General features: G+C 48.5%; 5 protein-coding genes across 5 annotated transcripts; all 5 read left to right on the forward strand.

Annotated features, from left to right (window-relative positions):
* Positions 1–5,740: 5,740 nt before the first annotated feature.
* On the forward strand, positions 5,741–7,739 carry LOC142246515 (E3 ubiquitin/ISG15 ligase TRIM25-like). The gene has a single exon (XM_075319576.1). It carries the CDS (start codon positions 5,741–5,743, stop codon positions 7,304–7,306), a length of 1,566 nt encoding a protein of 521 aa, XP_075175691.1. The 3' UTR covers positions 7,307–7,739.
* Positions 7,740–25,155: 17,416 nt separating this feature from the next.
* On the forward strand, positions 25,156–26,664 carry LOC142246778 (E3 ubiquitin-protein ligase TRIM62-like). Its single transcript, XM_075319829.1, has one exon. The coding sequence runs from the start codon at positions 25,156–25,158 to the stop codon at positions 26,662–26,664; it is 1,509 nt and encodes a 502-aa protein (XP_075175944.1).
* A 12,660-nt stretch (positions 26,665–39,324) lies between these two features.
* On the forward strand, positions 39,325–43,178 carry LOC142246516 (E3 ubiquitin/ISG15 ligase TRIM25-like). Its single transcript, XM_075319578.1, has one exon. The coding sequence runs from the start codon at positions 39,325–39,327 to the stop codon at positions 40,891–40,893; it is 1,569 nt and encodes a 522-aa protein (XP_075175693.1). The 3' UTR covers positions 40,894–43,178.
* Positions 43,179–50,601: 7,423 nt separating this feature from the next.
* LOC142246517 (E3 ubiquitin/ISG15 ligase TRIM25-like) lies at positions 50,602–53,291 on the forward strand. Its single transcript, XM_075319579.1, has one exon. It carries the CDS (start codon positions 50,602–50,604, stop codon positions 52,168–52,170), a length of 1,569 nt encoding a protein of 522 aa, XP_075175694.1. The 3' UTR covers positions 52,171–53,291.
* Positions 53,292–67,702: 14,411 nt separating this feature from the next.
* LOC142246779 (E3 ubiquitin-protein ligase TRIM62-like) lies at positions 67,703–69,211 on the forward strand. The gene has a single exon (XM_075319830.1). It carries the CDS (start codon positions 67,703–67,705, stop codon positions 69,209–69,211), a length of 1,509 nt encoding a protein of 502 aa, XP_075175945.1.
* Positions 69,212–71,612: the final 2,401 nt, after the last annotated feature.

Here is a 71,612-nt window from a genome sequence, read left to right on the forward strand (position 1 = left end):
CAGAATTATGTATGCTGACACCCCCCCTTGTATACACTATGAGCCCCCACACAGACCTCTATATACAGTATGAGCCCACAGACAGCCCCCTATATACAGCAGGAGCTCACATATAGCTCCATATATACAGGAGGAGCCCCTACATAGCCTCTCTAGAAACTGTATGAGCCCCCACATAGCCCCCTACATACAGTATGATTACCCTACATAGCTCCCTACATAGATTGAGACCGTACAAAGCACCCTATATACAGTATAAGCCCTCACATAGCACCTATATACAGGATGAGCCGTCACATAGCCCCTATATACAGGATGAGCCATCAGACAGCACCATATATACAGTATGAGCCCTCACATAGCTCCCTATATACAGTATAAGCCCTCAAATAGCCCCTAAATACTGGATGAGCCCTCACATAGCTCCCTATATACAGGATGACATTAAAAAAAAATTTACTAATCTCCCTCCCGTTCCCCCGGCGGGCAGAGCTGGGGGAGCTGCGGCAGCGGGCAGAGCGGGGGGACTTGGGAGAATGGAGGGAGGGGGGTGTCATTGGAGACGGTAACGGTGGGGGGGAGGGGCGGCGTCAGTAGCTGGGACAGAGCAGGGGCTGGGGAGAACGGAGGGATGGGATGTCATCGGAGACAGTAACGAGGGGAGGGGAGGGGAGGGGAGGCGGCCCGTACTCACACATCCCGGCGGGTGACAGGGGTAAAGTGGAGCAAACAGCACACGCTGTGAGCTCCACAATGATGGCGCTGGTCTCCTCCCTCTGTTGTGTTCAGGGGGCGCGTCCAGGTCACAGCACACGCCCACTGTAACGTACTTCATGGGGTCGGAGCGCGACTATCAGAGTCTATGCACAGGGGCTGCCATAAAGGAAGGAGTTACTGTCGTTACACACACAGCAAATCCAGCATGGCAGCCCCCAGTGCCTCCAGTAAAATAAGAATTACATAAAAACTAAATAAGCTGCGATTTTCATTTTGTATTAGAAATACTTGATTTCATAATCACTATTTTTAATACAAAAATAAAAAACCGCGACACCTTCCCTTTAAAAAGAAAATCCTTGTGTCAAAAATGCCTGAGGAGAGGCTAATCTCCATTTGAGTCGGCTCCAAGATGTCCATCTCCAGGACAATGGTTTATTATCCGAACACCACAGGGGTTGTGTACAACTGAATCTTCCAAGAGGCCCAATGTCCATTTCACATGTAGATGATGTCTTTACTCAATCAGCAGAACACATGGCAGTCAGTACACAAGGGCACAGCGGCCTTCCTGCCTCACAGATTTTGGGACACCCTCAAGGCACATGGTCTATAGGTGGCTTTACACACTGCAACATCGCAAACGACATCGCTGTAACGTCACCGGTTTTGTGACATAATAGCGACCTCCCCAGCGACATTGCAGTGTGTGACACACATCAGCGACCTGGCCCTGCTGTGAAGTTGCTGATCGCTACAAATCGTTCAGGACCATTCTTTGGTCCTTTGTTTCCCGCTGTTCAGCAAAGTCTCAGTGTGTAAAGGGGACTTAAAACACTGGAAACGAGTGATGTGTCACAATATCTGTCAATCACTATTCTGTCAGTCGGTCTCTCCCTCTCGGTCTCTATTCTCTCTCTGTCGGTCCGTCACTATCTCTGTCCCTCTCTCACAGTCTGTCGGTCATTTTCCCCTCCTCTCTCATACTCACCGGTCCCCGATCCCCGGCACGGCGCTGCACGGCATTCACACTGCTGCGGCGGCTTTTACTATTTTGAAAAAGCCAGCCGCTCATTAAACAATTTCGTATTCCCTACTTTCCCCGCCCACAGGCGCCTATGATTGGTTGCAGTGAGACACGCCCCCACGCTGAGTGACAGGTGTCTCACTGCACCCAATCACAGCAGCCGGTGGGCGTGTCTATACTGTGTAGTGCAATAAATAATTAAATAATTTTAAAAAACGTCGTGCGGTCCCCCCCAATTTTAATACCAGCCAGATAAAGCCATACGGCTGAAGGCTGGTATTCTCAGGATGGGGAGCTCCACGTTATGGGGAGCCCCTCATCCTAACAATATCAGTCAGCAGCTGCCCAGAATTGCCGCATACATTATATGCGACAGTTCTGGGACTGTACCCGGCTCTTCCCGATTTGCCCTGGTGCGTTGGCAAATCAGGGTAATAAGGAGTTATTGGCAGCCCATAGCTGACAATAAGTCCTAGATTAATCATGTCAGGCGTCTCCTGAGAAACCTTCCATGATTAATCTGTAAATTACAGTAAATAAACACACACATCCAAAAAATCATTTATTAGAAATAAAAAACACAAACACATTCCCTCATCACCAATTTAATCAGCCCCAAAAAGCCCTCCTTGTCCAGCGTAATCCACGGACCTCCAGCGTCGCTTCCAGCTCTGCTGCATGCAGGTGACAGGAGCAGCAGAAGACACCGCCGCTCCTGTCACCTCCACGCAGCTAATGAAGACAGCCGCGCATTCGGCTGAGCTGTCAATGAGGTTACCCGCTGCCGTGCAGCGCCGCGCCGGGGATTGGTGAGTATGAGAGGAGGGGAAAATGACCGACAGACTGTGAGAGAGGGACAGAGATAGTGACGGACCGACAGAGAGAGAATAGAGACCGAGAGGGAGAGACCGACTGACAGAGAATAGTGATTGACAGACATTGTGAGACATCACTCGTTTCCAGTGTTTGACTAGCTAGGTCGTTCTGCAGGTCCGGATCGCTGTTGCGTCGTTGGCCAGATTTGCCTGTTTGACAGCTCACCAGAGACTCACCAGAGACTTTGTAGCGATCCCGGCCAGGTTGGGATCGCTGGTGGGATCGCTGAAAGTCTCAGTGTGTAAAGGGGCCTTATCTCTTTGGTCTCCTTCATACATCTGTGTTTTGGTACCTGTGAGGTCCATTTTCACTAATGAAGGGTGGAGAGTGCTTCAGAAACTATTACCCCTACAGTTCAGAGATTGTGTTTCTTGCTGATAAAGGACAAGGTTTCCCAAGACTGGTGAAATGCTCTACTCTACCTCTGTTGGCTGAATGGTGGAGATGTTTGTGTCTCTTCTCTTCTGTCCTCCATTGTATCTACAGATAACCTGATCCTGCATTAAATACCAATGACAAAGCTATAATAATTGATCTGGCGAAACATAAAATTATTTATCCAGAAATCCTGTAAAGCATGTACATGTTAAGCGGGCTTTACACGCTGCAACATCGGTAACGATATTTCGTCGGGGTCACGTCGTTAGTGATGCACATCCTCCGCCGTTACCGACATCGCAGCATGTAAAGCCTTGGAGCGATGATCACCGATCGCAAAACGACAAAAATCGTTGATCGGTGACTCGTCACTCCTTTCCATAATGTCGTTACTGCTGCTGGTACGATGTTGTTTGTCGCTCTTGCAGCACCACACATCGCTATGTGACACACCAGAGGAACGACAAACATCTCCTTACCTGCCTCCACCAGCAATGCGGAAGGAAAGAGGTGGGCGGGATGTTATGTCCCGCTCATCTCCGCCCCTCTGCTTCTATTGGACGGCCGCTTAGTGACGTCGCGGTGACGCCGAACACACCTTCCCCTTGAAGGAGGGATTGTTCGGCAGTCACCGTGATGATGCCGACCAGGTAAGTGCGTGTGAAGCTGCCGTAGCGATAATGTTCACTACAGCAGCTCTCACAAGATATCGCACTTCAGTTGCTGCGTGGAGCTGACAGAGAGCGGTCATGGTCTGTGGCCGCTCCTGTCAACTTCATGTAGCAGAGCTGAAAGCGTCGTGAGACCTCTGTGGAGTACGCCGAACCTTATGGGGTATTTGGGGATTTTAATAAAGTGGTGAAAGAGGGTGTTTTTTTGTCTTTTATTTCAAATAAATTATTTTTTCGGGTGTATGTGTTTTTTTACTTTCACTTACAGGTTAATCATGGGGGGGGGTCTCATAATAATAAAAAGCTTTATTTCTATAGCGCCAACATATTCCGCAGCGCTTTACAATTAAGAGGGGACATGTACAGACCATATGAGTCTCATAGACGCCTGCCATGATTAACCTAGGACTTAAGGCCCCGTTACACGCAACGACGTATTAACGATACATCGCCGGGGTCACGGATTCCGTGACGCACATCCGGCATTGTTAGCGACGTCGTTGCGTGTGACACCAACGAGCGACTGTTAACAATAGAAAATACTCACCAAATAATCCATCGTTGACATGTCGTTCATTTTCAAAAAAGCGTTGATTGTTGAGGACGCAGGTTGTTCGTCGTTACCGACGGCCACTCATCTCCGCCCCTCCTCTTCTATTCGGCAGCACCTTAGTGACGCCGCTGTGACGCCGCACGAACCAACCCCTTATAAAGGAGGCGGTTCGCCGGCCACAGCGACGTCGCTAGGCAGGTAAGTCCGTGTGACGGCTCCGAACGATACTGTGCGCCACGGGCAGTGATTTGCTCGTGACACACGAACGACGGGGGCGGGTACGCTCGCTAGCGATATCGCTAATGATATCACTGAGTGTAACGGGGCCTTTAGGGGCAGATGTGGGCTGCCATTAACTCCTTATTACCCCGATTGCCACCGCACCAGGGCAATTCGGGATGAGCCGGGTAGAGTCCCGGGAATGTCGCTTCTAATGGATGCAGCAATTCCGGGTGGCTGCTGGCTGATATTTTTAGGCTGTGGGGCTCCCCAAAACTTGGGGCTCCCCATCCTGACAATACCAGCCTTCAGCCATGTGGCTTTACCTTGGCTAATATCAAAATTGGGGGGGACCGCACGCTGTTTTTTTGTTTTTTTTTAATCATTTATTTATTGCACTGCACGATATAGACCCACCCACCGGCGGCTGTGATTGGTTGCAGTGAGACAGCTGTCACTCAGCGTGGGGGCGCGTCTAACTGAAACCAATCATAGGCGCCGGTGGGTGGGGGAAGCAGGGAATACGAGATGGAATAATGAGCGGCCGGCATTTTCAAAAGAGGAGAAGCCGCCAGAGCAGTGTGACAGCCGTGCCGTGCTGCGCCGGTGATCGGTGAGTATGAGAGAGGCAGAGACCGACCGACAGAGAGAGATAGAGAAACCAGGAGTAATTTTAAACGATTTAGATAGTTCTGCTGGACATGCTGAACATGCTCAGTAGAACGTGACGGAATACACCACCATACACAATCATTAGCCACCTTAGCGGTTTCCAACGGAATCCGCCAAGGTGCGTTGTTTTAATGACACCAAAAACACTACATACTGCGTTCCCTCCGCCCGCCGCCCTGTTAAAATAACGACTCGGCGACGGCCGGTGGATGCAACGCAGACACTTGCGTCACAGTGTGTCGTCAATACAAGTCTATGGAGAATAGCGCAGTCCGTTAACAGACTGCACTATTTTCCATAGTGGCGGATTGCAATGAACGCAAGTGTGAAAGCGCCTAAAGGGGGTGGAAGTTCACACACAACATTTGGAAGTGATTCCACTTTTTATCAACAGACGTTCTGTGGCTTCTTTGCTTTTTCTTATTCCTTGTTCTACTGGTGAATTCTCTATACTACAAGCAGGTGGCGCCAGTACAACTACTACAACTCCAATCCAACCCCAGACCTTGTTAATCAGTTTCTTCCTCACTATCTGAATTGCAGGGGTTAATAGTGTCTTCTCAGAAAGTCTCCGCCTCTTATGTAAGGAAACTTTTTCACTTTCAGTTCCTGCTCTTTCACTCTACAATGGCGTCTGCTGAGCTGAGGGACGAGCTGGACTGCTCCATCTGCCTGAGCCTCTATACAGATCCCGTATCCCTGAGATGTGGACACTTCTTCTGCCGCTCGTGTATTGTGAGTGCACTGGATGCACAGGAGGCGGCTGGAGTGTATTCCTGTCCTGACTGCAGAGCACAATATCTGGAGCGTCCGGCCCTGGAGAAGAACCGGAAGCTGAGGAACATAGTGGAGCGTCTATCATCTACTCAGCCTGAGATGGAGGAGACCAGAATCTTCTGCACTTACTGTGATCCTCCTGTCCCGGCTGTGAGATCCTGTCTGCATTGTGAGAACTCCCTGTGTGGCAAACATCTGACAGCCCACAACAAGACAGCGGATCATATATTAACAGAACCTACCGACTCTTTTGGTCACAAAAAATGTTCCCTCCACAAGAAGGTTCTGGAGTATTACTGCCCACAGGACGCGGTTTGTCTGTGTGCGTCTTGCTGTCTGGTTGGTGAACACCGAGGACACCAGGTAGAACTTCTAGATGAGGCTTCTGAGACCAAGAAGAAGAAATTGAGGGAATATCTGGATGAACTGAACCCACAAAAAGCAGAAATTCAGACAAGAGTCCAGAATCTACAGGATCGTAAGAGGAAGATCCAGGAGAAAGCCTCCGATAAGAGGAAGAACGTCAGTAAGATATTTATGGACATTAAGAATCGACTGGAAATTGCAGAAAAGAAGGCACTGAGTGAGGTCTCCAGGCAGGAGGAGAAGATTGTGTCCCAGATATCTCATCTGATCAAGAAGCTGGAAACAGAGGAGGACAAGCTGTCCAGGAAAATGCATCACGTGGAGGAGATGTGTCTTGTCACCGACACAATAACACTCTTACAAGAAAGGGACATTACAGTGTGTAGTCAAGGAGATGAGGAGGACACAGGGGGAGATGGTGGAGAGGTCAGTTCTGAGGAGGATCTGGATGAGGTTCTGATCTCACTGACCTTACACCGATCTATGAGGGATATTGTCACCAATGTAACATCAGAGCTCGGGGTCCATGTCCCAGACATATTGCTGGATGTGGAAACTGCTCATAGATTGGTGAAGATATCAGAAGATCTGAAAATGGTAATACATTTAAGAGAAAAACAGGAGAGACCAGAATCATCAGGAAGATTTGTGACTTACTCCCAGGTGTTAAGCAGATGTGGCCTCTCCTCAGGACGACATTACTGGGAGGTAGAGTGGAACCAGATAGGAGAATGTGACATCGGATTGTCCTATCCCAGTATAGAGAGGAAAGGAGATCAGTCTGGTATTGGATATAGTGATAAATCTTGGTGTTTGGTTTTGCATGATGGAGAATGTAAGGTATGGCACAACTCAGAGGAATTACCCCTCAGTATGAAGCCAACAAGTCCGACACTTGGAGTCTTCTTAGACTATGAGGCCGGGCGTCTGTCCTTCTATGAGCTGTGTGACCCCATCAGACACTTACACACCTTCACCGCCTCCTTCACTGAACCCCTACATGTTCTCTTCTATGTGCATTTTGGAGCCTCTGTTACAATAAGAAGCTGAGGTTGAGATTAAATGTTAATGGTGATTTCTCCAGTTGTTGATTTGTTTATTTTTAATGGATTATTTCCACCTCAGTAAGTTGTGGTAGATGGATGGGATATGACATAACTTTCTTGACTGCTGGGACCCCACTAATCCCGGGAATGAACCACCGCTTCCCTCGATGAGTATTTGATGTATTTTTGATGCTTCGTATTTTCGAGTAGAAGAGGCAAAGCGTATTTCACTAACATCAAGCTGCTGTCATGTCTCTAAATCTCACCCCATTGTGCTATTTTTTATACTACGGAAACTGAGCGGCATGCGACTTTAAAATGCAGAACATACCAATTTCTCTTGCGGTAAATATAATTATTGTTTGCAGATTTTCCCCGTAGACACAAGGAAAGTCTGCAGATAAAAAAACCCCCAAACACAGTAGAAATGCATGTACAGTCCCTTTCACACATCCGTGTTTCCGGTACCTGTAACGTCAGTTTCCACACGTATCGGAGACACGGACACACGCGCACACATCTGTGTTTTTTCACAGACCACGTGGCCATGTGGAACACACATGTGCTCCACATGGCGACATGTCTGTTTTTTTTTTTTTCCCGGCAGCACGGATGTTACACGGGCCACACACTGATGTGATCTGTGTGACACGCACTGGAGAAAGCACATGTCACTTAAGAATAAAGAATTGTTATACTCACTTGTCTCCAGCGCTGCTGTCTTTGCCTTTGCTCTCTCCAGCGCTGCTGTCTCTGCCTCTGCTCTCTCCAGCGCTGCTGTCTCTGCCTCTGCTCTCTCCTGGCCTGCTGTCTTTGCCGTAGCTCTCCAGAGCTACTGTCTTTGCCTCTGCTCTCTCCAGCGCTGCTGTCTCTTCCTCTGCTCTCTCCAGCGCTGCTGTCTTTGCCTCTGCTCTCTCCAGCGCTGCTCTCTCTGCCTCTGCTCTCTCCAGCGCTGCTCTCTCTGCCTCTGCTCTCTCCAGGGCTGCTGTCTTTGCCTCTGCTCTCTCCAGCGCTGCTGTCTTTGCCTCTGCTCTCTCCAGCGCTGCTGTCTCTTCCTCTGCTCTCTCCAGCGCTGCTGTCTTTGCCTCTGCTCTCTCCAGCGCTGCTGCCTCTGCTCTCTCCAGCGCTGCTCTCTCTGCCTCTGCTCTCTCCAGCGCTGCTCTCTCTGCCTCTGCTCTCTCCAGCGCTGCTGTCTCTGCCTCTGCTCTCTCCAGCGCTGCTGTCTTTGCCTCTGCTCTCTCCAGCGCTGCTGTCTCTGCCTCTGCTCTCTCCAGCGCTGCTGTCTCTGCCTCTGCTCTCTCCAGCGCTGCTGCCTCTGCTCTCTCCAGCGCTGCTCTCTCTGCCTCTGCTCTCTCCAGCGCTGCTCTCTCTGCCTCTGCTCTCTCCAGGGCTGCTGTCTTTGCCTCTGCTCTATCGAGCGCTGCTCTCTCTGCCTCTGCTCTCTCCAGCGCTGCTGTCTTTGCCTCTGCTCTCTCCAGCGCAACTGTCTTTGCCTCTGCTCTCTCCAGCGCTGCTGTCTTTGCCTCTGCTCTCTCCAGCGCTGCTGTCTTTGCCTCTGCTCTCTCCAGCGCTGCTGTCTTTGCCTCTGCTCTCTCCAGCGCTGCTGTCTTTGCCTCTGCTCTCTCCAGCGCTGCTGTCTTTGCCTCTGCTCTCTCCAGCGCTGCTGTCTTTGCCTCTGCTCTCTCCAGCGCTGCTGTCTTTGCCTCTGCTCTCTCCAGCGCTGCTGTCTTTGCCTCTGCTCTCTCCAGCGCTGCTGTCTTTGCCTCTGCTCTCTCCAGCGCTGCTGTCTTTGCCTCTGCTCTCTCCAGCGCTGCTGTCTTTGCCTCTGCTCTCTCCAGCGCTGCTGTCTTTGCCTCTGCTCTCTCCAGCGCTGCTGTCTTTGCCTCTGCTCTCTCCAGCGCTGCTGTTGCACCCGAGTCCCGCTCATTAAGCTCATGCATATTCACTACACTCATTGTGGACCCGGAAACAACAGTAGTGTCAGGGACAGGTAAGTATACCAGCTCATGCTGCCCGTGTGCTATCTGGATGTCACATAGATAGCACAGGGACAGCACACAGAACATACACACACATACATATACGCGCCTTCACCAAAGACTGTGCAAAACGTTTGTGTTTCTCACAGATGTGTGAAGGGGGCTTAATCCTCACATAGTTTTATCAAAGCTAATTTACAGGTAGTTTGCAAAACAATGCATTTTTATTTAAAATATGATATACCCCCAAAAACTGCATTGAAAAACTAATAGGTGCAGAAATACTTCAGAAAATCTGCAACATCAAAAACTCCCCAAATCTTCATTGTGGGAACGAGGCCCGAAAGATTGTGGCAGCACAGCTTCGCTCATGGGTTACCGGCATCAGGAGATCTTCACCAATCACAAATTGATAGTAGATTGTAGCTACATGTACAAGCCATTTATAAGATGAGAAAAGTCCTTTTAGGCCTCAATCATTTGTGATTTTATTGTATATAAAAACATGGACCGTTGCTCATCAGTGTCGGCTTTTACCACCAGTGATCATCTCCGATCCTTCACCGACTGCAGATTGATGTCATTCTTGTGCTTTTTCTGTGTTTTTTTTTTTTTTTCCCCAGGACATTTGGTCTTCAAAACACATGACCATATGACCAGCCCCATAGGCTGTAATAGGATCCATATACAATGCTGAAAAATATACACCACCAATCTATATAAATACAAAAATATAGATGTATATATAAAAAAATAATGAAAAAATGATTTTTTTTCATTAGTTTTTTTATACATTTATATTTTAGTATTTATATAAATTGGTGGCGTATATTTTCAGCATTGTATATGGATATGTATAACACTGGTACCTTGTGCTATGAATATTTGCATATGCATTCATTGTTCTTTCCTTGCAGAGTGGAGCCGTGTGCATTGTGAGCCGTCTATATCCATGTGTATGTAATTTGGTAATTAAGAATTAGTATTGGAGGTTTTTTCAGTGTCATGTTTGTATAAATGTATACGCCTTAGTTCAGACCACTATCAAGACTATAGGCTTTGCCCGAAACGCGTAGACCGGTCTGGCGCTGCTGTCTATGACTGATTTTATTATGTTTTAAAGGTGTGATTTTTATGTGCGGATGCCGGATACAAATCTTTTTTTGCCAGTTCTCTGAAGAGTTTTGTTCTGGAGGGGTCACTTTCTATTCATTTCTATTATTAAAAATACATTGCTTCGTGTTCGGTCTTTTGAGCATTTCTTTTCCACTTTAGGTTTTAGAAAACGCCTGGTGGGAGAAGACAGAGAGCGGTCAGGCCATTGTGTGGCACACGGAGCGCTGTGTACCCAGGACGCCGGGCATGGGTCGGTTCCTCTAGCGTGTGTCACGGGTGGTGATGGCTGCGTCTGGCACCTGACGCTCCGGTGACTGGGGATGTGCGGGGTTACCGCTGCCGTGTGACTGTCCCCTCTCTTTAGTGGTGATCAGTTACGTTACCCCATAGTGTTAATGTGGTGGAGGAGATATGACTCGCCCACCCCAGGGCTATGGGACACCCGGTGCCGGGCCGGACTAGTCCGGTGGTAGTCAGTGGTGGCTGGGCCCGGCTCCGTGGCCCTGGTGGGTGTCAGTTGAATATGTGGCTTAAGTTAAAGTTTGTGTTCGTGACGCCACCTGTGGTATGCGGCTAATAAGCCGCCGCTGCTGTGTGAGGCCTCCGGGATGATGTTATGGCAGCAATGGTAGTACTGCTCCCCACAGGTGGAGCAATGCCCGGGGCACAGTTGGTGCTTGTAAATGTCTATGCAGATGAAATAACTGAGGCAACTTCAGAGGTGCAGTTCAAGTTCTTTACTCACAGTTCTTGTCAGGGCAGGCAGGACCCTTGGACTGCTGGGACCGCTGTCAGGGACCTCCGTCTTCTGGGTGATTCCGAGTGTGAAATCCGGTACCCTCTCTCTTAGTGTCTCCTTCTCTGCTGTCTTCACTAGCCTTGCCCGAGTTTGGATGGCCCTGGCTTGGCCTCCACTACAGCCTCCAGGCTGGGGGGTCACCTGTCGGCTGATTACCCCTTTTCTGAAGGTCTGCTATGGGTTCTGGCCCTGGGAGCTTGCAACGTCCCTGGGCCTCGGTTTTTACTGTTTGGAGATTGTCTTTGCACTCCTCCAGTCTCTAGGGACCGTCCCCTGTCGCAGCTTAATCACTCCACCGATGTCAATGTGGAACAGGCCACCGCAGCCTGCAACTACTCGTAGCGCCTCTAGGCCCTCGGCTTCAGTACCTAACAAGGACTGCTCGTGGTACCTACAGGACTACCCGCGGCCCTGCGACCCTTTCTGTCTTCTTACGTGGTGTCACCTGGACCTCTGGGTCCCAGGGTCTTCACCAGGAAGCGTCTCCTTCAGTTCCTCTGCTCCTGTCTGACTTGGAGCTTTCTTTCCTTCTTTCTTTCTTTCTTTTCTTTCTCCTCCTTGCCTGCCTCCAGCAGGCCTCCTCCTCCCTCCTTTCTCTCGTTCTTCTCCTCCAACTACATGCTGCTTCTCTCACTCCCTGAGGTAAACTGAAACTAACTTGACCTTCCTTTCTCTATCTGCTCTCTGGTCGCTCCTCCCACCTCCCCAGTTGCTAAGCTACCTCCCTATGGGAGCAGGGATGGGTCTTACAGCCCCTCTCAGCATGCAGCATGGGAGGGTTGCCTGCCACTTTCCCTGGTCCCAGTATGTACCTAACAATGGGTGTAGTGTGGATTTACCAGGGGACCGGAGTTCACTCTCTTCCTCTCCCAGAATGGGGCATCACACCGCTGGTGGGGTGCAATGACCTGTGGCGACGGAAGCCTCAGGGGCGCCACACTCCCTCACAGCAAATCCCAGCACGTCCTCGGGCTGAAAAACAACAAAAACATGTGGAAGAACTGCAAAACATTTTTGGTATGCAAAACATAAAACAATAAAACATTTCTTCCCTTTATGGGAGGCACATATCAGTGAACGTTGCGAACTTCTTATAAAGAAACTATGTGTGCACTTTCAGTTCATTGCACAGTTTGGGCACTTCCCCCATAATTCTGGTAGGGGGCACAACGGGTGCAACTAATTACATTTTTGGCTACTACAAGTCCAGTAGCCCGGCAGTTCGTTTCTTTCAATCAAACTAAAGTGACATCTTCAACCAGCCATTAAGTCCAATGGCCTGGTTACATATAACATATCAACAACATACCAGCCACTAAGTCCAGTGGCCTGGTAAGACATGACACATACACTTCCACCGGGGCCCACATTCCAGTTCAGTGGCCCGGTGACACATAACATGGGGGTGACGTCTTCAAAAAGAATCAGGGGCAGTACAGTAGGAAAGGGTGTCATCTTCGAAAAGAATAAGGGGCAAAACACGAGGGACATCTACAGTTCAGCATCTCTTCATCTTTACTTGTAGGGATTCTTCTCCGGCTCCCCACCTGGCAGCAGGTAGACAGCGGTCAGCACAGTCTGCGTCTCCTGCGTGGCTGTAGCAGGCCTGCTGCAAGATGCTGCGGCCTGGGCCTGCTCTGAGGTAGTGCTGCTGGCTTGCATAGGGTTACTGGCTGGCGCGAGGCTGCTGGCTTGCAGGGGGTTACCAGCCATACGGCGCCACTCTGGCTCTTCTGGGGCTGCCTCCTTGTCTTGGCGGGCCGCGCCTGGCATGGCGGCGGCCTGGGTTGGAGTCGCTGCTGCGGTGAGATCTTGGTGGGCCGCACCTGGCGTAGCTGCGGCCCGGATCGGCGTCGCCGTGTCGGGCGTCTCTCCAGGGACCGCGGGCATGGCAGCGGGGGTTGGGGCTCTCTTGCCGGCAGGGGCATTAAATGACTCACCCCTCAGTTGCATCTCCGGTGTTCTGGTGGTCGCTGTCTTGCTGCAGGGTGCTGGTATCGGAGCTGCGGTCGTGGCACGCGCGCCTGCAGGAGGACCGGGCAGGAACCCCACCTGGCAATCCGGGCTCCGCCGGCTGGGGGTGTCACTCTCTTTACCCGGCTCTGCAGCGGCGGCTGGATCTTCTCCGCTCTCCAGGACGCAGGACACAACCCGGTTCTGAGGTGCGTGTCCCGGCTCGGCCACTCCTCCTCTGGCCGCTCGTTGCTCGGCGTCCATCCTTTTAGCTTCTTCACGCGCCATCTTTTCTTCCTCCGCCTTCTATGGCGGGCACCGCTTCGCGCGCTTTTCTTGGACAAGGGGGCGGGGCTTCTCTTCGCGCCCTTTCTTCTTGCACGCCCCCCTTCTTCCCGCTCTCAGCAGCGCTAATGGCGGTGGTTTCTCAGTAAAGTACACAGTCTGTCACACGGTTCTTCAGGCGCACAGTACCCGGTTAGACCGGGCATGAAATCCTGTTCGTGACGCCAAAATTGACTCGCCCACCCCAGGGCTATGGGACACCCGGTGCCGGGCCGGACTAGTCCGGTGGTAGTCAGTGGTGGCTGGGCCCGGCTCCGTGGCCCTGGTGGGTGTCAGTTGAATATGTGGCTTAAGTTAAAGTTTGTGTTCGTGACGCCACCTGTGGTATGCGGCTAATAAGCCGCCGCTGCTGTGTGAGGCCTCCGGGATGATGTTATGGCAGCAATGGTAGTACTGCTCCCCACAGGTGGAGCAATGCCCGGGGCACAGTTGGTGCTTGTAAATGTCTATGCAGATGAAATAACTGAGGCAACTTCAGAGGTGCAGTTCAAGTTCTTTACTCACAGTTCTTGTCAGGGCAGGCAGGACCCTTGGACTGCTGGGACCGCTGTCAGGGACCTCCGTCTTCTGGGTGATTCCGAGTGTGAAATCCGGTACCCTCTCTCTTAGTGTCTCCTTCTCTGCTGTCTTCACTAGCCTTGCCCGAGTTTGGATGGCCCTGGCTTGGCCTCCACTACAGCCTCCAGGCTGGGGGGTCACCTGTCGGCTGATTACCCCTTTTCTGAAGGTCTGCTATGGGTTCTGGCCCTGGGAGCTTGCAACGTCCCTGGGCCTCGGTTTTTACTGTTTGGAGATTGTCTTTGCACTCCTCCAGTCTCTAGGGACCGTCCCCTGTCGCAGCTTAATCACTCCACCGATGTCAATGTGGAACAGGCCACCGCAGCCTGCAACTACTCGTAGCGCCTCTAGGCCCTCGGCTTCAGTACCTAACAAGGACTGCTCGTGGTACCTACAGGACTACCCGCGGCCCTGCGACCCTTTCTGTCTTCTTACGTGGTGTCACCTGGACCTCTGGGTCCCAGGGTCTTCACCAGGAAGCGTCTCCTTCAGTTCCTCTGCTCCTGTCTGACTTGGAGCTTTCTTTCCTTCTTTCTTTCTTTCTTTTCTTTCTCCTCCTTGCCTGCCTCCAGCAGGCCTCCTCCTCCCTCCTTTCTCTCGTTCTTCTCCTCCAACTACATGCTGCTTCTCTCACTCCCTGAGGTAAACTGAAACTAACTTGACCTTCCTTTCTCTATCTGCTCTCTGGTCGCTCCTCCCACCTCCCCAGTTGCTAAGCTACCTCCCTATGGGAGCAGGGATGGGTCTTACAGCCCCTCTCAGCATGCAGCATGGGAGGGTTGCCTGCCACTTTCCCTGGTCCCAGTATGTACCTAACAATGGGTGTAGTGTGGATTTACCAGGGGACCGGAGTTCACTCTCTTCCTCTCCCAGAATGGGGCATCACACCGCTGGTGGGGTGCAATGACCTGTGGCGACGGAAGCCTCAGGGGCGCCACAGATACTTTAACAGTAAACCAGATGAACCTTACTTGATTAGCAGCCAAAAAAGGTACACTGCCACAGATGGGTCAACATGTTAAGATGACACAGTTAGAAAGACGGCCAAATAGCAAATGGATGCAGGGATACAGTCACACATGAGGCGTGATGGCAGCGAGTGCAGACAGAGCCTATCCTGCTGACCAAGCTGACACAACAGAGGTGGACTCTCTCCATCCCACTGGAGCGGCGTTCTCCAGCAGACCCCATGTTTCTGTTCTCTCCCCCCTTCATGTATAATAGGTTCTCCTGTGGGCCCATCTTCTTTATGGGGGACTCCTTCCAGGGCCTGTACTCCTCCTATGTCCATCAGCACTAAGTTTCAGGTAGGCTAAAGTCGCTGTGCTGACCAGAACCTTCCATCTTCCTAAGGGGGAGCAAGTACTTGGGGATCCTACATGTAGTTTCAGGTCTGTCCGTTCCCATACAGCCCAGTGGAGCAGTGTTCTCCTGCAGACCCCATGTTTCTGTTCTCTCTACCCTTCATGTTTAGTAGGTTCTTCCGTGGGCCCATCTTCTTTATGGAGGTTTCGGGTCTGTCCGTTCCCATACAGCCGGCTGGAGCGGTGTTCACCAACAGGCCCCAAGTTTCCATTCTCTCTCCTCTTCATGTATAGTAGGTTCTCCTGTGTGTCCATCTTCTTTATGAGGATTTCGGGCCTGTCCGTTCCCATACAGCGGCTGGAGCGGGGTTAGAGTTCCTCTACATGTTGATGTGCACTGGCTGAGCTCTGACTAAACTCTGAGGTAACTTAGACTCCGCCCCCCGAGCTGCTCTGCCCAGCAACTGACTCACTCTTCATTACCTGAGATGAGGCAGTACTTACAGAAAATATTGCAAAACAGCTGTAGTATATACATAATATATATATATATATATATATATATATATATATATATATATATATATGTGTAATATATATGTGTGTATGTGTATAATCCTCATCTCTGGGGCAATACGACTATAGCGGTATAATCTAGACCAGGCCCCATCCAAGCAAAAGTTGCAAAAACCTCCTCACAAGACGGCAAATACCGTACTCCCCCAGAGGAGGCGCTGAAACAATTGCAAAATAGCTGTAATATATACATAATATAAGATATATATTTTTATATATATATATATATATATATATATATAATATATATATATCCCCAGCCTCTGGGGCAACACGACTATAGCGGCTCCTGATATAATCTGCTCCAGACCAGGCCTCGTCCTATCAAAGACAGCAAAAACCTCATCACAAAGCGGCAAATGCCGTACTCCCCCAGAGGTGGCGCTGATCCTGGAGCGGCTTCTACTGGAAAAATTGTCATTTTTCACTCTTTAATAAAAACAAACAAAAAACCTGTGCCTCCTCTCAGGACTACATTTCCCATGAAGCCTCAGTGCGGCTCAGGTGATTGTGATCGAAGGTTTATAAGAATTGGAGGATTTCACTGATGGCAAAGTCTGATGGCTGAAGAAGGTATTGCAGGTGAGTGTTGAGCCGTGTATCTAATCCCCTCCTGTGATACTGTCTGCTGAGCCGTGTATCTTGTGAGGAAAGAGTTAACCTTTTTCACTGACTTAGAAAATAATAGAAATTCATTCTCCCTGGCAATATCAAACCAGACTTACTTGTGTAATAAACTGTGAGACCAACTTCAAGGATGCAGAATGTTTTGACTTAGAGACGACTGAAAAACATTCTTGTTATGGAAAAAGAAACGTCATAGACTGTTATGGGAGTATAAGTCATTATATTAATTTCTCTTGCTGGGAATATGCAATCCACGCCTTAATGAATGTAGATTAATGAATATGTATGTTGCATAGTTACGCCCTAATCAACTTTGTATAACTTTGAAATGTAAACAAAATAATACAGTCTTTCTATTCGGAGCCGCACGTCTCCTAGCCTTTACGTGTATAACGGTGTCTGCCTGTTTTCATTGAAGGCTAAAGGGAGGGCAGAGGGGGGTCACCGGTACCCTCTCTGCATTCGGACATCGCTGGCAATAGCTGTGACTGTTAGGTCAACCTAACATTATCTGGCGCCCGAAAAGCAGGGACCCGTGTTTCTAATCCCAGGACGCAGTGGACTGTCTTGCCATTCAGAGGAGGAGTGGACCAGACGTGGGGACCAGAAACACCTGGCCAGGTAAGAGTTGAACCTTATTCTTCTCTTTATGCTCCCCACATCTGATCTCCCCTCTCCTCAACGCGCAAAATGGTACACTGTGAGTAGATACTGGGTTATTGGCGGGTTTCCACTGAACTCTGAGAGAGCCTTGCCAGCTGATGTTTTCTGTGCCTTGTTTGTTTGTTTCTCTGTGTTTCTCTGCCTCTCCGTGTGTCGCGTGTCTGCTCTCCTGCGCTTTACTTCTGTGCTGTTGTCTTTGCTGGTTGTTATAGATCCCATACATCAGTGAGTGTTGAAAGGGAGTAGTGTACCTGCTCTGTCCAATGGATGTGATATTCACTGCCCTAGTGTTAGTGGGAATAGCCCTGTTTGCCATTGCTATTGGATATAGAGTGTATCTCTGTTACAAGAAGGGTAACCCAGCACCATTCAACATTCTCAGCCCCCTCTGAAGTTAGGACACCACCTTTCAGTAGGAATACAAATAAGGAGTTAGTCTCTAGGTATCTCCAGGAAAGGTGGTTCTAGACCTCACCTTAGGTAGGAATACAAAAGGAGTTAGTCTCTGAGTATCTCCAGGATAGGTAGGTTTAGTCCAAAGGACGTTCAAGGGTCTAAAAGCTGAAGAAGATAGAAGAAGAAGAATGGGGCAAGGAATATCAAAAGACAGAAGAGCTGGATGCACCCTGCAACATCTCATTACGTGTTATCATGGCAAAAGAACAGCCAGTCAGTCCAAGGAAGTTTTTTAAGACATTTGGATTGAAGGGGAAGGATCAATTGGATCCCAACAAATGGGACACAATAACAGCTACTAGAGCAGGAGTGATAGCAGATAAATCATGGACTGAACTAGTCAGAACTCTTTCTGACATTGCAAAAACAGCCCACGATCAAAGTTGGATATATCATGAAGAATCAGACACATGGGAAGAAGGCTAATAAGGAACAGCAGCTTGCTCCATACCTGTCAGCTACTCCTGGAACAGCTCCAAAAATAGCAGGATCCCCGGAATGGACCTGCACAAACTGTAGCCAACAAAATCCGGACTGGAGTGAAACATGCCTAGCCTGTGGAGCCCTACAGCACAAGCTACAAGCCACAGCACCAGTGCCTCTTTATCCCGTAGTGGAAAGAAGAGTCCTGATAAGACCACCTGTTAATCCACAAATGTCAGCTCATTTTACTACAGATTGATGCAGTCATTCGCAGATGAAGGGCTGGACTTACAAGCAGGTGCAATACGTCGCCTGATGGTAAGATCCTTCATGGATGGAATACATGCACCTCTGGCAGAAAGATTGAAAGCGTGCTGCCCAGAATGGAGGAACATGGAAGACATAGATCTTCTAGTCAACAAAGCAAGTGGCTTAGAAACCGACGCAAAGGATAAAAGGAGCAACAAGAAAGTTGTCATAGCAGCAGTGGACGGTCAGCCAGAAGGTACAAGAAGGAAGGCACCGACCTGCTACTATTGTGGAGTCAGAGGACGTGATCAGAGACTGTAGAAAGAAGAAGAGGGACACTCAAAACCAACCCGAGAGTCAGGAGGAGAAGACTGCCTGACTTGCGGCAGCACGGGATAGGGATGCCAGAGGTCCATTTATACACATCCCCCTTCACATTGGCAACAAGGGAATAAGAGCTTTGGTGGACTCAGGAGCCTCACGCTCCTGAACCCCAGGAACCTAGTGCCTGAAGGATCCATCTCCTCTGAAGCTACTGTAGTATCCGGAGTTGATGGACAAGCCCAGATAATCTCAATAATACATTCACTGAAGGTGAAACTGGGACCATACATGTTCGTGTCTAAATTCTTAGTGTCCCCCCTGGGTGGAGATGCCCTAGTGGGAGAAGATCTACTATCAAGACTACAAGCTCAGATTGTCTACAATGAAGATGGATCTGCTATCCTGCAAATTCTAGAAGATATCCCAGAAGAAATCCTGTGCACTCTCCAGATGATAGAAGACCAACCAGAATCTGAAGTTACACATGAAGTAAACACGGACCCAATACTTCTACAAGTTCCTGCAAAACTCTGGTCCACATCAAAAAATGACCTCGGCACACTACCCGTGCCCACAGGAAAATGTTTCAGTCAAGCCTGGAATTACGCCACCGCAGCTGAGACAATCCCCCCTCCCGCTACCTCTCGCAGTACATCTACCAGTACGTGGATGATTTACTACTGTGCTGCCCTAGTGAAGAGGAATGCTTACCTTTCTGGCAGAAGTAGGATGCAAAGCGAGCAGAGATAAATTGCAGTTCTGCAAAACGAGGGTCACTTTCCTGAGTCATTGCCTTTCTGCGGGACAAAAACACCTCAGCCCGGACAGACAAGAAGTTATCAGGAAAGCAAGCATTCCTAGAAATCTCAAACAACTCAGAGGATTTTTAGGGCTAATATCATTTTGCAGACAGTGGATTCCCAATGCATCGCTACTCATGCAACCGCTGTATGATTGCACAAAGAATGTTCCTTTCTCCCTCACAGAAGAAGCTCGACAAAATTTTCAAAAGCTCAAGGAACTAGTGATTGATGCACCTGCTCTGGCACTACCAAACTATGATCTCACCTTCAATCTGTTCGTAGCAGAGCTTCAAGGATTTGCCGTAGGAGTACTCACCCAGAAGACGGAAAAACATCACATAATCGGGTACTACTCCTCTCAACTCGACAACGTCACCAGAGCAGCACCAACCTGTGTCCGTGCCGTTACAGCGGTTTCAAATATACTGAAGAAAGCATCTGAAATCTCACTCGATTTCCCGACTACCATCCTTACCAGCCATGACATCTATGCTGTTCTCAATCAAGTGCAGTTGAAACACCTCTCCATGGCAAGACAAGTCAGACTCCAGTGCACGCTGTTGCTACCCCCAAACATCTCATTTGCTCGAGTTACAAGTCTAAACCTTGCTGATCTGCTGATCTTTACAAGTTTAGAAGGGGGGACAGAAGAGAGTGACAAACGTACCAGCGCACCATTTGATCATGATTGTCAGGAACTCATTGAACATGAGGCAAAGCCCCTGCACAATATTCAGGCAACACCGCTTACAAATCCAGACTTTGAACTTTTTGTGGATGGTAGCAGATACGCTGATGAAGCAGGCAAGTTCCACACCGGATTTGCAGTAGTGACTCTATATGCAGTCCTAGCCAAACAACAGCTACCTCCACGCATATCTGCTCAAGAAGCAGAACTTCTTGCTCTCATCTGGGCAATTGAGTTTCTGGAAGAACGAACAGCGAACATCTACACGGACTCAGCCTATGCACACGGCATTGTGCACGATTTTGGCACCATCTGGCAGACTAGAGGATTCCTCACAGCAACAGGAAATCCTATCAGGCATGGAGCCTCAGTGAAGAAACTAATGGAAGTAGCCTTGATACCAAAACAGCTAGCAATCATAAAGGTTGCTGCCCACACCAAGGCTCAAACACCCGAGGCAAGGGGAAATCGCTTGGCCGATCAAATAGCAAAACAAGCCGCCTTACTCCCTTTGAAGGAGACGGAAACAGTGTCAACGACGGAGGAAGAAATGCAGAACCTCTTTGAGACACAAGAAAACACCTCTGAGGAAGAAAAGGCCGGATGGCGGGCCAAGGGGGCAGAAAAGGTGGAGGGGATTTGGCGCCTAAATGGACTTCCCGTCCTGCCACGCAGTTGGTTCCCTGCCATTTTCCAAGTACTCCACTATCCCACACACAGTAGCACAAACTCAATCATGAACCAGATGCAACCATATTGGGTAGCCCCCGGCTTCAGACAATACGCCTCCCAGAGAATAAAGGATTGTCACATCTGTCAACAACACAATCCAGGCCAGCTAACTAAAACCCCGCAAAGACACATGCCAAAGACGTTTGCCCCATTTCAAAGAGTACAAATAGACTATATACAGTTGCCAAAACATGGCATCTACGAGTTTGTACTTGTCTGTGTAGACCTCTTCTCAGGATGGCCAGAGGCCTACCCTGTCAGCTCAGCCACGGCCCGAATTACAGCAAAGAAATTGGCCTGTGAGCTGGTACCCCGGTTTGGACTCCCTGAAGTCATAGAGTCAGACCGAGGAACTCATTTCACTGGACAAGTTTTCCAGAACACCTGTGCCCTGTTAGGCATTCAGTCAGCCTTACACACACCTTACCACCCACAGTCATCAGGGAAAGTGGAAAGGTTAAATGGAACTCTAAAGCTCAAACTAGCCAAGGCAGTGGAGGAGACTGGTAGACGATGGACAGAATGTCTCCCCATAGCTCTTTACTCTATAAGGACTACCCCGCAGGGAAAGCACAGGCTCTCACCCTTTGAAATACTCTTTGGTAGTGCCCCCAGATTAGGATGCTACTTCCCGCAGGAGTTACACCTGCAATGTGATAGCCTAACGTCTTATGTTGTTTCTCTGCAGAAGAGACTAACTGAAACCCATCAAAGGGTCTACTCTTCTCTACCTGATCCTGATGCTGTTCCAGGAACCCACTCCCTAAAGCCTGGTGACCGGGTCTACCTAAAGAAGCACGTGAGAAAGACCCTTGAGCCACGATTCGAAGGGCCTTTGACTGTCCAGCTGACCACTCCAACCTCCGTCAAACTTGAGGGGAGATCGATATGGGTCCATGCCAGCCACTGCAAGAAGGCCTAATACCGCTGATAAGTATTTCTATGTGTACTCCCTTTTTGGGGCTTTCTACACCACGGCAGAATTCATTTGAGACCCATCATGAAGTGTTAGCTGAAAAAACTTGAGATCACAGACTGCTGGATATGTACACACGCACCTGTAACAGCCTCTTCCATGCGATACTTAGCCATACCTGTCCCAATAAACGAAGTGTTTCAATGGGGAGGCTGTTACAACAGACTATCAGTAAATGACACCAAGTGTTACTCTGTTTACTAGTTGCTTATGTAGTGTTCAAGTTGCTAATGGCTTTGTTTTCCCGCTGCTTGAAGCAATGTAGATGCAATGATTATTCAGCACCCATATGAAATCACTAATATGCCTTTTTTCTCTTCTCTACTCTTTCCTCTAGAAATCACCTTGGCGTATCATGATGAGACTCCTATCGAGAGGCATGCAGGCAGTCCTGGGTGACGGATGTGAGACGACACTCCCTGAGCACACCCGCGGCTCAGAAAGTATCTGGAGGATAGCCTGCTCGCTCTATAGTCCACAGCTTCTCGATGGCCCCCTGTCCATCAATCACGCCAATAGGGGGGATTGTGAGGAAAGAGTTAACCTTTTTCACTGACTTAGAAAATAATAGAAATTCATTCTCCCTGGCAATATCAAACCAGACTTACTTGTGTAATAAACTGTGAGACCAACTTCAAGGATGCAGAATGTTTTGACTTAGAGACGACTGAAAAACATTCTTGTTATGGAAAAAGAAACGTCATAGACTGTTATGGGAGTATAAGTCATTATATTAATTTCTCTTGCTGGGAATATGCAATCCACGCCTTAATGAATGTAGATTAATGAATATGTATGTTGCATAGTTACGCCCTAATCAACTTTGTATAACTTTGAAATGTAAACAAAATAATACAGTCTTTCTATTCGGAGCCGCACGTCTCCTAGCCTTTACGTGTATAACGGTGTCTGCCTGTTTTCATTGAAGGCTAAAGGGAGGGCAGAGGGGGGTCACCGGTACCCTCTCTGCATTCGGACATCGCTGGCAATAGCTGTGACTGTTAGGTCAACCTAACAATCTAATCCCGTCCTGTGTGATACGGTCTGTTGAGCTGTGTATCTAATCCCCTCCTGTGTGATCCTGTCTGCTGAGCCGTGTATCTAATCCCCTCCTGTGTGATCCTGTCTGCTGAGTCATGTATCTAATCCCCCTCCTGTGTGATCCTGTCTGCTGAGCCGTGTATCTAATCCCCCTCCTGTGTGATCCTGTCTGCTGAGCCGTGTATCTAATCCCCCCTCCTGTGTGATCCTGTCTGCTGAGCCGTGTATCTAATCCCCCCTCCTGTGTGACATTACTAAAAAAATGGATGACCATAAATCAAGCAGTTGGGTCATGCAGAACAGTCCATGTGAAAGCCTTGGATGTGCCTAGTGCCCCATCTTCTCCCACCCTTAGGCTATGTGCCCACGGGAGCTTGCATCTGTGGATTTTGCCGCGGAAAACCTGCAGATTTTTCTGGATTTTCCAGCTAAATCCGCAGGTTTTAGCATGTACAGTCACTCCCCATGTTATCCTATGGGACATGGGGAGTGCTGTGTCCACGCTGCGGAAAGTGCAGCTGCCGACTATGCTGCGGATGTAGGCATCCGCATGTATAATTGCATGTCAATTATTCATGCGGAATTACCTGCGGATGTCCCAGCCCTCCGCTATGAGATGAGAGGCCGGGACGTCCGCAGGTAAGCCGCATGAATCTCCGCATGTTTCCCGCAGCTATTCCGCTGTAATCTAGCAGCTAAAAAGCGGACGCCGGCGGGCAGCTGCGGGAAACATGCGCTCGTACCTGCGGATACATCCGCAGGTACGAGTGCCCGTGGGCACATAGCCTAAGGCAGCGAGCCCACGATCAGCGGTTCAGCTGCATTCAAACTGCTGCGTTGTTCAGTACAAGCACAGTGGACGAGATTTCTAGAAATCGTGTGCTGCCTGTGGCATAAACTGACCTGCGGTGCGGCTTTGTGAGCCACAAATTGTCAATTCTCTGCTGCGGCGTCGCAAGCTTTCTCCATAGGGAGAACACAAGCGAGAGACCACAACTGCCCGGATCGTGGGCACGAGCAGCCGCCGTCTCCTGCAGAGGAGACTCTCAGGGCAGGACCCGCCGTGTCCAGGATGCAGTGGGTTCTGATTGTGGGCACATAACAGGTGCAGTCCACAGCTTGCCCTATCCAGGATAGCCTGCTCTCTCCCTTAGTGCGTACCAATACGTTTTTTCAGTTAAGATTTATAAGGCGACCGTTTATGGCAAATTGGGCACAAGGGACATCAAAGTCATTCACAATCACAGGGACTGACCGCACGAAGCTGGATATAACGGCACTGTGTAAAGGGTGATGTCGTTCTGATTGACCTAACTGCTTGATTTACTGTCATACAAAAGAAATCGTGTGAACATGGCCTAAAGGTGAAATGGGAGTTGGCGCCTCCTGGAGGCCAATCAGTGGTGGAAAATTGTCTTAATGTGATAAATGACTGCAGTGGCCTCCTGTGCTGTGACTTGCTCTAAAGAGATTGAACGTCGTACTGAGGTCACTGATTAGCTGCAGCGCCATTGACCTGTCATCAGAGTAGAAGCAAATACCAGACACCGGAAGCAGCAGCAGAGACTCATGGTGGACTTGGTGATGGTGAGCAGTGATGGCAAGAAGTAACTAGGGTGGAAAGTGGCAGAATGGCTCTTCAGGAGAAGGAGAGCGATCGTACTCCAGGATTAGGGTTAAGAACAAAGGAGCTGCTTCGATAGTGGGGACCCTGAAACAGCGAAGAGAAGAGGGGGACGGAGGTAAAGTGTAGGCCAGAGTTCGGAAGTTTGGGTGAAGGAATATTGAGTTTTCCAGTCCCAAGTAATTATATGTTTGGAGAATAGAGAGCTCATAAGTGACATACAGTAAGAGCCTGTGGAGGAAAAGGCGCAATAGGGTCTTACCAGGTAGGCAGGAGAAGAGGTGAAGAATGTACTCACTTATAGGGGTTGTTTAAGGTCACCACACCTAGAGAAGAATGTAATGGTGGAGATGGCTGCAGCACTGGGGAGTCAAGCAGATAAAAAAAAAAAATAATCAAGAGACCAGTTGTCGTCGCTGCGCTTGTCACCACTCCAAAGACGAAAATTAAATCCTCAAAGTCTTTATTAGAGGAGCTAATATAAGTCAACGCGTTTCTGGGGTCACAGCTCCCTTCTTCAGGACAAAATGGCACTGACAAGGATAGTCAAATCCTATCCTTGTAAATTTATATTTGGAGTATGTTTGGTATTAATCAGTCTTTCTTCCTTTTCCAGAATGGAATACCCCGGAGACAAGCTGGACTGCTCCATTTGCCTGAGCCTTTATACAGATCCCGTATCCCTGAGATGTGGACACATCTTCTGCCGCTCGTGTATTGTGAGTGCGCTGGATGCACAGGAGGCGGCTGGAGTGTATTCCTGTCCTGACTGCAGAGCACAATATCCGGAGCGTCCGGCCCTGGAAAAGAATCGGAAGCTGAGGAACATAGTGGAGCGTTTCTCATCTCCTGAGCCCGAAACAGAGGAGACCGGAATCTTCTGCTCAGAGTCTCCTGTTCCAGCTGTGAAATTCTGTCGGTATTGTGAGACGTCCGTATGTGACGACCCCCTGACAGCACATGACAACACATTAGATGACATAGTAAAACCCCCTAGATCTTTTGCTTGCATAAAATGTCCTCTCCATAAGAAGGTTCTGGGTTATTACTACCTGCAGGATGTTTCTTGTCTGTGTGTGTCTTGCTGTAGGGTTGGCGACCACCAAGGACACCAGAAGGAACTTCTAGATGAGGCTTCTAAGAAGGAATATGTGGATGAACTAAGCCCACAAAAAGCAATTCAAACAAGAATCCGGACTCTACAGGATCGTACGAGAAAGATCCATGCGAAAGGCTCAGGTAAAAGGAAGAGCATTAATAGGAGATTTATGGACATTATGAAACAACTGGAAGTAGCAGAAAAAAGAGCACTAACTGAGGTCTTCAGGCAGGAGGAGAAGATTGTGATGCAGCTATATAACCTGATCCAGAAGCTGGAAATACAGGAGAAAAAGCTGTCCAGGAAGATGCGTCGTGTCACTGACCCATTTAGGCTCTTACAAGAAACTTACATTACAGAGGGTAGTCTTGGTGGTGAGGGCGACACAGGGGGAGATGGTGGAGAGGTCGGTTATGAGGAGGATCTGGATGAGGTTCTGATCTCACTGACCTTAATCCGACCGATCAGGGATATTGTCACCAGTATAACATCAGATCTCGGGGTCCCTGTCACAAACATATTTCTGGATGTGGACACGGCTCATAGATGGGTGAAGATATCAGAAGATCTGAAAACGGCAACAAGATCTGAAGAACAGGAGAGGCCAGAATCATCAGGAAGATTTGTGGATTACTCCCAGGTGTTAAGCAGATGTGGCCTCTCCTCAGGACGACATTACTGGGAGGTGGAGTGGAACCAGATAGGATTATGTGGCATTGGAGTATCATATCCCAGTATAAAAAGAGAAGGAAATAAGTCGAAGATTGGATTGAATGATAAATCTTGGTGTTTGGTTTTGTATGATGGAGAATATGGAGTATGCCTCAACTCGCATATACTAACCCTCAATGTAATCCAAAGATGTCCAACACTTGGTCTGTTCTTAGACTATGAGGCCGGGCGTCTGTCCTTCTATGAGCTGTGTGACCCCATAAAACACTTGCACAGCTTCACCGCCTCATTCACTGAACCCCTACATGTTCTCTTCTATGTGACTGATGGAGCCTCTGTGACAATAAGAAGCTGAGGCCGAGATTTAATGTTAATGGATGACTTGTCCAGTTGTTGACCGTTCATAATTAATGGGATCCGTCCATCTCACTAAGTGGTGGTAAATGGATAGGATATGCCATAACGTGACTTTCTTAAAGCTTTCCACGATGTGTATTTTCGTGCACTAAAAAAACCCGGTGTATTAGATTAACTTCAAACTGCATGGGATTTCTCGATTTCACCGCCACTGCCTTTAAAATACGGAAACTGACCGGCACTGCAATTCTGAAATCCACAACCTAAAAACGTATCTTCTGGTAAATATACGTTTCTTTGTGGCTTTTGCCCATAGACTTCAGCAAGACAAAGAGTCTGCAGATAAAAAACAAAAAAAAAAACCCCACTGTTCTGCATCAGAAAAAACGCATATAATCCGTACATATAATTAACAGGAAGTTTTCATAGCCAGTTTTATTTAAGATGTGACCTAATACAAATGCCCTGAAAAGACACAAATAACCTAATTTATCAAATAGGAGCAGTAAATCTGCAACCGGAGAGTCTCAAATCCTCATTGTGTGAACAAGGCCTAAAAGATTGTGGCTGCGCTCATGGATTTACTCCGGTGACTCGAATTCTTGGAATCGGGAGATCTTCACCCATCACAAATTGATAGTATATTGTAGCTACATGTACAAGCTTTATAAGATGGAAAAGCCCTTTAGGCCTCAATCATTTGTATGTGATGTTTATCGTATGTAAAAACATGGCCTGTTGATCAGTGTCGGGTTTACCACCTGTGATCATCTCCGATCCTTTACAGTGTAATCATGTACCGCGCACTGATGCCATCTTTGTTTTTTGTTCCTCTAATTATTTTCGGACCATTCAGTCTGCAAAAGACATGGACAGGTGACTTGTGGATATCTAAATGAGGCCCATAATGTCCATAACATTTCTAGAGGACCAGAGAAAAATGTCTGTTTCCTTATTTTACTGATTTTTCTTCTAGGTTAGCGTGTAGTCCAGAAAGTCTCCGAATGTCCATGCTAAATGTATCTGTAATGTTGTCTATGGCATCAGTCACAATAAACCTGTGTGTATGGACGTCCTGTTGTCAAAGCTGTTTCTATATTGACCGTTTATCTTTGAACTTGCTACTAGTGCTAACCATGCTTGGTAGTAGTGATGATCGGGCACTACCATGCTCGGATGCTCAGTACTGGTAACTAGTGATGAGCGGGCACTACCATGCTCGGGTGCTCAGTACTGGTAACTAGTGATGAGCGGGCACTACCATGCTCGGGTGCTCAGTACTGGTAACTAGTGATGAGCGGGCACTACCATGCTCGGGTGCTCAGTACTGGTAACTAGTGATGAGCGGGCACTACCATGCTCGGGTGCTCAGTACTGGTAACTAGTGATGAGCGGGCACTACCATGCTCGGGTGCTCAGTACTGGTAACTAGTGATGAGCGGGCACTACCATGCTCGGGTGCTCAGTACTGGTAACTAGTGATGAGTGGGCACTACCATGCTTTGTATTCATAACAAGCAGTTGGATGCTCGGATGGGCATGACTCGAACACCTGAGTAAAGTGGAAGTCAATGAGGGACTCAAGCAATTTTCTGGTAACCCTTCCGGAAAAATGCTTGAATTCCCCATTGACTTCCCTTTTTTTTTTTTTCTTTTCTTTTTTTTTTTTTTACTCGAGTCGCACCCATCAGAGCATCTAACTGCTCCTTGCAAGGAGTATGGTTGTGCTTGCTCATTACTACTAGTAAGTAATGAGTGAGCGTGTCACTGCTCAATACTCTATCATGTATGCGTTAAGGCTGCTTTACCCACAATATCGTTAGCGATGTGACACGCCCAGATCGTTGTTACGATTTGCCGAGATCGCTCATAGGTTGTTTAGTAGCGGTCACACGTACACATCTCTCAAATGACGCCACATCGTTCAGCGATATATTGTTTGACCAAGGCGGTCGTGTGGATGTTGTTCGTTGTTGGCAGGGCGTGAAACGTAGCAACATGTCTGCTGCGTTCCAAACGACGAACAATATTTTGAAACTGAACGACGTGTCAACGATTTTCACCCTATTTGCGATCGTTCGGAGTCACACGTAGGTGTCGCACGCAACAACGTCGCTAACTATGACGGAAGTGCGTCACGAAAACCGTGACACCCACACCCTCCCCCCCCCCCCCCCCCCCCGACCTATCGTCAGATAAATCGTAGCGTGTAAAGTGGCCTTAACATTCAGCCGAGTCTCAAGGGTGCTCGGCTGTGTCATTAATGAGAGATCCGACCATCAGCCCCATCATGCAATCATGGGAATCGGCACCGCACTGAGTCTCTGGCTCTCACTGAGGGTAATAATGTTTTCGGATGCAGTGGTGTCCATCCCCTGGAAATGCTGTATGTGGGCAGAGGCGGCGTGGCCAATAAGTGACCTCCATTATACTCGAGCCCATCAGATTCCAACCTGCTCAATTCTAGAAAAGAACACTCCAGCACTATAGTGCCCGCTCACTATTACTAGTTAGTGCTGGATGCTCCATAGACCTGACAGGTGCTGTAAAGAGGCCTAAACCAGAACTACAAGTAATGAGCAAGCACTAAAGGCCCCGTCACACTAAGCAACATCGCTAGCAACATCGCTGCTAACGAACAACTTTTGTGACGTTGCTAGCGATGTTGCTGTGTGTGACATCCAGCAACAACCTGGCCCCTGCTGTGAGGTCGTTGGTTGTTGCTGAATGTCCTGGGCCATTTTTTAGTTGTTGCTGTCCTGCTGTGAAGCACAGATCGCTGTGTGTGACAGCGAGACAGCAACAACTAAATGTGCAGGCAGCAGGAGCCGGCTTCTGCGGAGGCTGGTAACCAATGTAAACATCGGGTAACCAAGAAGCCCTGTCCTTGGTTACCCGATATTTACCTTTGATACCAGCCTCCGCCGCACTCACTGTCAGTGCCGGCTCCTGCTCTGTGCACATTTAGCTGCAGCACACATCGGGTTAATTAACCCCATGTGTGCTGTAACTAGGAGAGCAGGGAGCCAGCGCTAAGCAGTGTGCGCTGCTCCCTGCTCTGTGCACATGTAGCTGCAGCACACATCGGGTAATTAACCCCATGTGTGCTGTAACTAGGAGAGCAAGGAGCCAGCGCTAAGCAGTGTGCGCTGCTCCCTGCTCTGTGCACATGTAGCTGCAGCACACATCGGGTAATTAACCCCATGTGTGCTGTAACTAGGAGAGCAGGGAGCCAGCGCTAAGCAGTGTGCGCTGCTCCCTGCTCTCTGCACGTGTAGCTCCGTGCGGTGGTAACCAAGGTAAATATCGGGTTGGTTACCCGATATTTACCTTAGTTACCAAGCGCAGCATCTTCCACGCGGCGCTGGGGGCTGGTCACTGGTTGCTGGTGAGCTCACCAGCAACTTGTGTAGCCACGCTCCAGCGATCCCTGCCAGGTCAGGTTGCTGGTGGGATCGCTGGAGCGTCGCAGTGTGACATCTCACCAGCAACCTCCTAGCAACTTACCAGCGATCCCTATCGTTGTTGGGATCGCTGGTAAGTTGCTTAGTGTGACTGGACCTTAAGTGTAGGAGTGCTCTTTACTTAAGTTGAGCAGGGTGGAAGCTCTGACGGGCTCAACAAGAGTAATGAATATAATAGAAGTCAAGGATTGGGCAGTCGGGCTTTTGTCCACAAACAATCACAAACAAAGCATTGGGGGGGGGGGGACACATCCAAATGTGGTGTCTTTATCACCAATAAGACTACCCTGGAGCTGGCACCCCGGGCAGGTCTGGTCAAACGTAAAACCCGGGGCTCCCCTGGTGCACCCACTCCTGCCCAGCACTGCAGCTCCTGCCTCCTTACAATGCTTGCTGGTGCTGCCCTGATTTATTTAATTTTATTTTTTTTTTCCCTTTTACCTACGGCAGCCTGTGGGGCTGACGCGGGTGGGGGGGGGCACACGGCCGCCTGTGGGGCTGACGCGGGTGGGGGGGGGGCACACGGCCGCCTGTGGGGCTGACGCGGGTGGGGGGGGGCACACGGCCGCCTGTGGGGCTGACGCGGGTGGGGGGGGCACACGGCCGCCTGTGGGGCTGACGCGGGTGGGGGGGCACACGGCCGCCTGTGGGGCTGACGCGCATGAGGCTGTCTCCTTTTCCCTTGGTTACGCCTTGCTGTATAATGAAAAAGGGTGCACAGCTAAACAAAAACATTACATACATGGGGGGGCTTCACAATCCAGAGGACAATGTAAGTGAATAGAAAAGAGACCCTGCAGATGTAACATGTCCACGACATAATGGTAAAATGAGGCTTATTAATATCATGGAACACATTAAAAGAAACACCGCAGACCCTTATTCTCTGCATTTACATTGTACCGAGGAGCAGGGGCGAGGACATTGCTGGCTGCAGCGTGTGACCTGTGAGTACATACAGTATATATATGAGGCCAGGCAGATCTCCATCCACTGCCATTATCTGCACTGAGGGGAGGGGGCACAGGGAGAGGGGTCCCACAGTGAATTTCTGATTTCCTGTGGCCCCCCCATTATGTCTCCTTTAGTTTAGTTTATTGTGGGCCCTCTCCCCCATTGTCACCTAAGTTATTGTGCCTTTCCCCATTGTCTCATCTAATAATGGGGGAGGGGGTCCACAGTAAATGTATCCCTAATTTGCTGTGGGCCTCTTCACACCCCCCCCCCCCCCCTTCCCCACTGCGTCACCTCTACTCTCCTCTGGGGCCCTCACAATGGCGGAGGGCGCCCCCTACCGACATCTGTACATGTTAGGCATAAGTCAGTAGCGGGTGTATAGAGCGGGGGTCTCAGGGGGATTTCACCCCATACTCAGTAGGTAATGTCTGTGTCTTACAGCCCGGACCTGTCTCTAAAGACTGTGGTTGGAGCAAAGCACCGCCCGCGGTTATTAGACTCTGATAGCGGCATTGACAGCGTGGTGGCATAGGGGAGCGTCATTCTATGCACCCCTCAGCTGACATGATTGTGAGTCTCTGAGAGGTTACGATGACACCGGGGGGGGGGGGGGGGGTCTGCTGAAGACCCCTGTGTCTGCATTATGGAGCTCCCTGGGCACCTCCCTGTGGTCGGGCACCAAAGACTGCAATGAATTTTACTATATACAGCCATGCGGGTGTATAACAGTATACGGATCAGATGATCACAGGTTCAGGTCTCCTCAGAGGAAAAGTAGATAAAACCTCAAAGGTTCAAATCACTCCCTATTTCCCCTTTAAGGATAATTTGAAAAATACACACGTGATCTCGCCGTCTTTACAAAGGTCCGATCTGTCAAAATAATTGACATGATTCAAAAACAAAGTGAGCAACGAAAAAATGTAGAAAAGATAAAATAAAATTTCACTTTTGGGCGCTACAATACAAAAAAGCTGTAACAAATGACCCCACGATCATATATCTATCCTAAAGTGCGATCAATACAAATGTCATCTTGTCCTACAAAAAAATCCCCCACACGGCTCCATCAGCTGAAAAATGAAAGCGTTACGGGTCTCAGAGAAAATGACTGCAAATGGCCCCAAACCCCCCCCCGTGTTTTATTTGTTTTTTCTCACTGCTAAAATATTACAAATTTGGTCATGTTGGGTATCTTCATACCTGTACTTGTAATGAGAGTTATACTGCAAGGTCTTTTTTACCAGATAGTGTACGTCGTATAAAGAACTCCTCACAAAACAATGTCAGAATTGTGTTTTGCGTGAGCAGGTGACGCTCGGCTCGTGCTCGCAGCAGGTGATGCTCGCAGCAGATGACGCTCGGCTCACGCTCACAGCAGATGACACTCGCAGCAGATGACACTTGCAGCAGATGACGCTCGGTTCGCACTCGCAGCAGATGATGCTTGGTTCACGCTCACAGTAGATGACACTTGGCTCACGCTTGCAGTGTCGCGGGCGGGGAGGAGGGTGTCAGCACACCGCGCTCACCCCTTCTGCTCGGGTCCGGCAGCTGCTCAGTGGTGGCTCGAGCGGTGGGCCGGATCCCGGGGTTCCTCGAGCGACACTCCTCGCCCGTGAGTGAAAGGGGTTTGTTGGGTGTGGGGATTGTTATAGTTCGTGACGCCACCCACGGTTGTGGTGATTGCACCGCCGCTGCTCAGTGTGGGGGTCCCGGGGATGGTGATGCGGAGCAGCCAGGTGTTGTGTTGCCCCTCCGTGGGTAGGGGTTGGTGATCCCGGGGCCCAGTGAAGAGGTGTAAAGTGTAGGGCCTGGAGGGCGCAGGGACGCGGAGGCAGCGCTGTGCCTTGCGGCACTGTGGTACTCACTCAGCCTGAGACTTAGACACAGTTTGTACGGTAAACCAAACGGCTGGTAGGACGGTCCCACAGACGGCTGCACCTGCACTCCCGGTAGGTGACGGTGATGTCTCTCTTCCTTGCACCTGTGTTGACTGATGGTAGCGGTGGATTCCCTCCGGTTACCCGCTCCCCGACTGCAATCTGGGCCGGAGGAGCTCTACACTTTGCCCGCAGGCGCTGGCCCTGGGGAAACTGGTGCCCTGGCGGTGGCGGTGTCTCCCCTGTAATGGTCGGGCTGTTGCCGTCAATCGGGACTTGGTTGCTGGGGGATCTACGTCCCCTTCACTGACGGATTCGGCAAATTTGGCGACTCCTAGCCTTGCCGGGGTCCGAGAGGCCCCTGCCCTGGTGCTGACTGTCCTTCGGAACACTGCTCCAGACCACCGGGCACACAGCCCACGGGGTCCTTCCAGGAACTTCCAAACGGTCCCCCTCCGGACAGTCACCGCCGTCGCTGACCTTGCTGTTCTAGCCCTACACAAAGCTGGGCTCTCAGGCTTTGCACACTCTCTGCTCTGTCACCACTTCTTGCTTTCCTCCTTTACTCCTTTTCTTTCCTCCACTTTCACTTCTTGGTTGTTTACTCTAGCCCCTGCCTGGGCTACTCCTCACTCCTTCCACTTCCTCCTCCCTGACTAGACTTGTTTACTCAAGCTCGTCCCTGAGCTAACTGCCTGGTAACTTCCTGCCTCCAGAGCTGTGAGCTCCTTGGTGGGCGGAGCCAACCGCCTGGCCCACCCCCTGGTGTGCATCAACAGACTCCTGGAGGAAGGCAACAAGGATTTCTGGTTAGCAGATGTGCCTACCTGGAGTGTGGGGTGTGGTGGTGTGTGACCTGTGACCCCTGGCTTGCCCAGGGCGACACAGCAGCAGATGACTCAGCTCGCAGCAGAGGAGCGAGGAGCAGCAGATGACGCTCGGCTTGCAGCAGATCACTCTTGGCTCACGCTCGCAGCAGATGACGCTTGGCTCGCAGCAGATGACACTTGGCTCACGCTTGCAGCAGATGACGCTCACGTTCGCAGCACATGATGCACGCAGCAGATGACGCTCGGCTCACGTTCGCAGCACATGATGCTCGCAGCAGATGACGCTCGGCTCACGTTCGCAGCACATGATGCTCGCAGCAGATGACGCTCGGCTCACGTTCGCAGCACATGATGCTCGCAGCAGATGACGCTCGGCTCTTGCTCGCAGCGTATTATGTGTCATGTACGCTGCCATATTTCCGTCTGTATTATGAAGGATAAATGTGCATCTTTCTGTTATATTCTGTGTGGGTTCAATGCTGCAGTTTTGGATGCTTTTTTGGTGCATTTTGTGGTGACCACAAGAATGCAGCATGTCAATTCTATTTGAGTTTTTCCCTGTTATTTCCCACAGGGTGCTTGGTTTTTTGTTTTTTTTTTCTAGGGTGCATTTCTGGTGCATCGTGGTCACCATAAAAATGCAGCGTGCGGACATAGCCTTACAATATTGATGCTAATTGACCTAAATATGAACGTGTGAATGAGGCCTAACTGCATTAGTCTTGTGTCCTGCTCTGTCCTCTAAGGGTTCGTGGCCACGATCAGTGTTATATGGCATTTTGGACTCCGCATATTTTCACTGTGTCCTCTGCATTCTCCCATGTAGGAGACTCGAGCGTCTCCGCATGACAAATTCACATGGTGCGGAGAGGAAACTCGCTCTGCAGGTCAGGTTACGCAGTGTTAAAAAGAAGTACAGTGGGCAGGAGATTTCTATAACTCCCATCCACTGTGCTTGTATTGTAGGACGCAGCAAACATATGCTGCTAACACTGATCGTGAGCACATAGCCTCAGCTTCCAAGCCGGTCCGGGGGTCCGTGCTGTACAGTTACATTACATTCTACAGTGTTGGGTTCTGTACTGGAAATTGGAGTCTAGGAGAGTAATAAGCCGCACGGACTGGTATATAATAGTATACTAGTATATGGAGGATATGCCCGCTGTGGTGCAGTTGTGTCGCCCAGGGTTATGGGGTACTCAGTCCCGGGCGGTGTATAACTGGGGAATGTCACTTTGGTGGCCGTTGCCCGGTTCCGTGCCCTGGGGTTTTTTGAAAAGGGGAATATTTACAGGGGATTGTTGAATGAAGTTTATAAGTGACGCCACTTGTGGTTTGCGGCTATAGGGATGGCGCCGCCGCTGCACAGTTTTCACTATTGGGACTGATGTTAGACCCTCCGCAAGCAGGGCCAGGCCCCAGAGGATGGGTGTTGCAGGTGGGTGTTGAAAGAAGGTAGGCCACAACGGGAGTTTGGTGTAACTGGTTCTTTTCACTCACAGTAAGCTGGTAACTAGTCACCCGAGGCCGGCTGGTCTTAACCGCAGGTCCCCGTAGTCCCAGTGCCGGTTTAGTGACCTGGTGGCTTCTTTCCCCTGCATGTCTCTTTGGTTGGTGGGTCCCCATGGCGTAGAGCAGCTGGGGGTCCCCTCCTGGTCTTCTTCTTCAGCAGTCCGTATGATGGTAGCGTGAACCCTGTGGGGTTGGAGTCTCTGGTGATGTGTCCGGTTCTCCCTTTGCTACTGAGTCCTGAACGTCAAGGTCAGTGAGGTCTTTGATGGTCCCCTCACTATGCAGATTTTATCAGGTCTGCCTGGAGCTTTTGTCAGGCCTAAGATTCTGTACCCCGTTGGTGCGTAGTTCCGGGAGTCCTCCACCCACAACTAACCGCCTGGGCCCTCAAGTCACTGTTCACTCCGGTCAGTTCGTCTGCTCACTTTCTCAGTCTCTCCTCTACTTCCATCATTACTGTGTGTCTTCTTCACTGTTTGACTCTCCACTGTCTGCCCCTCCCACCTGGTTGTTTAGTGTTAGGCTCCACCTCTAGGCGGCCATCCATGGGTCTGACCCTATCCATGTACCATTCTATGGGGGAAAACAGGGATTACCTGGAGTGTTTGTGTGTTACCGGCACTGGTTTTCCGGGTCCCTAGGGTATAGGCCGTGCATCCTGGTGGGGATGCAGTACCTTGTAGCTCCCTGATGGCTTCAGGAGCGCTACACAGTATATAGAGGATGTGCCCTGTGTGGTGTAGTGTATATAGAGGATGTGTCCTGTGTAGTATATAGCGGATCTGTCCTCTGTGGTGTCTTTATATAGAGGCGGTGTCCCGTGTGGGGCAGTACATGGAGGCGGTGTACCGAGTGATGCATCTTGTTTTAAAGCCAAGAGACTCTAAACACCGATTTGTCCAATTTGAAAAAAAGGTGGTCCTCTTTATGGATTGAATGTAATGTCCCCTGTCCATCAGGGTGTCAGACAGTGGTGGAGGCACATTTATGTCATTCCATCGTATTTATTTAGAGAGCAGCTTGCTAGTCTATTTTGTCTCCAGATTTTGTCTCGGGTTTTGTCCCTCAAGGTACTGACCTGGCTAGTTAGATTACTCTTGCCTCAGACTCGCTCCACCAGCCAGCAGCTACTCCCTGGGCACAATCCAGAGGATCCCGCAGTAAGTCCACATTCGTGTGAAAGGGCTTTGGCTTTGGTTACTCTAGGATCTATTAAAGTTAAGTCTGTCCGAGGTCGCATTTCTAAGCTAATAGTTTCAGACAAACTTTACATATTTCAGGAAAGTTATATGTGACGCCCTGGACTAGCGAGGGGGTCACAGACAGGCCCTTACGCTACACCTGTCCCCCAAAAAGGTACCAGCAGTCACCCAAAAACCCTGAGTCATCCCCATCTGTACCAAACGTCCACACCCAGGGGCGGGGTCAGGTGGTTGGCCACGCCCACCGAAGAGGATTGATGGTCAGGGGTGGGGAAAACCAGACAGTGAGAGTAACAGAGAACAGTACAGTACAGGAGAGGAAAGTGGAGTGTCAGTTAGGAGAAGAAGTCTGTCAGGGCCTAGGTTGGAGCCTAGGGACCCTGTGGCCAGGAGACAGGCGGTGGTGGCCGTCTACAGGAGGCCGGGAGTAGAACCAGTGGAACCGTCAAGACACCGGGGCAGGGTAGCAGCCCGCCGGTACCGAATCGGGGAGTCAAACCGAAACCGGAGCACCAGGAAAGGGTACTCAGACCCCGTACAAGGCCCAGAAACAACTGGACCAAGTCAAATTAACTGATTGCGGTGTGGACTATAGGTCCATTCCCACCCCAAGTCCCGAGAGAAGGCAACAGCCCACCGAGGGGGATAGGAAGCCACCGCCCAGGCACCAAGATCCCACGGGCCAGCGCCTGTGGGCAAAAGGGCTCCTCCAGCATCTACAAGTCGGGGAGCGGACTACCGTTGCTCAGGCATAGTAGTCACACCGCTTACAGAGGTGCAGGAGAAAGACGGACACCATCAACCCGAGTAGGGGGAACAACGCAGCCGGCTGTGGGCACCGACCACCATCCCGTTTTTGGTTTACCAGTGACTCCAGTGTGTTTCCTCAGAGTGAGTACACCAGTGCCCTCCGGCACCGCACCGCACCGCGCTACGCCGCCCTGTCCTGCACCCCTCGGGCATCATCTTAGCCCCCCAGCGGGCCCCGGGACCCACATCCCCTACCCACGGAGGGAGCCAACACCTAGCTGCGCCACAACACCGCACCCGGGCGCCCCCACCATCACCAGCAGCGGTGGTGCCAATAATCACCACGACCCGTGGGTGGCGTCACGAACAATTTCTATCGCGGCCCCGGCCGCGCACCCACCCGATCACCAAAACAAGCACCCCTTCACAGAGCGACGTGACCCCCGGTCCGGAGGCGCTCGAACCACCGACACACACCCGAGCCCTGATCCAAGCCGCTCGGCAGCAGCAGCCGAGCGCGGGGCGGTACATTATCCTCCATTGTTCAAGAAAGAGGCCAAAATCAAGTAACCACTACAGTCACCTGCAGTACTCGGGGCTTCATGATGTGACCAAAGTAAATAAAGAGGGTGGAAGTTCACACACAACATTTGGAAGTGATTATGTGATGCTCCTGAATCTATCAGGGTGTCACAGGGAACTGCACTCCTTTCTCTTATGGTGCATCCCCCATGGTTCTGGGATCCTAACTATTGGTATTGCTTCCATCAGCATTCAAATCCTAACCACACCTTACACCACACCCTGTCAGGCACACCAGTGGGTGGTCTAGCTGGAACAGGGCCACCCACCTAGGGGTCAGGCAGACTGGTGCGAGAGAGGAAGTCAGAGATTAGAGTCAGTTCAGTTGTAGCTCCCAAAGAGTGAGGAGCTGGGAGTTGGAGCCCCCTGTGGGACTTTTGGTTAGGTCGCTGACAGTAGTCTAGGACCGGAGGAGTCGGAGACCCGGTCGCAAGGTATTGGAGAAGAGTTCCCAGACTTAGTTTTGGAGAACGGTTGGCAGTGGAAAATCTAATAACCAGACAGGTACCGAGCACAGCAGGGTACTGGACCCTAGATCAGGGAGTAGCTTCACACAACCTGGTAATTCACCTGTGGAGGATAGTCTCTTTATGAACTTTCCCCAAGAGCTCAGAGATCGAAGGCACCAACACAACGAGGGGGATAGGGCTTTCCAGCTTATGCAGCCTGCAAAGATCCCAAGTGTCAGCCATCAAGTGCACAGCTTCTCTATTTAATTATAGGGAGCGGGACTCCGACAGCTTTAGGCCGAGGGGTCACTCATAAACGTCTAAACACAAGTGCATGGAGGCAGGCTCCAGACGGCCAGCAATACCAACGGGGACGGATTCCTGGACGAGCTCCGCAGAGTGGCAGCGGCACCCAGATACTTGGGTTACTCCTGTGTCAGAGTCTACTTAATGGTCGCATCAACATCCACACGGCCTGAGTGAGTACACTACTCCACCCTGCGTCCTGCCTGCAGCATAGTCTGCACCACGCTTCCCTACACCTCCACCATCCAGAGTCCCGGGGCCTACCCTACCCGTGGAGGGAAAGTCATCTGGCTGCCCCACTCCATCTCCCCCGGGTACTCTCAACACCGGCAGCGGCGGTACTCCCCTTAAAGCAAAACACGGGTGGCGTCACAAACACTTATCCCCTGTAAATAACCCCCTTTCATTTTCGAGTGGCCACAAGCCCCCGGGTCCGGAGACCCTTGAGCCATGGTAACCCCTTTTCTCAGCAGGCCGACTGCTGCAGGGGTGGTACAATTACATTTTTTATCAATAAAAGTTTTGTGGCTTCTTTGCTTTCTCTTATTTCTTGTTCTGGTGGTGGATTCTCTATAGTACAAGCAGGTGGCGCCACTACAACTACTACAACTTCAATCCAACCCAATTTCTTTCTCATCTGAGTTGCAGGGGTTAATAGTGTCTTCTCAGAAAGTCTCCGCCTCTGATAAACTTTCACTTTCAGTTCCTGCTTTTCACTCTACAATGGCGTCTGCTGAGCTGAGGGACGAGCTGAACTGCTCCATCTGCCTGAGCCTCTATACAGATCCCGTATCCCTGAGATGTGGACACTTCTTCTGCCGCTCGTGTATTGTGAGTGCGCTGGATGCACAGGAGGCGGCTGGAGTGTATTCCTGTCCTGACTGCAGAGCAGAATATCCGGAGCGTCCGACCCTGGAGAAGAACCGGAAGCTGAGGAACATAGTGGAGCGTTTCTCATCTACTCAGCCTGAGATGGAGGAGACCGGAATCTTCTGCACTTACTGTACAAAGTCTCCTGTCCCGGCTGTGAAATCCTGTCTGCAGTGTGAGAACTCTCTGTGTGACGACCACCTGACAGCCCACAACAAGACAGCGGATCATATATTAACAGAACCCACCACCTCTTTTGGTCACAAAAAATGTTCCCTCCACCAGAAGGTTCTGGAGTATTACTGCCCGCAGGACGCGGCTTGTCTGTGTGCGTCTTGCTGTCTGGTTGGTGAACACCGAGGACACCAGGTGGAGCTTCTAGATGAGGCTTCTGAGAAGAAGAAGAAGAAATTGAGGGAATATCTGGATGAACTGAACCCAAAAAAAGCAGAAATTCAGGCAACAGTCCACAATCTGCAGGATCATAAGAGGAAGATTCAGGAAACCGCCTCTGACAAGAGGAAGAACATCAGTAAGATATTTATGGATATTAAGAAGAAGCTGGAAATGGCAGAAAAGAAAGTGATGAGCGAGGTCTCCAGGCAGGAGGAGAAGATTGTGTCCCTGATATCTTGTGAAATCGAGAAGCTGGAAATACAGAAGGACGAGATGTCCAGAAAGATGTGTCACATGGAGGAGATGTGTTGTGTTACTGACCCAATAAGACTCTTACGAGAAAGTGACATTACAGAGTGTAGTCATGGAGGTGAGGAGGACACAGGGGGAGATGGTGGAGAGGTCAGTTCTGAGGAGGATCTGGATGAGGGTCTGATCTCACTGACCTTACACCGATCTATGAGGGATATTGTCACCAATGTAACATCAGAGCTCGGGGTCCATGTCCCAGACATATTGCTGGATGTGGACACTGCTAATAGATGGGTGAAGATATCAGAAGATCTGAAAACAGCAACAAAATCAGAAGTACAACAAAAGAGACGAAAATCATCAGGAAGATTTGTGGATTACTCCCAGGTGTTAAGTAGATGTAGCCTCTCCTCAGGACGACATTACTGGGAGGTGGAGTGGAACCAGATAGGAGGATGTATCATCGGATTGTCCTATCCCAGTATAGAAAGGGAAGGAGAGCAGTCTGGTATCGGAGATAATGATAAATCTTGGGGTTTGGATATTTATGATGGAGAATGTAATGTATGGCACAACTCAGATGTAGTGACCCTCAGTGTGACGTCAACATGTCCGACACTTGGCGTCTTCTTAGACTATGAGGCCGGGCGTCTGTCCTTCTATGAGCTGTGTGACCCCATCAGACACTTACACACCTTCACCGCCTCCTTCACTGAACCCCTACATGTTATCTTCTATCTAAATAATGGAGCCTCTGTGACAATAAGAAGCTGAGGCCAAGGTTAAATGTTAATGGGTGATTTATCCAGTTTTTTATTCACAATTAATGGGTTACGTCCATCTCATTAAGTGGTGGCATATGGATAAGAAATGACACAAGTTTCTTGACTTTCTTAAGGGTTTCCACAATGAGTATTTGGTGCATTTTTGACTGTATATTTTCATGCACAAAAAACCCCCAGCGTATTACATTAACTTCAAACTGCATGGGACGTCTCTAAGGGTTTTCCCACATTAGTGTATAGCATCCGATGCTATAGGCAAATGACACTTAGCTCACACATTGCTGCGAGCGTGACCGAGTGTCCTTGTACTCTGATCTGATTCCCGAGAATCGTATCACAGGGGATGAGAAGGGGAGATTAATCTCTCCATCTTCTCCACTGCGTGTCTCGGCGTATAGAGGACTGACAGTATCCGAGTGCACTCCGACGTTTCACTCGCACCCATAGACTTGTATGGGTGCGACTGAATCGTAAAAAACCACGAGTTTTGATAAAGCAGAAATGCAGAAAAAATTGTATGTAATTAACAGGAAGTTTTCAAAACAAAGTGGTTTTATTGAAAAGATGACACAAAAAAATACCACGAAAAAACACACAGCCTAATTTACCTAATAGATGCTTGTTTTTTTATTGTATGTAAAAACATGGAGCGTTGTTTAGCAGCTGTCAGGCCCTTTCTGCACCATGATTTCCTGCTATGTTTAGTCCAGAGACGTTCACCATAAACCTGCAGATAAGGAAGGCCTGGTGATTAAACTGTTTCTATATGGACAGTTATCATTAAAGCCTCTCAGTATAAACTCAATACTCACCGGCTCTAAAATCAGGAGTTGTGAGTGGTCACCAGGACAGAGGATTGTAGGAGTTCTGCTCTGCAGCGCCGAGTGCTGCTGATGACCACATACTACTTTCCTTCTATGCCTTTTCTTATGGAAAATGTAATATACTGGTATAACACTGACATCCATATGGTTCATTGTATAAAAAGTTTATACATTCTTTTGTTGTAGCTTGAGACTTGGCGAGAACAGAAATTAAAATAGAGGGAGGGTATGCAGTCCTTGGTGTAAGCTGGGTGCGACACATTGAAATCTAAGAACAGGAGTGTGTGTGTGTGTGTGTGTGTATATATATACAGTACAGACCAAAAGTTTGGACACACCTCCTCATTCAAAGAGTTTTCTTTATTTTCATGACTCTAAAAATTGTAGATTCACATTGAAGGCATCAAAACTATGATTTAAAACATGTGGAATGAAATACTTAAAAAAGTGTGAAACAACTGAAAATATGTCTTATATTCTAGATTCTTCAAATTAGCCACCTTTTGCTTTGATTACTGCTTTGCACACTCTTGGCATTCTCTTAATGAGCTTCAAGAGGTAGTCACTGGAAATGGTTTTCCAACAGTCTTGAAGGAGTTCCCAGAGATGCTTAGCACTTGTTGGCCCTTTTGCCTTCACTCTGCGGTCCAGCTCACCTCAAACCATCTCGATTGGGTTCAGGTCTGGTAACTGTGAAGGCCAGGTCATCTGGCGTAGCACCCCATCACTCTCCTTCTTAGTCAAATAGCCCTTACACAGCCTGGAGGTGTGTTTGGGGTCATTGTCCTGTTGAAAAATAAATTATGGTCCAACTAAACGCAAAACGGATGGAATAGCACGCCGCTGCAAGATGCTGTGGTAGCCATGCTGGTTCAGTATGCCTTCAATTTTGAATAAATCCCCAACAGTGTCACCAGCAAAGCCCCCCCACACCATCACACCTCCTCCTCCATGCTTCACGGTGGGAACCAGCCATGTAGAGTCCATCCGTTCACCTTTTCTACAAAGATACGGTGATTGGATCCAAAGATCTCAAATTTGGACTCATCAGACCAAAGCACAGATTTCCACTGGTCTAATGTCCATTCCTTGTGTTCTTTAGCCCAAACAAGTCTCTTCTGCTTGTTGCCTGTCCTTAGCAGTGGTTTCCTAGCAGCTATTTTACCATGAAGTCCTGCTGCACAAAGCCTCCTCTTAACAGTTGTTCTAGAGATGAGAAGGTGTGTCCAAACTTTTGGTCTGTACTGTGTATATATATATATATATATATATATATACTGTATATATGAGATGATGGGAGAAGATTACGTGTTGGGAGCCGGTGAAGGTTGTCCATTGTTCTAGTTCCCTCGCTGACCCAGAGGAGCCTCTGCAGGTCGTCAGCCTCGTGGTCCTTTCTGTTGTTTTCTGCATTTTATTTCATTATTGTGTTACATGTTTCTTTATATTCTCTATTTTTTGTACCTTTTTATTTTACTTTTAATATTAAAGCCTAAAACTCCCACACCTTTGTTCCTGGAGTGATCTCTGAAGTGTTTATACACTGGAACATCATTATATAGACTGTTCTAGATTAGGGATGAGCAAATCGGCAAATATTTAAGCTTGAAGATTCGTTCAGATTTAGGCTGAATCCACGTGTCCTGTAATCACCCATTAAAACAAATCCTGCAGAGATCCATTGACAAAATGATTTCTGCCAGATCCGGGTTTTTTAACATTGGAGTCTGTGGAGAACAGATCCATTAACGGATTCCTATTTATCTTCCATTTGAAATGGATCCTGTAGGGAAAAAACACAGCTGCTTTTACAAATGCAATAATAACAGATGACTAAATAGCAATTCATAATAAATCCATTCTTCATAGACTCCAATGTTAAAAAAATGGATCCGGCTGAAATCAGTAATTTAACAACGGACAAAAAAGTTGTGTTTGCAGACGTTTTTCACACCGGATCTCTGCAGGATCCGATCTAATGGATGATTACACGACATGTGAACTCAGCCTCATCCAGTAACCTGATTATCCCTCCCAAGGTTTCTGCAAACCCCAGAGCAGAATAACCCTAGGGTGAAAAATAATACTCACCCCAGAGCAGAATAACCCTAGGGTGAAAAATAATACTCACCCCAGAGCAGAATAACCCTAGGGTGAAAATAATACTCACCCCAGAGCAGAATAACCCTAGGGTGAAAAATAATACTCACCCCAGAGCAGAATAACCCTAGGGTGAAAAATAATACTCACCCCAGAGCAGAATAACCCTAGGGTGAAAAATATTACTCACCCCAGAGCAGAATAACCCTAGGGTGAAAAATAATACTCACCCCAGAGCAGAATAACCCTAGGGTGAAAAATAATACTCACCCCAGAGCAGAATAACCCTAGGGTGAAAAATAATACTCACCCCAGAGGCAGATTAAGAGTAGCAAAGGACCCCCCAGCCCTGATATAACATGTGACATGTCATACGATCCCCTTCGATAGGTCACGTGATAAACGCACAGGTGCACATCTGCGGACGTACATTTGTATCCCTTGTGTACGGCGCTATATGTAGTAGAGCGGGGGTGAGAAATTAATTTTTCCAGGGGCCACATGAGACTCCGTGACGGTTGGGAAAGACTGAACCAAAAGGCTGAAATTAATTCTGCTCAATATTAAGATGAACATATTTAATATAATTGTTTGATATTAATATCAATCACTTAATATTGAGCAGAATTATGTATGCTGACATCCCCCTTGTATACAGTATGAGCCCCCACACAGACCCCTATATACAGTATGAGCCCACAGACAGCCCCCTATATACAGCAGGAGCTCACATATAGCTCCATATATACAGGAGGAGCCCCTACATAGCCTCTCTAGAAACTGTATGAGCCCCCACATAGCCCCCTACATACAGTATGATTACCCCACATAGCTCCCTACATAGATTGAGACCGTACATAGCACCCTATATACAGTATAAGCCCTCACATAGCACCTATATACAGTATAAGCCCTCACATAGCACCTATATACAGGATGAGCCGTCACATAGTCCCTATATACAGGATGAGCCATCAGACAGCACCATATATACAGTATGAGCCCTCACATAGCTCCCTATATACAGTATAAGCCCTCAAATAGCCCCTAAATACTGGATGAGCCCTCACATAGCTCCTTATATACAGGATGACATTAAAAAAAAAATCTACTAATCTCCCTCCCGTTCCCCCGGCGGGCAGAGCTGGGGGAGCTGCGGCAGCGGGCAGAGCGGGGGGACTTGGGAGAACGGAGGGAGGGGGGTGTCATTGGAGACGGTAACGGCGGGGGGGAGGGGCGGCGTCAGTAGCTGGGGCAGAGCAGGGGCTGGGGAGAACGGAGGGATGGGATGTCATCGGAGACAGTAACGAGGGGAGGGGAGGCGGCCCGTACTCACACATCCCGGCGGGTGACGGGTAAAGTGGAGCAAACAGCACACGCTGTGAGCTCCACAATGATGGCGCTGGTCTCCTCCCTCTGTTGTGTTCAGGGTGCGCGTCCAGGTCACAGCACACGCCCACTGTAACGTACTTCATGGGGTCGGAGCGTGACTATCAGAGTCTATGCACAGGGGCTGCCATATAGGAAGGAGTTACTGTCGTTACACACACAGCAAATCCAGCATGGCAGCCCCCAGTGCCTCCAGTAAAATAAGAATTACATAAAAACTAAATAAGCTGCGATTTTCATTTTGTATTAGAAATACTTGATTTCATAATCACTATTTTTAATACAAAAATAAAAAACCGCGACACCTTCCCTTTAAAAAGAAAATCCTTGTGTCAAAAATGCCTGAGGAGAGGTTAATCTCCATTTGAGTCGGCTCCAAGATGTCCATCTCCAGGACAATGGTTTATTATCCGAACACCACAGGGGTTGTGTACAACTGAATCTTCCAAGAGGCCCAATGTCCATTTCACATGTAGATGATGTCTTTACTCCATCAGCAGAACACATGGCAGTCAGGACACAAGGGCACAGCGGCCTTCCTGCCTCACAGCTTTTGGGACACCCTCAAGACACATGGTCTATAGCTGGGTTTACACACTGCAACATCGCAAACGACATCGCTGTAACGTCACCGGTTTTGTGACGTAATAGCGACCTCCCCAGCGACATTGCAGTGTGTGACACGCATCAGCGACCTGGCCCCTGCTGTGAAGTTGCTGATCGCTACAAATCGTTCAGGACCATTCTTTGGTCCTTTGTTTCCCGCTGTTCAGCAAAGTCTCAGTGTGTAAAGGGGACTTAAAACACTGGAAACGAGTGATGTGTCACAATATCTGTCAATCACTATTCTCTGTCAGTCGGTCTCTCCCTCTCGGTCTCTATTCTCTCTCTGTCGGTCCGTCACTATCTCTGTCCCTCTCTCACAGTCTGTCGGTCATTTTCCCCTCCTCTCTCATATACTCACCGATCCCCGGCACGGCGCTGCACGGCATTCACACTGCTGCGGCGGCTTTTACTATTTTGAAAAAGCCAGCCGCTCATTAAACAATTTCGTATTCCCTACTTTCCCCGCCCACAGGCGCCTATGATTGGTTGCAGTGAGACACGCCCCCACGCTGAGTGACAGGTGTCTCACTGCACCCAATCACAGCAGCTGGTGGGCGTGTCTATACTGTGTAGTGCAATAAATAATTAAATAATTTAAAAAACCGGCGTGCGGTCCCCCCCAATTTTAATACCAGCCAGATAAAGCCATGCGGCTGAAGGCTGGTATTCTCAGGATGGGGAGCTCCACGTTATGGGGAGCCCCTCATCCTAACAATATCAGTCAGCAGCCGCCCAGAATTGCCGCATACATTATATGCGACAGTTCTGGGACTGTTAGTCAAAAGGAAAGAAAGCCAGGCACTGCAAGCCCAGGTGTGTACTCACTGATCTGTGGTTTTCACGTGGAACACGGACCTCCAGCCGATCTCTGTGGTGCTCTGCCAACAGGTGAGAATCCAAAAAAGAACTTCAAACAAGAAGGAATGGCGACAACTCACTGGTCGATATGAACTGGCAAATTTATTGCACAAACCGCAGCATAATTACAGCAAACACGGGGAGGAGTGCAGGAGCGCCGGACGACGGCCGTTTCGCACCACACTGGTGCTTCCACAGGCCCCTCCCCGTGTTTGCTGTAATTATGCTGCGGTTTGTGCAATAAATTTGCCAGTTCATATTGACCAGTGAGTTGCCGCCATTCCTTCTTGTTTGAAGTTATGGGACTGTACCCGGCTCTTCCCGATTTGCCCTGGTGCGTTGGCAAATCGGGGTAATAAGGAGTTATTGGCAGCCCATAGCTGCCACTAAATCCTAGATTAATCATGTCAGGCGTCTCCTGAGAAACCTTCCATGATTAATCTGTAAATTACAGTAAATAAACACACACATCCAAAAAATCATTTATTAGAAATAAAAAACACAAACACATTCCCTCATCACCAATTTAATCAGCCCCAAAAAGCCCTCCTTGTCCAGCGTAATCCACGGACCTCCAGCGTCGCTTCCAGCTCTGCTGCATGCAGGTGACAGGAGCAGCAGAAGACACCGCCGCTCCTGTCACCTCCACGCAGCTAATGAAGACAGCCGCGCATTCGGCTGAGCTGTCAATGAGGTTACCCGCTGCCGTGCAGCGCCGCGCCGGGGATTGGTGAGTATGAGAGGAGGGGAAAATGACCGACAGACTGTGAGAGAGGGACAGAGATAGTGACGGACCGACAGAGAGAGAATAGAGACCGAGAGGGAGAGACCGACTGACAGAGAATAGTGATTGACAGACATTGTGAGACATCACTCGTTTCCAGTGTTTGACTAGCTAGGTCGTTCTGCAGGTCCGGATCGCTGTTGCGTCGTTGGCCAGATTTGCCTGTTTGACAGCTCACCAGAGACTCACCAGAGACTTTGTAGCGATCCCGGCCAGGTTGGGATCGCTGGTGGGATCGCTGAAAGTCTCAGTGTGTAAAGGGGCCTTATCTCTTTGGTCTCCTTCATACATCTGTGTTTTGGTACCTGTGAGGTCCATTTTCACTAATGAAGGGTGGAGAGTGCTTCAGAAACTATTACCCCTACAGTTCAGAGATTGTGTTTCTTGCTGATAAAGGACAAGGTTTCCCAAGACTGGTGAAATGCTCTACTCTACCTCTGTTGGCTGAATGGTGGAGATGTTTGTGTCTCTTCTCTTCTGTCCTCCATTGTATCTACAGATAACCTGATCCTGCATTAAATACCAATGACAAAGCTATAATAATTGATCTGGCGAAACATAAAATTATTTATCCAGAAATCCTGTAAAGCATGTACATGTTAAGCGGGCTTTACACGCTGCAACATCGGTAACGATATTTCGTCGGGGTCACGTCGTTAGTGATGCACATCCTCCGCCGTTACCGACATCGCAGCATGTAAAGCCTTGGAGCGATGATCACCGATTGCAAAACGACAAAAATCGTTGATCGGTGACTCGTCACTCCTTTCCATAATGTCGTTACTGCTGCTGGTACGATGTTGTTTGTCGCTCTTGCAGCACCACACATCGCTATGTGACACACCAGAGGAACGACAAACATCTCCTTACCTGCCTCCACCGGCAATGCGGAAGGAAAGAGGTGGGCGGGATGTTATGTCCCGCTCATCTCCGCCCCTCTGCTTCTATTGGACGGCCGCTTAGTGACGTCGCGGTGACGCCGAACACACCTTCCCCTTGAAGGAGGGATTGTTCGGCAGTCACCGTGATGATGCCGACCAGGTAAGTGCGTGTGAAGCTGCCGTAGCGATAATGTTCACTACAGCAGCTCTCACAAGATATCGCACTTCAGTTGCTGCGTGGAGCTGACAGAGAGCGGTCATGGTCTGTGGCCGCTCCTGTCAACTTCATGTAGCAGAGCTGAAAGCGTCGTGAGACCTCTGTGGAGTACGCCGAACCTTATGGGGTATTTGGGGATTTTAATAAAGTGGTGAAAGAGGGTGTTTTTTTGTCTTTTATTTCAAATAAATTATTTTTTCGGGTGTATGTGTTTTTTTACTTTCACTTACAGGTTAATCATGGGGGGGGTCTCATAATAATAAAAAGCTTTATTTCTATAGCGCCAACATATTCCGCAGCGCTTTACAATTAAGAGGGGACATGTACAGACCATATGAGTCTCATAGACGCCTGCCATGATTAACCTAGGACTTAAGGCCCCGTTACACGCAACGACGTATTAACGATACATCGCCGGGGTCACGGATTCCGTGACGCACATCCGGCATTGTTAGCGACGTCGTTGCGTGTGACACCAACGAGCGACTGTTAACAATAGAAAATACTCACCAAATAATCCATCGTTGACATGTCGTTCATTTTCAAAAAAGCGTTGATTGTTGAGGACGCAGGTTGTTCGTCGTTACCGACGGCCACTCATCTCCGCCCCTCCTCTTCTATTCGGCAGCACCTTAGTGACGCCGCTGTGACGCCGCACGAACCAACCCCTTATAAAGGAGGCGGTTCGCCGGCCACAGCGACGTCGCTAGGCAGGTAAGTCCGTGTGACGGCTCCGAACGATACTGTGCGCCACGGGCAGTGATTTGCTCGTGACACACGAACGACGGGGGCGGGTACGCTCGCTAGCGATATCGCTAATGATATCACTGAGTGTAACGGGGCCTTTAGGGGCAGATGTGGGCTGCCATTAACTCCTTATTACCCCGATTGCCACCGCACCAGGGCAATTCGGGATGAGCCGGGTAGAGTCCCGGGAATGTCGCTTCTAATGGATGCAGCAATTCCGGGTGGCTGCTGGCTGATATTTTTAGGCTGTGGGGCTCCCCAAAACTTGGGGCTCCCCATCCTGACAATACCAGCCTTCAGCCATGTGGCTTTACCTTGGCTAATATCAAAATTGGGGGGGACCGCACGCTGTTTTTTTGTTTTTTTTTAATCATTTATTTATTGCACTGCACGATATAGACCCACCCACCGGCGGCTGTGATTGGTTGCAGTGAGACAGCTGTCACTCAGCGTGGGGGCGCGTCTAACTGAAACCAATCATAGGCGCCGGTGGGTGGGGGAAGCAGGGAATACGAGATGGAATAATGAGTGGCCGGCATTTTCAAAAGAGGAGAAGCCGCCAGAGCAGTGTGACAGCCGTGCCGTGCCGCGCCGGTGATCGGTGAGTATGAGAGAGGCAGAGACCGACCGACAGAGAGAGATAGAGAAACCAGGAGTAATTTTAAACGATTTAGATAGTTCTGCTGGACATGCTGAACATGCTCAGTAGAACGTGACGGAATACACCACCATACACAATCATTAGCCACCTTAGCGGTTTCCAACGGAATCCGCCAAGGTGCGTTGTTTTAATGACACCAAAAACACTACATACTGCGTTCCCTCCGCCCGCCGCCCTGTTAAAATAACGACTCGGCGACGGCCGGTGGATGCAACGCAGACACTTGCGTCACAGTGTGTCGTCAATACAAGTCTATGGAGAATAGCGCAGTCCTTTAACAGACTGCACTATTTTCCATAGTGGCGGATTGCAATGAACGCAAGTGTGAAAGCGCCTAAAGGGGGTGGAAGTTCACACACAACATTTGGAAGTGATTCCACTTTTTATCAACAGATGTTCTGTGGCTTCTTTGCTTTTTCTTATTCCTTGTTCTACTGGTGAATTCTCTATACTACAAGCAGGTGGCGCCAGTACAACTACTACAACTCCAATCCAACCCCAGACCTTGTTAATCAGTTTCTTCCTCACTATCTGAATTGCAGGGGTTAATAGTGTCTTCTCAGAAACTCTCCGCCTCTTATGTAAGGAAACTTTTTCACTTTCAGTTCCTGCTCTTTCTTTCACTCTACAATGGCGTCTGCTGAGCTGAGGGACGAGCTGGACTGCTCCATCTGCCTAAGCCTCTATACAGATCCCGTATCCCTGAGATGTGGACACTTCTTCTGCCGCTCGTGTATTGTGAGTGCGCTGGATGCACAGGAGGCGGCTGGAGTGTATTCCTGTCCTGACTGCAGAGCACAATATCCGGAGCGTCCGACCCTGGAGAAGAACCGGAAGCTGAGGAACATAGTGGAGCGTTTCTCATCTACTCAGCCTGAGATGGAGGAGACCAGAATCTTCTGCACTTACTGTATAAAGTCTCCTGTCCCGGCTGTGAGATCCTGTCTGCATTGTGAGAACTCCCTGTGTGGCAAACATCTGACAGCCCACAACAAGACAGCGGATCATATATTAACAGAACCTACCGACTCTTTTGGTCACAAAAAATGTTCCCTCCACAAGAAGGTTCTGGAGTATTACTGCCCACAGGACGCGGTTTGTCTGTGTGCGTCTTGCTGTCTGGTTGGTGAACACCGAGGACACCAGGTAGAACTTCTAGATGAGGCTTCTGAGACCAAGAAGAAGAAATTGAGGGAATATCTGGATGAACTGAACCCACAAAAAGCAGAAATTCAGACAAGAGTCCAGAATCTACAGGATCGTAAGAGGAAGATCCAGGAGAAAGCCTCCGATAAGAGGAAGAACGTCAGTAAGATATTTATGGACATTAAGAATCGACTGGAAATTGCAGAAAAGAAGGCACTGAGCGAGGTCTCCAGGCAGGAGGAGAAGATTGTGTCCCAGATATCTCATCTGATCAAGAAGCTGGAAACAGAGGAGGACAAGCTGTCCAGGAAAATGCATCACGTGGAGGAGATGTGTCGTGTCACCGACCCAATAACACTCTTACAAGAAAGGGACATTACAGTGTGTAGTCAAGGAGATGAGGAGGACACAGGGGGAGATGGTGGAGAGGTCAGTTCTGAGGAGGATCTGGATGAGGTTCTGATCTCACTGACTTTACACCGATCTATGAGAGATATTGTCACCAATGTAACATCAGAGCTCGGGGTCCATGTCCCAGACATATTGCTGGATGTGGAAACTGCTCATAGATTGGTGAAGATATCAGAAGATCTGAAAATGGTAATACATTTAAGAGAAAAACAGGAGAGACCAGAGTCATCAGGAAGATTTGTGAATTACTCCCAGGTGTTAAGCAGATGTGGCCTCTCCTCAGGACGACATTACTGGGAGGTGGAGTGGAACCAGATAGGAGAATGTGACATCGGATTGTCCTATCCCAGTATAGAGAGGGAAGGAGAGCAGTCTGGTATTGGATATAGTGATAAATCTTGGTGTTTGGTTTTGCATGATGGAGAATGTAAGGTATGGCACAACTCAGAGGAATTACCCCTCAGTATGAAGCCAACATGTCCGACACTTGGAGTCTTCTTAGACTATGAGGCCGGGCGTCTGTCCTTCTATGAGCTGTGTGACCCCATCAGACACTTACACACCTTCACCGCCTCCTTCACTGAACCCCTACATGTTCTCTTCTATGTGCATTTTGGAGCCTCTGTTACAATAAGAAGCTGAGGCTGAGATTAACTGTTAATGGTGATTTGTCCAGTTGTTGATTGTTTATTGTTAATGGATTATTTCCACCTCAGTAAGTTGTGGTAGATGGATGGGATATGACATAACTTTCTTGACTGCTGGGACCCCACTAATCCCGGGAATGAACCACCGCTTCCCTCGATGAGTATTTGATGTATTTTTGATGCTTCGTATTTTCGAGTAGAAGAGGCAAAGCGTATTTCACTAACATCAAGCTGCTGTCATGTCTCTAAATCTCACCCCATTGTGCTATTTTTTATACTACGGAAACTGAGCGGCATGCGACTTTAAAATGCAGAACATACCAATTTCTCTTGCGGTAAATATAATTATTGTTTGCAGATTTTCCCCATAGACACAAGGAAAGTCTGCAGATAAAAAAAAACCAAACAGTAGAAATGCATGTACAGTCCCTTTCACACATCCGTGTTTCCGGTACCTGTAACGTCAGTTTCCACACGTATCGGAGACACGGACACACGCGCACACATCTGTGTTTTTTCACAGACCACGTGGCCATGTGGAACACACATGTGCTCCACATGGCGACATGTCTGTTTTTTTTTTTTTCCCGGCAGCACGGATGTTACACGGGCCACACACTGATGTGATCTGTGTGACACGCACTGGAGAAAGCACATGTCACTTAAGAATAAAGAATTGTTATACTCACTTGTCTCTGCCTCTGCTCTCTCCAGCGCTGCTGTCTCTGCCTCTGCTCTCTCCAGCGCTGCTGTCTCTGCCTCTGCTCTCTCCAGAGCTGCTGTCTTTGCTTCTGCTCTCTCCAGCGCTGCTCTCTCTGCCTCTGCTCTCTCCAGCGCTGCTCTCTCTGCCTCTGCTCTCTCCAGGGCTGCTGTCTTTGCCTCTGCTCTCTCCAGCGCTGCTGTCTTTGCCTCTGCTCTCTCCAGCGCTGCTGTCTCTTCCTCTGCTCTCTCCAGCGCTGCTGTCTTTGCCTCTGCTCTCTCCAGCGCTGCTGCCTCTGCTCTCTCCAGCGCTGCTCTCTCTGCCTCTGCTCTCTCCAGCGCTGCTCTCTCTGCCTCTGCTCTCTCCAGCGCTGCTGTCTCTGCCTCTGCTCTCTCCAGCGCTGCTGTCTTTGCCTCTGCTCTCTCCAGCGCTGCTGTCTCTGCCTCTGCTCTCTCCAGCGCTGCTGTCTCTGCCTCTGCTCTCTCCAGCGCTGCTGCCTCTGCTCTCTCCAGCGCTGCTCTCTCTGCCTCTGCTCTCTCCAGCGCTGCTCTCTCTGCCTCTGCTCTCTCCAGGGCTGCTGTCTTTGCCTCTGCTCTATCGAGCGCTGCTCTCTCTGCCTCTGCTCTCTCCAGCGCTGCTGTCTTTGCCTCTGCTCTCTCCAGCGCAGCTGTCTTTGCCTCTGCTCTCTCCAGCGCTGCTGTCTTTGCCTCTGCTCTCTCCAGCGCTGCTGTCTTTGCCTCTGCTCTCTCCAGCGCTGCTGTCTTTGCCTCTGCTCTCTCCAGCGCTGCTGTCTTTGCCTCTGCTCTCTCCAGCGCTGCTGTCTTTGCCTCTGCTCTCTCCAGCGCTGCTGTCTTTGCCTCTGCTCTCTCCAGCGCTGCTGTCTTTGCCTCTGCTCTCTCCAGCGCTGCTGTCTTTGCCTCTGCTCTCTCCAGCGCTGCTGTTGCACCCGAGTCCCGCTCATTAAGCTCATGCATATTCACTACACTCATTGTGGACCCGGAAACAACAGTAGTGTCAGGGACAGGTAAGTATACCAGCTCATGCTGCCCGTGTGCTATCTGGATGTCACATAGATAGCACAGGGACAGCACACAGAACATACACACACATACATATACGCGCCTTCACCAAAGACTGTGCAAAACGTTTGTGTTTCTCACAGATGTGTGAAGGGGGCTTAATCCTCACATAGTTTTATCAAAGCTAATTTACAGGTAGTTTGCAAAACAATGCATTTTTATTTAAAATATGATATACCCCCAAAAACTGCATTGAAAAACTAATAGGTGCAGAAATACTTCAGAAAATCTGCAACATCAAAAACTCCCCAAATCTTCATTGTGGGAACGAGGCCCGAAAGATTGTGGCAGCACAGCTTCGCTCATGGGTTACCGGCATCAGGAGATCTTCACCAATCACAAATTGATAGTAGATTGTAGCTACATGTACAAGCCATTTATAAGATGAGAAAAGTCCTTTTAGGCCTCAATCATTTGTGATTTTATTGTATATAAAAACATGGACCGTTGCTCATCAGTGTCGGCTTTTACCACCAGTGATCATCTCCGATCCTTCACCGACTGCAGATTGATGTCATTCTTGTGCTTTTTCTGTGTTTTTTTTTTTTTTTTCCCCAGGACATTTGGTCTTCAAAACACATGACCATATGACCAGCCCCATAGGCTGTAATAGGATCCATATACAATGCTGAAAAATATACACCACCAATCTATATAAATACAAAAATATAGATGTATATATAAAAAAATAATGAAAAAATGATTTTTTTTCATTAGTTTTTTTATACATTTATATTTTAGTATTTATATAAATTGGTGGCGTATATTTTCAGCATTGTATATGGATATGTATAACACTGGTACCTTGTGCTATGAATATTTGCATATGCATTCATTGTTCTTTCCTTGCAGAGTGGAGCTGTGTGCATTGTGAGCCGTCTATATCCATGTGTATGTAATTTGGTAATTAAGAGTTAGTATTGGAGGTTTTTCCAGTGTCATGTTTGTATAAATGTATACGCCTTAGTTCAGACCACTATCAAGACTATAGGCTTTGCCCGAAACGTGTAGACCGGTCGGTCCCTGCTGTCTATGACTGATTTTATTATGTTTTAAAGGTGTGATTTTTATGTGCGGATGCCGGATACAAATCTTTTTTTGCCAGTTCTCTGAAGAGTTTTGTTCTGGAGGGGTCACTTTCTATTCATTTCTATTATTAAAAATACATTGCTTCGTGTTCGGTCTTTTGAGCATTTCTTTTCCACTTTAGGTTTTAGAAAACGCCTGGTGGGAGAAGACAGAGAGCGGTCAGGCCATTGTGTGGCACACGGAGCGCTGTGTACCCAGGACGCCGGGCATGGGTCGGTTCCTCTAGCGTGTGTCACGGGTGGTGATGGCTGCGTCTGGCACCTGACGCTCCGGTGACTGGGGATGTGCGGGGTTACCGCTGCCGTGTGACTGTCCCCTCTCTTTAGTGGTGATCAGTTACGTTACCCCATAGTGTTAATGTGGTGGAGGAGATATGACTCGCCCACCCCAGGGCTATGGGACACCCGGTGCCGGGCCGGACTAGTCCGGTGGTAGTCAGTGGTGGCTGGGCCCGGCTCCGTGGCCCTGGTGGGTGTCAGTTGAATATGTGGCTTAAGTTAAAGTTTGTGTTCGTGACGCCACCTGTGGTATGCGGCTAATAAGCCGCCGCTGCTGTGTGAGGCCTCCGGGATGATGTTATGGCAGCAATGGTAGTACTGCTCCCCACAGGTGGAGCAATGTCCGGGGCACAGTTGGTGCTTGTAAATGTCTATGCAGATGAAATAACTGAGGCAACTTCAGAGGTGCAGTTCAAGTTCTTTACTCACAGTTCTTGTCAGGGCAGGCAGGACCCTTGGACTGCTGGGACCGCTGTCAGGGACCTCCGTCTTCTGGGTGATTCCGAGTGTGAAATCCGGTACCCTCTCTCTTAGTGTCTCCTTCTCTGCTCTCTTCACTAGCCTTGCCCGAGTTTGGATGGCCCTGGCTTGGCCTCCACTACAGCCTCCAGGCTGGGGGGTCACCTGTCGGCTGATTACCCCTTTTCTGAAGGTCTGCTATGGGTTCTGGCCCTGGGAGCTTGCAACGTCCCTGGGCCTCGGTTTTTACTGTTTGGAGATTGTCTTTGCACTCCTCCAGTCTCTAGGGACCGTCCCCTGTCGCAGCTTAATCACTCCACCGATGTCAATGTGGAACAGGCCACCGCAGCCTGCAACTACTCGTAGCGCCTCTAGGCCCTCGGCTTCAGTACCTAACAAGGACTGCTCGTGGTACCTACAGGACTACCCGCGGCCCTGCGACCCTTTCTGTCTTCTTACGTGGTGTCACCTGGACCTCTGGGTCCCAGGGTCTTCACCAGGAAGCGTCTCCTTCAGTTCCTCTGCTCCTGTCTGACTTGGAGCTTTCTTTCCTTCTTTCTTTCTTTCTTTTCTTTCTCCTCCTTGCCTGCCTCCAGCAGGCCTCCTCCTCCCTCCTTTCTCTCGTTCTTCTCCTCCAACTACATGCTGCTTCTCTCACTCCCTGAGGTAAACTGAAACTAACTTGACCTTCCTTTCTCTATCTGCTCTCTGGTCGCTCCTCCCACCTCCCCAGTTGCTAAGCTACCTCCCTATGGGAGCAGGGATGGGTCTTACAGCCCCTCTCAGCATGCAGCATGGGAGGGTTGCCTGCCACTTTCCCTGGTCCCAGTATGTACCTAACAATGGGTGTAGTGTGGATTTACCAGGGGACCGGAGTTCACTCTCTTCCTCTCCCAGAATGGGGCATCACACCGCTGGTGGGGTGCAATGACCTGTGGCGACGGAAGCCTCAGGGGCGCCACAGATACTTTAACAGTAAACCAGATGAACCTTACTTGATTAGCAGCCAAAAAAGGTACACTGCCACAGATGGGTCAACATGTTAAGATGACACAGTTAGAAAGACGGCCAAATAGCAAATGGATGCAGGGATACAGTCACACATGAGGCGTGATGGCAGCGAGTGCAGACAGAGCCTATCCTGCTGACCAAGCTGACACAACAGAGGTGGACTCTCTCCATCCCACTGGAGCGGCGTTCTCCAGCAGACCCCATGTTTCTGTTCTCTCCCCCCTTCATGTATAATAGGTTCTCCTGTGGGCCCATCTTCTTTATGGGGGACTCCTTCCAGGGCCTGTACTCCTCCTATGTCCATCAGCACTAAGTTTCAGGTAGGCTAAAGTCGCTGTGCTGACCAGAACCTTCCATCTTCCTAAGGGGGAGCAAGTACTTGGGGATCCTACATGTAGTTTCAGGTCTGTCCGTTCCCATACAGCCCAGTGGAGCAGTGTTCTCCTGCAGACCCCATGTTTCTGTTCTCTCTATCCTTCATGTTTAGTAGGTTCTTCCGTGGGCCCATCTTCTTTATGGAGGTTTCGGGTCTGTCCGTTCCCATACAGCCGGCTGGAGCGGTGTTCACCAACAGGCCCCAAGTTTCCATTCTCTCTCCTCTTCATGTATAGTAGGTTCTCCTGTGTGTCCATCTTCTTTATGAGGATTTCGGGCCTGTCCGTTCCCATACAGCGGCTGGAGCGGGGTTAGAGTTCCTCTACATGTTGATGTGCACTGGCTGAGCTCTGACTAAACTCTGAGGTAACTTAGACTCCGCCCCCCGAGCTGCTCTGCCCAGCAACTGACTCACTCTTCATTACCTGAGATGAGGCAGTACTTACAGAAAATATTGCAAAACAGCTGTAGTATATACATAATATATATATATATATATATATATATATATATATATATATATGTGTAATATATATGTGTGTATGTGTATAATCCTCATCTCTGGGGCAATACGACTATAGCGGTATAATCTAGACCAGGCCCCATCCAAGCAAAAGTTGCAAAAACCTCCTCACAAGACGGCAAATACCGTACTCCCCCAGAGGAGGCGCTGAAACAATTGCAAAATAGCTGTAATATATACATAATATAAGATATATATTTTTATATATATATATATATATAATATATATATATCCCCAGCCTCTGGGGCAACACGACTATAGCGGCTCCTGATATAATCTGCTCCAGACCAGGCCTCGTCCTATCAAAGACAGCAAAAACCTCATCACAAAGCGGCAAATGCCGTACTCCCCCAGAGGTGGCGCTGATCCTGGAGCGGCTTCTACTGGAAAAATTGTCATTTTTCACTCTTTAATAAAAACAAACAAAAAACCTGTGCCTCCTCTCAGGACTACATTTCCCATGAAACCTCAGTGCGGCTCAGGTGATTGTGATCGAAGGTTTATAAGAATTGGAGGATTTCACTGATGGCAAAGTCTGATGGCTGAAGAAGGTATTGCAGGTGAGTGTTGAGCCGTGTATCTAATCCCCTCCTGTGATACTGTCTGCTGAGCCGTGTATCTTGTGAGGAAAGAGTTAACCTTTTTCACTGACTTAGAAAATAATAGAAATTCATTCTCCCTGGCAATATCAAACCAGACTTACTTGTGTAATAAACTGTGAGACCAACTTCAAGGATGCAGAATGTTTTGACTTAGAGACGACTGAAAAACATTCTTGTTATGGAAAAAGAAACGTCATAGACTGTTATGGGAGTATAAGTCATTATATTAATTTCTCTTGCTGGGAATATGCAATCCACGCCTTAATGAATGTAGATTAATGAATATGTATGCTGCATAGTTACGCCCCAATCAACTTTGTATAACTTTGAAATGTAAACAAAATAATACAGTCTTTCTATTCGGAGCCGCACGTCTCCTAGCCTTTACGTGTATAACGGTGTCTGCCTGTTTTCATTGAAGGCTAAAGGGAGGGCAGAGGGGGGTCACCGGCAGGGCTGTGGAGTCGGTAAGCCAAACCTTCGACTCCGACTCCGACTCCGACTCCTCAAATTCTCTTGCACCGACTCCGACTCCGGCTCCGACTCCGACTCCGGCTCCGACTCCGACTCCTACATATATTGCTTATAGTTAGGTGAAAAATTTATTGTAGTACATGAATATGTGTATGTGAACATAAGACATTTAATAATTTTTATGATACAATAATCAATATATTTGGATAGAACATAAAATATATTTATTGGAATACAACTTTAGAACACAAAAAACTGTAATAAATTGTAAATATGTAATACACTATGTAATATACAGTAGATTACATATATATCTTGTGTGTGTATATACACTGTATATATATATATATATATATATATATATATATATATATATTTTACATATTTACAATTTATTAGTTTTTTGTGTTCTAAAGTTGTATTCCAATAAATATTTTATGTTCTATCCAAATATCTTGATTATTGTATCATAAAAACAATTAAATGTCTGATGTTCACATTGTACTACAATAAATTTTTCACTTAAATATAAGCATTATACTAAATGTTATTATTTAGTAAAATATTCAGCACATTCTGCATTGCACTCCTGTCCCCAATTTATTATATATTTTAGGAGTCGGAGTCGGTGCATTTTATACCGACTCCGACTCCGACTCCGACTCCACCAAAATGAGCTCCGACTCCGACTCCGACTCCACGACTCCGACTCCGACTCCACAGCCCTGGTCACCGGTACCCTCTCTGCATTCGGACATCGCTGGCAATAGCTGTGACTGTTAGGTCAACCTAACATTATCTGGCGCCCGAAAAGCAGGGACCCGTGTTTCTAATCCCAGGACGCAGTGGACTGTCTTGCCATTCAGAGGAGGAGTGGACCAGACGTGGGGACCAGAAACACCTGGCCAGGTAAGAGTTGAACCTTATTCTTCTCTTTATGCTCCCCACATCTGATCTCCCCTCTCCTCAACGCGCAAAATGGTACACTGTGAGTAGATACTGGGTTATTGGCGGGTTTCCACTGAACTCTGAGAGAGCCTTGCCAGCTGATGTTTTCTGTGCCTTGTTTGGTTGGTTGTTTGTTTGTTTCTCTGTGTTTCTCTGCCTCTCCGTGTGTCGCGTGTCTGCTCTCCTGCGCTTTACTTCTGTGCTGTTGTCTTTGCTGGTTGTTATAGATCCCATACATCAGTGAGTGTTGAAAGGGAGTAGTGTACCTGCTCTGTCCAATGGATGTGATATTCACTGCCCTAGTGTTAGTGGGAATAGCCCTGTTTGCCATTGCTATTGGATATAGAGTGTATCTCTGTTACAAGAAGGGTAACCCAGCACCATTCAACATTCTCAGCCCCCTCTGAAGTTAGGACACCACCTTTCAGTAGGAATACAAATAAGGAGTTAGTCTCTAGGTATCTCCAGGAAAGGTGGTTCTAGACCTCACCTTAGGTAGGAATACAAAAGGAGTTAGTCTCTGAGTATCTCCAGGATAGGTAGGTTTAGTCCAAAGGACGTTCAAGGGTCTAAAAGCTGAAGAAGATAGAAGAAGAAGAATGGGGCAAGGAATATCAAAAGACAGAAGAGCTGGATGCACCCTGCAACATCTCATTACGTGTTATCATGGCAAAAGAACAGCCAGTCAGTCCAAGGAAGTTTTTTAAGACATTTGGATTGAAGGGGAAGGATCAATTGGATCCCAACAAATGGGACACAATAACAGCTACTAGAGCAGGAGTGATAGCAGATAAATCATGGACTGAACTAGTCAGAACTCTTTCTGACATTGCAAAAACAGCCCACGATCAAAGTTGGATATATCATGAAGAATCAGACACATGGGAAGAAGGCTAATAAGGAACAGCAGCTTGCTCCATACCTGTCAGCTACTCCTGGAACAGCTCCAAAAATAGCAGGATCCCCGGAATGGACCTGCACAAACTGTAGCCAACAAAATCCGGACTGGAGTGAAACATGCCTAGCCTGTGGAGCCCTACAGCACAAGCTACAAGCCACAGCACCAGTGCCTCTTTATCCCGTAGTGGAAAGAAGAGTCCTGATAAGACCACCTGTTAATCCACAAATGTCAGCTCATTTTACTACAGATTGATGCAGTCATTCGCAGATGAAGGGCTGGACTTACAAGCAGGTGCAATAAGTCGCCTGATGGTAAGATCCTTCATGGATGGAATACATGCACCTCTGGCAGAAAGATTGAAAGCGTGCTGCCCAGAATGGAGGAACATGGAAGACATAGATCTTCTAGTCAACAAAGCAAGTGGCTTAGAAACCGACGCAAAGGATAAAAGGAGCAACAAGAAAGTTGTCATAGCAGCAGTGGACGGTCAGCCAGAAGGTACAAGAAGGAAGGCACCGACCTGCTACTATTGTGGAGTCAGAGGACGTGATCAGAGACTGTAGAAAGAAGAAGAGGGACACTCAAAACCAACCCGAGAGTCAGGAGGAGAAGACTGCCTGACTTGCGGCAGCACGGGATAGGGATGCCAGAGGTCCATTTATACACATCCCCCTTCACATTGGCAACAAGGGAATAAGAGCTTTGGTGGACTCAGGAGCCTCACGCTCCTGAACCCCAGGAACCTAGTGCCTGAAGGATCCATCTCCTCTGAAGCTACTGTAGTATCCGGAGTTGATGGACAAGCCCAGATAATCTCAATAATACATTCACTGAAGGTGAAACTGGGACCATACATGTTCGTGTCTAAATTCTTAGTGTCCCCCCTGGGTGGAGATGCCCTAGTGGGAGAAGATCTACTATCAAGACTACAAGCTCAGATTGTCTACAATGAAGATGGATCTGCTATCCTGCAAATTCTAGAAGATATCCCAGAAGAAATCCTGTGCACTCTCCAGATGATAGAAGACCAACCAGAATCTGAAGTTACACATGAAGTAAACACGGACCCAATACTTCTACAAGTTCCTGCAAAACTCTGGTCCACATCAAAAAATGACCTCGGCACACTACCCGTGCCCACAGGAAAAGTTTCAGTCAAGCCTGGAATTACGCCACCGCAGCTGAGACAATCCCCCCTCCCGCTACCTCTCGCAGTACATCTACCAGTACGTGGATGATTTACTACTGTGCTGCCCTAGTGAAGAGGAATGCTTACCTTTCTGGCAGAAGTAGGATGCAAAGCGAGCAGAGATAAATTGCAGTTCTGCAAAACGAGGGTCACTTTCCTGAGTCATTGCCTTTCTGCGGGACAAAAACACCTCAGCCCGGACAGACAAGAAGTTATCAGGAAAGCAAGCATTCCTAGAAATCTCAAACAACTCAGAGGATTTTTAGGGCTAATATCATTTTGCAGACAGTGGATTCCCAATGCATCGCTACTCATGCAACCGCTGTATGATTGCACAAAGAATGTTCCTTTCTCCCTCACAGAAGAAGCTCGACAAAATTTTCAAAAGCTCAAGGAACTAGTGATTGATGCACCTGCTCTGGCACTACCAAACTATGATCTCACCTTCAATCTGTTCGTAGCAGAGCTTCAAGGATTTGCCGTAGGAGTACTCACCCAGAAGACGGAAAAACATCACATAATCGGGTACTACTCCTCTCAACTCGACAACGTCACCAGAGCAGCACCAACCTGTGTCCGTGCCGTTACAGCGGTTTCAAATATACTGAAGAAAGCATCTGAAATCTCACTCGATTTCCCGACTACCATCCTTACCAGCCATGACATCTATGCTGTTCTCAATCAAGTGCAGTTGAAACACCTCTCCATGGCAAGACAAGTCAGACTCCAGTGCACGCTGTTGCTACCCCCAAACATCTCATTTGCTCGAGTTACAAGTCTAAACCTTGCTGATCTGCTGATCTTTACAAGTTTAGAAGGGGGGACAGAAGAGAGTGACAAACGTACCAGCGCACCATTTGATCATGATTGTCAGGAACTCATTGAACATGAGGCAAAGCCCCTGCACAATATTCAGGCAACACCGCTTACAAATCCAGACTTTGAACTTTTTGTGGATGGTAGCAGATACGCTGATGAAGCAGGCAAGTTCCACACCGGATTTGCAGTAGTGACTCTATATGCAGTCCTAGCCAAACAACAGCTACCTCCACGCATATCTGCTCAAGAAGCAGAACTTCTTGCTCTCATCTGGGCAATTGAGTTTCTGGAAGAACGAACAGCGAACATCTACACGGACTCAGCCTATGCACACGGCATTGTGCACGATTTTGGCATCATCTGGCAGACTAGAGGATTCCTCACAGCAACAGGAAATCCTATCAGGCATGGAGCCTCAGTGAAGAAACTAATGGAAGTAGCCTTGATACCAAAACAGCTAGCAATCATAAAGGTTGCTGCCCACACCAAGGCTCAAACACCCGAGGCAAGGGGAAATCGCTTGGCCGATCAAATAGCAAAACAAGCCGCCTTACTCCCTTTGAAGGAGACGGAAACAGTGTCAACGACGGAGGAAGAAATGCAGAACCTCTTTGAGACACAAGAAAACACCTCTGAGGAAGAAAAGGCCGGATGGCGGGCCAAGGGGGCAGAAAAGGTGGAGGGGATTTGGCGCCTAAATGGACTTCCCGTCCTGCCACGCAGTTGGTTCCCTGCCATTTTCCAAGTACTCCACTATCCCACACACAGTAGCACAAACTCAATCATGAACCAGATGCAACCATATTGGGTAGCCCCCGGCTTCAGACAATACGCCTCCCAGAGAATAAAGGATTGTCACATCTGTCAACAACACAATCCAGGCCAGCTAACTAAAACCCCGCAAAGACACATGCCAAAGACGTTTGCCCCATTTCAAAGAGTACAAATAGACTATATACAGTTGCCAAAACATGGCATCTACGAGTTTGTACTTGTCTGTGTAGACCTCTTCTCAGGATGGCCAGAGGCCTACCCTGTCAGCTCAGCCACGGCCCGAATTACAGCAAAGAAATTGGCCTGTGAGCTGGTACCCCGGTTTGGACTCCCTGAAGTCATAGAGTCAGACCGAGGAACTCATTTCACTGGACAAGTTTTCCAGAACACCTGTGCCCTGTTAGGCATTCAGTCAGCCTTACACACACCTTACCACCCACAGTCATCAGGGAAAGTGGAAAGGTTAAATGGAACTCTAAAGCTCAAACTAGCCAAGGCAGTGGAGGAGACTGGTAGACGATGGACAGAATGTCTCCCCATAGCTCTTTACTCTATAAGGACTACCCCGCAGGGAAAGCACAGGCTCTCACCCTTTGAAATACTCTTTGGTAGTGCCCCCAGATTAGGATGCTACTTCCCGCAGGAGTTACACCTGCAATGTGATAGCCTAACGTCTTATGTTGTTTCTCTGCAGAAGAGACTAACTGAAACCCATCAAAGGGTCTACTCTTCTCTACCTGATCCTGATGCTGTTCCAGGAACCCACTCCCTAAAGCCTGGTGACCGGGTCTACCTAAAGAAGCACGTGAGAAAGACCCTTGAGCCACGATTCGAAGGGCCTTTGACTGTCCAGCTGACCACTCCAACCTCCGTCAAACTTGAGGGGAGATCGATATGGGTCCATGCCAGCCACTGCAAGAAGGCCTAATACCGCTGATAAGTATTTCTATGTGTACTCCCTTTTTGGGGCTTTCTACACCACGGCAGAATTCATTTGAGACCCATCATGAAGTGTTAGCTGAAAAAACTTGAGATCACAGACTGCTGGATATGTACACACGCACCTGTAACAGCCTCTTCCATGCGATACTTAGCCATACCTGTCCCAATAAACGAAGTGTTTCAATGGGGAGGCTGTTACAACAGACTATCAGTAAATGACACCAAGTGTTACTCTGTTTACTAGTTGCTTATGTAGTGTTCAAGTTGCTAATGGCTTTGTTTTCCCGCTGCTTGAAGCAATGTAGATGCAATGATTATTCAGCACCCATATGAAATCACTAATATGCCTTTTTTCTCTTCTCTACTCTTTCCTCTAGAAATCACCTTGGCGTATCATGATGAGACTCCTATCGAGAGGCATGCAGGCAGTCCTGGGTGACGGATGTGAGACGACACTCCCTGAGCACACCCGCGGCTCAGAAAGTATCTGGAGGATAGCCTGCTCGCTCTATAGTCCACAGCTTCTCGATGGCCCCCTGTCCATCAATCACGCCAATAGGGGGGATTGTGAGGAAAGAGTTAACCTTTTTCACTGACTTAGAAAATAATAGAAATTCATTCTCCCTGGCAATATCAAACCAGACTTACTTGTGTAATAAACTGTGAGACCAACTTCAAGGATGCAGAATGTTTTGACTTAGAGACGACTGAAAAACATCTTGTTATGGAAAAAGAAACGTCATAGACTGTTATGGGAGTATAAGTCATTATATTAATTTCTCTTGCTGGGAATATGCAATCCACGCCTTAATGAATGTAGATTAATGAATATGTATGTTGCATAGTTACGCCCTAATCAACTTTGTATAACTTTGAAATGTAAACAAAATAATACAGTCTTTCTATTCGGAGCCGCACGTCTCCTAGCCTTTACGTGTATAACGGTGTCTGCCTGTTTTCATTGAAGGCTAAAGGGAGGGCAGAGGGGGGTCACCGGTACCCTCTCTGCATTCGGACATCGCTGGCAATAGCTGTGACTGTTAGGTCAACCTAACAATCTAATCCCGTCCTGTGTGATACGGTCTGTTGAGCTGTGTATCTAATCCCCTCCTGTGTGATCCTGTCTGCTGAGCCGTGTATCTAATCCCCTCCTGTGTGATCCTGTCTGCTGAGCCGTGTATCTAATCCCCCTCCTGTGTGATCCTGTCTGCTGAGCCGTGTATCTAATCCCCCTCCTGTGTGATCCTGTCTGCTGAGCCGTGTATCTAATCCCCCTCCTGTGTGATCCTGTCTGCTGAGCCGTGTATCTAATCCCCCCTCCTGTGTGATCCTGTCTGCTGAGCCGTGTATCTAATCCCCCCTCCTGTGTGACATTACTAAAAAAATGGATGACCATAAATCAAGCAGTTGGGTCATGCAGAACAGTCCATGTGAAAGCCTTGGATGTGCCTAGTGCCCCATCTTCTCCCACCCTTAGGCTATGTGCCCACGGGAGCTTGCATCTGTGGATTTTGCCGCGGAAAACCTGCAGATTTTTCTGGATTTTCCAGCTAAATCCGCAGGTTTTAGCATGTACAGTCACTCCCCATGTTATCCTATGGGACATGGGGAGTGCTGTGTCCACGCTGCGGAAAGTGCAGCTGCCGACTATGCTGCGGATGTAGGCATCCGCATGTATAATTGCATGTCAATTATTCATGCGGAATTACCTGCGGATGTCCCAGCCCTCCGCTATGAGATGAGAGGCCGGGACGTCCGCAGGTAAGCCGCATGAATCTCCGCATGTTTCCCGCAGCTATTCCGCTGTAATCTAGCAGCTAAAAAGCGGACGCCGGCGGGCAGCTGCGGGAAACATGCGCTCGTACCTGCGGATACATCCGCAGGTACGAGTGCCCGTGGGCACATAGCCTAAGGCAGCGAGCCCACGATCAGCGGTTCAGCTGCATTCAAACTGCTGCGTTGTTCAGTACAAGCACAGTGGACGAGATTTCTAGAAATCGTGTGCTGCCTGTGGCATAAACTGACCTGCGGTGCGGCTTTGTGAGCCACAAATTGTCAATTCTCTGCTGCGGCGTCGCAAGCTTTCTCCATAGGGAGAACACAAGCGAGAGACCACAACTGCCCGGATCGTGGGCACGAGCAGCCGCCGCCTCCTGCAGAGGAGACTCTCAGGGCAGGACCCGCCGTGTCCAGGATGCAGTGGGTTCTGATTGTGGGCACATAACAGGTGCAGTCCACAGCTTGCCCTATCCAGGATAGCCTGCTCTCTCCCTTAGTGCGTACCAATACGTTTTTTCAGTTAAGATTTATAAGGCGACCGTTTATGGCAAATTGGGCACAAGGGACATCAAAGTCATTCACAATCACAGGGACTGACCGCACGAAGCTGGATATAACGGCACTGTGTAAAGGGTGATGTCGTTCTGATTGACCTAACTGCTTGATTTACTGTCATACAAAAGAAATCGTGTGAACATGGCCTAAAGGTGAAATGGGAGTTGGCGCCTCCTGGAGGCCAATCAGTGGTGGAAAATTGTCTTAATGTGATAAATGACTGCAGTGGCCTCCTGTGCTGTGACTTGCTCTAAAGAGATTGAACGTCCTACTGAGGTCACTGATTAGCTGCAGCGCCATTGACCTGTCATCAGAGTAGAAGCAAATACCAGACACCGGAAGCAGCAGCAGAGACTCATGGTGGACTTGGTGATGGTGAGCAGTGATGGCAAGAAGTAACTAGGGTGGAAAGTGGCAGACTGGCTCTTCAGGAGAAGGAGAGCGATCGTACTCCAGGATTAGGGTTAAGAACAAAGGAGCTGCTTCGATAGTGGGGACCCTGAAACAGCGAAGAGAAGAGGGGGACGGAGGTAAAGTGTAGGCCAGAGTTCGGAAGTTTGGGTGAAGGAATATTGAGTTTTCCAGTCCCAAGTAATTATATGTTTGGAGAATAGAGAGCTCATAAGTGACATACAGTAAGAGCCTGTGGAGGAAAAGGCGCAATAGGGTCTTACCAGGTAGGCAGGAGAAGAGGTGAAGAATGTACTCACTTATAGGGGTTGTTTAAGGTCACAACACCTAGAGAAGAATGTAATGGTGGAGATGGCTGCAGCACTGGGGAGTCAAGCAGATAAAAAAAAAAAATAATCAAGAGACCAGTTGTCGTCGCTGCGCTTGTCACCACTCCAAAGACGAAAATTAAATCCTCAAAGTCTTTATTAGAGGAGCTGATATAAGTCAACGCGTTTCTGGGGTCACAGCTCCCTTCTTCAGGACAAAATGGCACTGACAAGGATAGTCAAATCCTATCCTTGTAAATTTATATTTGGAGTATGTTTGGTATTAATCAGTCTTTCTTCCTTTTCCAGAATGGAATACCCCGGAGACAAGCTGGACTGCTCCATTTGCCTGAGCCTTTATACAGATCCCGTATCCCTGAGATGTGGACACATCTTCTGCCGCTCGTGTATTGTGAGTGCGCTGGATGCCCAGGAGGCGGCTGGAGTGTATTCCTGTCCTGACTGCAGAGCACAATATCCGGAGCGTCCGGCCCTGGAAAAGAATCGGAAGCTGAGGAACATAGTGGAGCGTTTCTCATCTCCTGAGCCCGAAACAGAGGAGACCGGAATCTTCTGCTCAGAGTCTCCTGTTCCAGCTGTGAAATTCTGTCGGTATTGTGAGACGTCCGTATGTGACGACCCCCTGACAGCACATGACAACACATTAGATGACATAGTAAAACCCCCTAGATCTTTTGCTTGCATAAAATGTCCTCTCCATAAGAAGGTTCTGGGTTATTACTACCTGCAGGATGTTTCTTGTCTGTGTGTGTCTTGCTGTAGGGTTGGCGACCACCAAGGACACCAGAAGGAACTTCTAGATGAGGCTTCTAAGAAGGAATATGTGGATGAACTAAGCCCACAAAAAGCAATTCAAACAAGAATCCGGACTCTACAGGATCGTACGAGAAAGATCCATGCGAAAGGCTCAGGTAAAAGGAAGAGCATTAATAGGAGATTTATGGACATTATGAAACAACTGGAAGTAGCAGAAAAAAGAGCACTAACTGAGGTCTTCAGGCAGGAGGAGAAGATTGTGATGCAGCTATATAACCTGATCCAGAAGCTGGAAATACAGGAGAAAAAGCTGTCCAGGAAGATGCGTCGTGTCACTGACCCATTTAGGCTCTTACAAGAAACTTACATTACAGAGGGTAGTCTTGGTGGTGAGGGCGACACAGGGGGAGATGGTGGAGAGGTCGGTTATGAGGAGGATCTGGATGAGGTTCTGATCTCACTGACCTTAATCCGACCGATCAGGGATATTGTCACCAGTATAACATCAGATCTCGGGGTCCCTGTCACAAACATATTTCTGGATGTGGACACGGCTCATAGATGGGTGAAGATATCAGAAGATCTGAAAACGGCAACAAGATCTGAAGAACAGGAGAGGCCAGAATCATCAGGAAGATTTGTGGATTACTCCCAGGTGTTAAGCAGATGTGGCCTCTCCTCAGGACGACATTACTGGGAGGTGAAGTGGAACCAGATAGGATTATGTGGCATTGGAGTATCATATCCCAGTATAAAAAGAGAAGGAAATAAGTCGAAGATTGGACTGAATGATAAATCTTGGTGTTTGGTTTTGTATGATGGAGAATATGGAGTATGTCTCAACTCGCATATACTAACCCTCAATGTAATCCAAAGATGTCCAACACTTGGCCTGTTCTTAGACTATGAGGCCGGGCGTCTGTCCTTCTATGAGCTGTGTGACCCCATAAAACACTTGCACAGCTTCACCGCCTCATTCACTGAACCCCTACATGTTCTCTTCTATGTGACTGATGGAGCCTCTGTAACAATAAGAAGCTGAGGCCGAGATTTAATGTTAATGGGTGACTTGTCCAGTTGCTGACCGTTCATAATTAATGGGATCCGTCCATCTCATTAAGTGGTGGTAAATGGATAGGATATGCCATAACGTGACTTTCTTAAGGCTTTCCACGATGTGTATTTTCGTGCACTAAAAAAACCCGGTGTATTAGATTAACTTCAAACTGCATGGGATTTCTCGATTTCACCGCCACTGCCTTTAAAATATGGGAACTGACCGGCGCCGCAATTTTGAAATCCACAACCTAAAAACGTATCTTCTGGTAAATATACGTTTCTTTGTGGCTTTTGCCCATAGACTTCAACAAGACAAAGAGTCTGCAGATAAAAAAAACAAAAAAATCCCCCACACTGTTCTGCATCAGAAAAAAACGCATATAATCCGTACATATAATTAACAGGAAGTTTTCATAGCCGCAGTTTTTTATTTAAGATGTGACCTAATACAAATGCCCTGAAAAGACACAAATAACCTAATTTATCAAATAGGAGCAGTAAATCTGCAACCGGAGAGTCTCAAATCCTCATTGTGTGAACAAGGCCTAAAAGATTGTGGCTGCGCTCATGGATTTACTCCGGTGACTCTAATTCTCGGAATCGGGAGATCTTCACCCATCACAAATTGATAGTATATTGTAGCTACATGTACAAGCTTTATAAGATGGAAAAGCCCTTTAGGCCTCAATCATTTGTATGTGATGTTTATCGTATATAAAAACATGGACTGTTGATCAGTGTCGGGTTTACCATCTGTGATCATCTCCGATCCTTTACAGTGTAATCATGTACCGCGCACTGATGCCATCTTTGTTTTTTGTTCCTCTTCTAAATTTTTTACGGACCATTCAGTCTGCAAAAGACATGGACAGGTGACTTGTGGATATCTAAATGAGGCCCATAATGTCCATAACATTTCTAGAGGACTAGAGAATGTCTGTTTCCTTATTTTACTGATTTTTTTTTTTTTTTTTTTTTTTTTTTTCTTCTAGGTTAGCGTGTAGTCCAGAAAGGCTTCCAATATCCATGCTAAATGTATCTGTAATGTTGTCTATGGCATCAGTCACAATAAACCTGTGTGTATGGACGTCCTGTTGTCAAGGCTGTTTCTATATTGACCGTTTATCATTGAACTTGCTACTAGTGCTAACCATGCTTATTACTAGTGATGAGCGGGCACTACCATGCTCGGGTGCTCAGTACTGGTAACTAGTGATGAGCGGGCACTACCATGCTCAGTACTGGTAACTAGTGATGAGCGGGCACTACCATGCTCAGTACTGGTAACTAGTGATGAGCGGGCACTACCATGCTCAGTACTGGTAACTAGTGATGAGCGGGCACTACCATGCTCAGTACTGTTAACTAGTGATGAGCGGGCACTACCATGCTCAGTACTGTTAACTAGTGATGAGCGGGCACTACCATGCTCAGTACTGGTAACTAGTGATGAGTGGGCGGGCATAACAAGCAGTTGGATGCTTGGATGGGCATGACTCGAACACCTGAGTAAAGTGGAAGCCAATGAGGAACTCAAGCAATTTTCTGGTAACCCTTCTGGAAAAGTGCTTGAGTTCCCCATTGACTTTTTTTTTTTCTTTCTTTTTTTTTTCGAACTGCTCCTATGGTTGTGCTTGCTCATTACTACTAGTAAGTAACGAGTGAGTGTCACTGCTCAATACTCTATCATGTATGCTTAACACTTCGCTGAGTCTCAAGCTTGCTCGGCTGTGTCATTCATGAGCTATCCTACCATCAGCTCCATCATTCAATGATGGGAATCGGCACCGCACTGAGTCTTTGGCTCTCACTGAGGGTAAGGCTAAGTTCACACTTCCGCTAAAATGTATCAGTCACAATCCGCTGCTCTTGTAAACAACGGAATCCGTTTAGCGGATTCCGTTGCTCCCATAGACTTGTATGAGCAGCGGATTGTGACTAATGATGCTGCGTTGCACCCTCCGCCCGACTGATCAGTCGTGGAACGACTGACCGCTGGGCGGGAGGAACGCAGCATGTAACGTTTTTTGAGCAGCGCGATCCGTCGGATTTTGCTGCGCATGCTCTCTGGCTCCCTGCACACGTCACCAGCTTTGGTTGGTTACCCGATATTTACCCTGGTTACGGTGCAAGGAGCCAGCGCTAAGCGGTGTCGGCCCGTAACCAAGGTAAATATCGGGTAACCAAGGTAAACATCGGGTGCTTTGCGGTTACTCGATATTTAGTCTGGTTACGTGTACAGGGAGGCCGACACTTCCCCGCTCGGCCCCGCCCCCTCCCGCACTCCGCACATGTGTGTACACACACACACACACACACACCTGTCCCCAGCAATGCAGACAAGCACTGCCACTGACATCCTCGTCTGGCCCCGCCCCCCGCTC

This window comes from Anomaloglossus baeobatrachus, chromosome 7, assembly GCF_048569485.1.
Source record: "Anomaloglossus baeobatrachus isolate aAnoBae1 chromosome 7, aAnoBae1.hap1, whole genome shotgun sequence".
Taxonomy (NCBI): domain Eukaryota; kingdom Metazoa; phylum Chordata; class Amphibia; order Anura; family Aromobatidae; genus Anomaloglossus; species Anomaloglossus baeobatrachus.

What these genes read in the sequence shown, in the direction of transcription:
- LOC142246515 (XM_075319576.1), top strand. Translation starts at nt 5,741, where the DNA reads ATGGCGTCTGCTGAGCTGAGGGACGAGCTGGACTGCTCCATCTGCCTG.
- LOC142246778 (XM_075319829.1), top strand. Translation starts at nt 25,156, where the DNA reads ATGGAATACCCCGGAGACAAGCTGGACTGCTCCATTTGCCTGAGCCTT.
- LOC142246516 (XM_075319578.1), top strand. Translation starts at nt 39,325, where the DNA reads ATGGCGTCTGCTGAGCTGAGGGACGAGCTGAACTGCTCCATCTGCCTG.
- LOC142246517 (XM_075319579.1), top strand. Translation starts at nt 50,602, where the DNA reads ATGGCGTCTGCTGAGCTGAGGGACGAGCTGGACTGCTCCATCTGCCTA.
- LOC142246779 (XM_075319830.1), top strand. Translation starts at nt 67,703, where the DNA reads ATGGAATACCCCGGAGACAAGCTGGACTGCTCCATTTGCCTGAGCCTT.